This window comes from Bidens hawaiensis, unplaced genomic scaffold (assembly GCF_021521415.1).
Source record: "Bidens hawaiensis isolate Kalapana, Puna unplaced genomic scaffold, B.hawaiensis_p1.1 tig00057711_1, whole genome shotgun sequence".
Classification (NCBI taxonomy): Eukaryota; Viridiplantae; Streptophyta; class Magnoliopsida; order Asterales; family Asteraceae; genus Bidens; species Bidens hawaiensis.
This window is the reverse complement of record NW_027500396.1, coordinates 1-56,402: the sequence shown is the minus strand read 5'-3', so window position 1 is coordinate 56,402 and position 56,402 is coordinate 1. Positions and strand designations below refer to the sequence as shown.

At 37.1% G+C, this 56,402-nt stretch overlaps 2 protein-coding genes and 1 pseudogene across 2 annotated transcripts; all 3 read left to right on the top strand.

The window, feature by feature from the left end:
- The first annotated feature begins 26,217 nt into the window (after positions 1-26,217).
- On the top strand, positions 26,218-28,659 carry LOC143601977 (geraniol 8-hydroxylase-like; annotated as a pseudogene).
- Positions 28,660-45,934: 17,275 nt separating this feature from the next.
- Positions 45,935-48,044, top strand: LOC143601976 (7-ethoxycoumarin O-deethylase-like). Its single transcript, XM_077079239.1, has 2 exons — positions 45,935-46,879; positions 47,412-48,044. Exons 1-2 carry the CDS (start codon positions 45,998-46,000, stop codon positions 48,003-48,005), a joined length of 1,476 nt encoding a protein of 491 aa, XP_076935354.1. The 5' UTR covers positions 45,935-45,997; the 3' UTR covers positions 48,006-48,044.
- A 3,544-nt stretch (positions 48,045-51,588) lies between these two features.
- LOC143601975 (7-ethoxycoumarin O-deethylase-like) lies at positions 51,589-54,234 on the top strand. The gene is made up of 2 exons (XM_077079238.1): positions 51,589-52,499; positions 53,626-54,234. The coding sequence occupies exons 1-2, from the start codon at positions 51,621-51,623 to the stop codon at positions 54,232-54,234; spliced, it is 1,488 nt and encodes a 495-aa protein (XP_076935353.1). The 5' UTR covers positions 51,589-51,620.
- The last annotated feature ends 2,168 nt before the right edge of the window (positions 54,235-56,402 follow it).

Genomic DNA, 56,402 nt, shown 5'->3' with positions numbered 1-56,402 from the left:
ACCAAAGAATCGGATCAATAATTATGCCTTAACGCCACCCTGGGGACCGTTCGAAATTTTGCCAGTATTGCTAAAGACGTATGTTCACCGAGCTGAAGAAAAACCCCGAGTATGGGTCGAACCACTGAATCGGATCAGAAATTCGGTCTTGGAGACTTCCATATAATATTTTATACACATAATAAAAGAATCGGATCAACAATTATTCACTGATGACACCCCGCGGCCCGTTCGAAATTTTGCAAGTATTGCCAAAGGGGTATGTTCACGAGCCGAAGAAAAAAACTGAGTATGGGTCGAACCACTGAATCAGATCAAAAATTCGGTCTTGGAGACTTGTATACAATATTTTATACACATATGAAAGATTCGGATCAATAGTTATTCCCTGACGCCACCCGCGTCACGTTCGAAATTTTGCCAGTATTGCCAAAGCGGTATGTTCACGAGCCGGAGAAAAAACTGAGTATGGGACGAACCTCTGAATTGGATCAGAAATTCGGTCTTGGGGACTTCCATACAATATTTTATACACATACAAAAGAATCGGATTAATAATTTTTCCCTAACGCCACCCCGCCGCCCGTTCGAAATTTTGGCAGTATTGCCAAAGATGTATGTCCACCGACCAAGAGAAAAAACTAAGTATGGGTAAAACCACTGAATCGGATCAATAATTCGGTCTTGGAGACTTCCATACAATATTTTATACACATACGAAAGAATCGGATCAATAATTATGCCCTGACGCCACCCCGGGGTCCGTTCGAAATTTTGCCAGTATTGACAAAGGGGTATGTTCACCGAGCCAGAAAAAAACTGAGTATGGGTCGAACCACTGAATCGGATCAGAAGTTCGGTCTTGAGATTTCCGTACAATATTTTATAAATATACAAAAGAATCGGATTAATAATTATGTCTTGACGCCACCCTAGGGCCCGTTCGAAATTTTGCCAGTATTGCTAATGGGGTATGTTCACCGAGCCGGAGAAAGAACTGAGTATGGGTCGAACCACTGAATTGGATCGGAAATTCAGTCTTTGAGACTTCCATATAATATTTTATACACATACAAAAGAATCTGATCAATAATTACGCCCTAACGCCACCATCGCAGCACGTTCAAAATTTTACCAGTATTGCCAAACGGGTATGTTCACCGAGCCGGAGAAAACTAAGTATGGGTCGAACCACTAGATCGGATCAGAAATTCGGTCTTGGAGAATTTCATACAATATTTTATATACATACGAAAGAATTGGATCAATAGTTATGCCTTGACACCAACCTAGGGCCCGTTTGAAATTTTTGCCAGTATTGCTAAAGGAGTGATCAACGAGCCGGAGAAAAAACTGAGTTTGGGTTGAACCACTGAATCGGATCAATAATTCGGTTTTGAAGACTTCCATACAATATTTTATACACATACCAAAGAATCGGATCAATAATTATGCCTTAACGCCACCCTGGGGACCGTTCGAAATTTTGCCAGTATTGCTAAAGACGTATGTTCACCGAGCTGAAGAAAAACCCCGAGTATGGGTCGAACCACTGAATCGGATCAGAAATTCGGTCTTGAAGACTTCCATATAATATTTTATACACATAATAAAAGAATCGGATCAACAATTATTCACTGATGACACCTCGCGGCCCGTTCGAAATTTTGCAAGTATTGCCAAAGGGGTATGTTCACGAGCCGAAGAAAAAACTGAGTATGGGTCGAAGCACTGAATCAGATCAAAAATTCGGTCTTGGAGACTTGTATACAATATTTTATACACATATGAAAGATTCGGATCAATAGTTATTCCCTGACGCCACCCGCGTCACGTTCGAAATTTTGCCAGTATTGCCAAAGGGGTATGTTCACGAGCCGGAGAAAAAACTGAGTATGGGACGAACCTCTGAATCGGATCAGAAATTCGGTCTTGGGGACTTCCATACAATATTTTATACACATACAAAAGAATCGGATTAATAATTTTTCCCTAACGCCACCCCGCCGCCCGTTCGAAATTTTGGCAGTATTGCCAAAGATGTATGTCCACCGACCAAGAGAAAAAACTAAGTATGGGTAAAACCACTGAATCGGATCAATAATTCGGTCTTGGAGACTTCCATACAATATTTTATACACATACGAAAGAATCGGATCAATAATTATGCCCTGACGCCACCCCGGGGTCCGTTCGAAATTTTGCCAGTATTGACAAAGGGGTATGTTCACCGAGCCAGAAAAAAACTGAGTATGGGTCGAACCACTGAATCGGATCAGAAGTTCGGTCTTGAGATTTCCGTACAATATTTTATAAATATACAAAAGAATCGGATTAATAATTATGTCTTGACGCCACCCTAGGGCCCGTTCGAAATTTTGCTAGTATTGCTAATGGTGTATGTTCACCGAGCCGGAGAAAGAACTGAGTATGGGTCGAACCGCTGAATTGGATTGGAAATTCAGTCTTTGAGACTTCAATATAATATTTTATACACATACAAAAGAATCAGAACAATAATTATTCCCTGGCACCACCCCGCGGCCCGTACAACATTTTGACAGTATTGCCATAGGAGTATGTTCACGAGACGGAGAAAAAACAGAGTTTGGGTCGAACCACTGAATCGGATCAGAAATTCAGCCTTGGAGACTTGCATACAATATTTTATACACATAAAAAAGAATCTGATCAATAATTATGCTCTAACGCCACCTCGCAGCACGTTCAAAATTTTACCAGTATTGCCAAACGGGTATGTTCACCGAGCCGGAGAAAACTAAGTATGGGTCGAACCACTAGATCGGATCAGAAATTCGGTCTTGGAGAATTGCATACAATATTTTATATACATACGAAAGAATTGGATCAATAGTTACGCCTTGACACCAACCTGGGGCCCGTTTGAAATTTTTGCCAGTATTGCTAAAGGAGTGTTCAACGAGCCGGAGAAAAAACCGAGTTTGGGTTGAACCACTGAATCGGATCAATAATTCGGTTTTGGAGACTTCCATACAATATTTTATACACATACCAAAGAATCGGATCAATAATTATGCCTTGACGCCACCCTGGGGACCGTTCGAAATTTTGCCAGTATTGCTAAAGACGTATGTTCACCGAGCTGAAGAAAAACCCCGAGTATGGGTCGAACCACTGAATCGGATCAGAAATTCGGTCTTGGAGACTTCCGTATAATATTTTATACACATAATAAAAGAATCGGATCAACAATTATTCACTGATGACACCCCGCGGCCCGTTCGAAATTTTGCCAGTATTGCCAAAGGGGTATGTTCACGAGCCGAAGAAAAAACTGAGTATGGGTCGAACCACTGAATCGGATCAAAAATTCGGTCTTGGAGACTTGTATACAATATTTTATACACATACGAAAGATTCGGATCAATAGTTATTCCCTGACGCCACCCGCGTCACGTTCGAAATTTTGCCAGTATTGCCAAAGTGGTATGTTCACGAGCCGGAGAAAAAACTGAGTATGGGACGAACCTCTGAATCGGATCAGAAATTCGGTCTTGGGGACTTCTATACAATATTTTATACACATACAAAAGAATCGGATTAATAATTTTCCCTAACGCCACCCCGCCGCCCGTTCGAAATTTTGGCAGTATTGCCAAAGATGTATGTCCACCGACCAAGAGAAAAAACTAAGTATGGGTAAAACCACTGAATCGGATCAATAATTCGGTCTTGGAGACTTCCATACAATATTTTATACACATACGAAAGAATCGGATCAATAATTATGCCCTGACGCCACCCCGGGGTCCGTTCGAAATTTTGCCAGTATTGACAAAGGGGTATGTTCACCGAGCCAGAAAAAAACTGAGTTTGGGTCGAACCACTGAATCGGATCAGAAGTTCGGTCTTGAGATTTCCGTACAATATTTAATAAATATACAAAAGAATCGGATTAATAATTATGTCTTGACGCCAACCTATGGCCCGTTCGAAATTTTGTCAGTATTGCTAATGGTGTATGTTCACCGAGCCGGAGAAAGAACTGAGTATGGGTCGAACCACTGAATTGGATCGGAAATTCAGTCTTTGAGACTTCCATATAATATTTTATACAAATACAAAAGAATCAGAACAATAATTATTCCCTGGCGCCACCCCGCGGCCCGTACAACATTTTGACAGTATTGCCATAGGAGTATGTTCACGAGACGGAGAAAAAACAGAGTTTGGGTCGAACCATTGAATCGGATCAGAAATTCAGCCTTGGAGACTTGCATACAATATTTTATACACATAAAAAAGAATCTGATCAATAATTATGCCCTAACGCCACCTCGCAGCACGTTCAAAATTTTACCAGTATTGCCAAACGGGTATGTTCACCGAGCCGGAGAAAACTAAGTATGGGTCGAACCACTAGATCGGATCAGAAATTCGGTCTTGGAGAATTGCATACAATATTTTATATACATACGAAAGAATTGGATCAATAGTTACGCCTTGACACCAACCTGGGGCCCGTTTGAAATTTTTGCCAGTATTGCTAAAGGAGTGTTCAACGAGCCGGAGAAAAAAGTGAGTTTGGGTTGAACCACTGAATCGGATCAATAATTCGGTTTTGGAGACTTCCATACAATATTTTATACACATACCAAAGAATCGGATCAATAATTATGCCTTGACGCCACCCTGGGGACCGTTCGAAATTTTGCCAGTATTACTAAAGACGTATGTTCACCGAGCTGAAGAAAAAACCCGAGTATGGGTCGAACCACTGAATCGGATCAGAAATTCGGTCTTGGAGACTTCCATATAATATTTTATACACATAAAAAAGAATCGGATCAACAATTATTCGCTGATAACACCCCGCGGCCCGTTCGAAATTTTGCCAGTATTGCCAAAGGGGTATGTTCACGAGCCGGAGAAAAAACTGAGTATGAGTCGAACCACTGAATCGGATCAGAAATTCGGTCTTGGGGACTTGCATACAATATTTTATACACATACGAAAGAATCGGATCAATAATTATGCCCTGACGCCACCCCGAGGCCCATTCGAAATTTTGCCATTATTGCCAAAGGGGTATGTTCACCGAGCCGGAGAAAAATATGAGTATGGGTCGAATAACTGAATCGGATTAGAAATTCGGTCTTGAAGATTTGCATACAATATTTTATACAAATACAAAAGAATCGAATCAATAATTTTTCCCTAACGCCACTCCGCGGCCCGTTCGAAATTTTGCCAGTATTCCCAAAGGGGTATGTTCACCGTGCCGGAGAAAAAACTAAGTATGGGTCGAACCACTGAATCGAATCAGAAATTCGGTCTTGGAGACTTGCATACAATATTTTATATACATACGAAAGAACTGGATCTAGAGTTATGCCCTGACGCCACCCCGAGGCCCATTCGAAATTTAGCCCTTATTGCCAAAGGGGTATGTTCACCGAGCCGGAGTAAAATCTGTGTATGGGTCGAACCATTGAATCGGATTAGGAATTCGGTCTTGGAGACTTGAATACAATATTTTATACACATACAAAAGAATCGGATCTATAATTTTGCCCTAACGCCACCCCGCTGCCCGTTCGAAATTTTGCCAGATTGCCAAAGGGGTATGTTCTCCGACCCGGAGAAAAAACTGAGTATGGGTTGAACCACTGAATCGGATCAATAATTCGGTCTTGGAGACTTCCATACTATATTTTATACACGTACGAAAGAATCGGATCAATAATTATACCTTGACGCCAACCTGGGTCCCGTTCGAAATTTGCCAATATTGCCAAAAGGGTATGTTTACGAGCCAGAGAAAAAACTGAGTATGGGTCGAACCACTGAATCGGATCAGAAATTCGGTCTTGGGGACTTGCATACATTATTTTATACACATACGAAAGAATCGGATCAATAATTATGCCCTGACGTCACCCCGAGGCCCATTCGAAATTTTGCCATTATTGCCAAAGAGGTATGTTCACCGAGCCGGAGAAAAATATGAGTATGGGTCGAATAACTGAATCGGATTAGAAATTCGGTCTTGGAGACTTGCATACAATATTTTATACACAAACAAAAGAATCGAATCAATAATTTTTCCCTAACGCCACTCCGCGGCCCGTTCGAAATTTTGCCAGTATTCCCAAAGGGGTATGTTCACCGTGAGGGAGAAAAAACTAAGTATGGGTCGAACCACTGAATCGAATCGGAAATTTGGTCTTGGAGACTTGAATACAATATTTTATATACATACGAAATAATTGGATCAATAGTTAAGCCCTGACGCCACCCAGCGGCCCGTTAGAAATTTTGCCAGTATTACCAAATGGGTATGTAAACAGAGCCGGAGAAAAAACTGAGTATGGGTCGAACCACTGAATCGGATCAGAAATTCGGTCTTGGAGACTTGTATACAATATTTTATACACATACGAAAGAATCGGATCAATAGTTATGCCCTGACGCCACCGCGGGGCTATTTCGAAATTTTGCCATTATTGCCAAAGGGGTATGTTCACCGAGCCGGAGAAAAAACTGAGTATGGGCTGAACAACTGAATCAGATCATAAATTCGGTCTTGGAGACTTCCATACAATATTTTATACACATACAAAAGAATCGGATCAGAAATTCGGTCTTGGAGACTTGCATACAATATTTTATAAACGTAAAAAGAATCGGATCAATAATTATGCCCTAACGCCACCCCGCGGCCCGTTCGAAATTTTACCGGTATTGCCAAACGGGTATGTTCACCGAGCCGGAGAAAACTAAGTATGGGTCGAACCACTGGATCGGATCAGAAATTCGGTCTTGGAGACTTGCATACAATATTTTATATACATACGAAAGAATAGGATCAATAGTTAAGCCCTGACGCCACCCAGCGGCCCGTTAACAATTTTGCCTGTATTACCAAATGGGTATGTAAACAGAGTCGGAGAAAAAACTGAGTATGGGTCCAACCACTGAATTGGATCAGAAATTCGGTCTTGGAGACTTGTATACAATATTTTATACACATACGAAAGAATCGGATCAATAGTTATGCCCTAAGGCCACCCCGCGGCCCATTAGAAATCTTGCTAGTATTACCAACGTGGTATGTTCACCGAGCCAGAGAAAAAACTAAGTATGGTTCGAACCACTGAATCGGATCAAAAATTCGGTCTTGGAGACTTCCATTCAATATTTTATAAATATTAAAAAGAATCAGATCAATAACTATGCCCTGACGCCACCCGAGGCCATTTCGAAATTTTGTCATTATTGCCAAAGGGGTATGTTCACCGAGCCGGAGAAAAAACTGAGTATGGGCTGAACAACTGAATCGGATCATAAATTCGATCTTGGAGACTTCCATAAAATATTTTATACACATACAAAAGAATCGTATCAATAATTATTCCCTGACGCGACCCCCGCGGCCCGTTAGAAATTTTGCCAGTATTGCTAAAGGGGTATGTTCACGAGACGGAGAAACAACTGAGTATGGGTCGAACCACTGAATCGGATCAAAAATTAGGTCTTGGAGACTTGTGTACTATATTTTATACACATACGAAATATCCTGATCAATAGTTATTCCCTGACGCCACCCGCGTCACGTTCGAAATTTTACCTGTATTGCCAAAGGGGTATGTTCACGAGCCGGAGAAAAAACTGAGTATGGGTCGAACCTTTGAATCGGATCATAAATTCGGTCTTGGAGACTTGCATACAATATTTTATAAACATATGAAAGAATCGGATCAATAATTATGCCCTGACGCCACCCCGAGGCCCATTCGAAATTTTACTATTGTTGCCAAAAGGGTCGAACCACTGAATCGGATCAGAAATTAGGTCTTGGGTACTTGCATACAATATTTTATACACATAAAAAAGAATCGGATCAATAGTTATGCCATAACGCCACCCCGCGGCCCGTTCGAAATTTTACCAGTATTGCCAAACGGGTATGTTCACCGAGCCGGAGAAAAAACTAAGTATGGGTCGAACCACTGGATCGGATCAGAAATTCGGTCTTGGAGACTTGCATACAATATTTTATATACATACAAAAGATTTGGATCAATAGTTATGCCCTGATGCCACCCCGAGGCCCATTCGAAATTTTGCCAGTATTGCCAAAGGGGTATGTTCAACGACCCGGAGAAAAAACTGAGTTTGGGTTGAACCACTAAATCGGATCAATAATTCGGTCTTGGAGACTTCCATACAATATTTTATACACATACGAAAGAATCGGATCAATAATTATGCCTTGACGCCACCCTGAGGCCCGTTCGAAATTTTGCCAGTATTGCTAAAGGGGTGTTCACCGAGCCGGAGAAAAAACTGAGTCTGGGTCGAACCACTGAATCGGATCTGAAATTCGGTCTTGGAGACTTTCATAAAATATTTTATATACATACGAATGAATTGGATCATTTGTTATGCCCTGACGCCACCCAACGGCCCGTTAGAAATTTTGCCAGTATTGCTAAAGGGGTTTGTTCACGAGCCGGAGAAACAACTGAGTATGGGTCGAACCACTGAATCGGATCAAAAATTAGGTTTTGGAAACTTGTTTACAATATTTTATACACATACGAAATATTCTGACCAATAGTTATTCTCTAACGCCACCCGCGTCACGTTCGAAATTTTACCAGTATTGCCAAAGGGGTTTGTTCACGAGCCGGAGAAAAAACTGAGTATGGGTCGAACCTTTGAATCGGATCAGAAATTCGGTCTTGGAGACTTGCATACAATATTTTATACACATACGAAAGAATCAGATCAATAATTATGCCCTTACGCCACCCCGAGGCCCTTTCGAAATTTTGCCCTTGTTGCCAAAAGGGTCGAACCACTGAATCGGATCAGAAATTCGGTCTTGGGGACTTGCATACAATATTTTATACACATAAAAAAGAATCGGATCAATAATTATGCCCTAACGCCACCCCGCGGCCCGTTCGAAATTTTACCAGTATTGCCAAACGGGTATGTTCACCGAGACGGAGAAAAAACTAAGTATGGGTCGAACCACTGGATCGGATCAGAAATTCGGTCTTGGAGACTTGCATACAATATTTTATATACATACGAAAGAATTGGATCAATAGTTATGCCCTGACGCCACCCCGAGGCCCATTCCAAATTTTGCCAGTATTGCCAAAGGGGTATGTTCACCGACCCGGAGAAAAAATTGAGTTTGGGTTGAACCACAAAATCGGATCAATAATTCGGTCTTGGAGACTTCCATACAATATTTTATACACATACGAAAGAATCAGATAAATAATTATGCCTTGACGCCACCCTGGGGCCCGTTCGAAATTTTGCCAGTATTGCTAAAGGGGTGTTCACCGAGCCGGAGAAAAAACTGTGTCTGGGTCGAACCACTGAATCGGATCTGAAATTCGGTCTTGGAGACTTTCATACAATATTTTATATACATACAAATGAATTGGATCAATTGTTATGCCCAGACGCCACCCAACGGCCCGTTAGAAATTTTGCCAGTATTGCTGAAGGGGTATGTTCACGAGCCGTAGAAACAACTGAGTATGGGTCGAACCACTGAATCGGATCAAAAATTCGGCCTTGGAGACTTGTTTACAATATTTTATACACATACGAAATATTCTGATCAATAGTTATTTCCTGACGCCACCCGCGTCACGTTCGAAATTTACCAGTATTGCCAAAGGGGTATGTTCACGAGCCGGAGAAAAAACTTAGTATGGGTCGAACCTTTGAATCGGATCAGAAATTCGGTCTTGGAGACTTGCATACAATATTTTATACACATACGAAAGAATCGGATCAATAATTATGCCCTGACGCCACCCCGAGGCCCATTCGAAATTTTGCCATTGTTGACAAAAGGGTCGAACCATTGAATCGGATCAGAAATTCGATCTTGGGGACTTGCATACAATATTTTATACACATAAAAAGAATCGGATCAATAGTTATGCCCTAAAGCCACCCCACGGCCCGTTCGAAATTTAACCAGTATTGCCAAACGGGTATGTTCACCGAGCCGGAGAAAAAAAACTAAGTATGGGTCGAACCACTGAATCGGATCAGAAATTCGGTCTTGGAGACTTGCATAAAATATTGTATATACATACGAAAGAATTGGAACAATAGTTATGCCCTGACGCCACCCCGAGGCCCATTCGAAATTTTGCCAGTATTGACAAAGGGGTATGTTCACCGACCAGGAGAAAAAACTGAGTTTGGGTTGAACCACTAAATCGGATCAATAATTCGGTCTTGGAGACTTCCATACAATATTTTATACACATACGAATGAATCGGATCAATAATTATGCCTTGACGCCACCCTGGGGCCCGTTCGAAATTTTGCCAGTATTGCTAAAGGGGTGTTCATCGAGCCGGAGAAAAAACTGAGTCTGGGTCGAACCACTGAATCGGATCTGAAATTCGGTCTTGGAGACTTTCATACAATATTTTATATTCATACGAATGAATTGGATCAATTGTTATGCCCTGACGCAACCCAACGGCCAGTTAGAAATTTTGCCAGTATTGCTAAAGAGGTATGTTCACGAGCCGGAGAAACAACTGAGTATGGGTCGAACCACTGAATCGGATCAAAAATTCGGTCTTGGAGACTTGTTTACAATATTTTATACACATACGAAATATTCTGATCAATAGTTATTCCCTGACGCCACCCGCGTCACGTTCGAAATTTTACCAGTATTGCCAAAGGGGTATGTTCACGAGCCGGAGAAAAAACTGAGTATGGGTCGAACCTTTGAATCGGATCAGAAATTCGGTCTTGGAGACTTGCATACAATATTTTATACACATACGAAAGAATCGGATCAATAATTATGCCCTGACGCCACCCCGAGGCCCATTCGAAATTTTGCCATTGTTGCCAAAATGGTCGAACCACTGAATCGGATCAGAAATTCGGTATTGGGGACTTGCATACAATATTTTATACACATAAAAAAGAATCGGATCAATAGTTATGCCCTAACGCCACCCCGCGGCCCGTTCGAAATTTTACCAGTATTGCCAAACGGGTATGTTCACAGAGCCGGAGAAAAAACTAAGTATGGGTCGAACCACTGGATCGGATCAGAAATTCGGTCTTGGAGACTTGCATACAATATTTTATATACATACGAAAGAATTGGATCAATAGTTATGCCCTAACACCACCCCGAGGCCCATTCGAAATTTTGCCAGTATTGCCAAAGGGGTATGTTCACCGACCCGGAGAAAAAACTGAGTTTTGGTTGAACCACTATATCGGATCAATAATTCGGTCTTGGAGACTTCCATACAATATTTTATACACATACGAATGAATCGGATCAATAATTATGCCTTGACGCCACCCTGGGGCCCGTTCGAAATTTTGCCAGTATTGCTAAAGGGGTGTTCACCGAGCCGGAGAAAAAACTGAGTCTTGGTCGAACCACTGAATCGGATCTGAAATTCGGTCTTTGAGACTTTCATACAATATTTTATATACATACTAATGAATTGGATCAATTGTTATGCCTTGATCGCCACCCAACGGCCCGTTATGAATTTTGCCTGTATTGCAAAAGGGGTATGTTCGCCGAGCCGGAAAAACACTGAATATGGGACGTACCACTGACTCGGATCAGAAATTCGGTATTGAAGACTTCCATACAATATTATATATACATACGAAAGAATCGGATCAATAATTATGCCCTGACGCCACCCCGGGGTCCGTTTGAAATTTTTCAAATAATGCCAAAGAGGTATGTTCACCGAGCCGGAGAAAAAACTGAGTATGGGTTGAACCATTGAATCGGATCAGAAATTCGGTCTTGGAGACTTCCATACAATAATTTATACACATACGAAAGAATCAGATTAATATTATGCCTTGACTCCACCCTGGGGCCCGTTCGAAATTTTGTTAGTATTGCTAAAGGGGTATGTTCACAGAGCCTGAGAAAAAACTGATTATGGGTTGAACCACTGAATCGGATCAGAAACTCGTTCTTTGAGACTTCCATACAATATTTTATACACATAAAAAAGAACCAGATCAATAATTTTACCCTAACGCCACCCCGCGGCCCGTTCGAAATTTTGCCAGTATATTGCCAAAGGGGTATGTTCACCGACCCAGAAAAAAAACTGAGTACGGGTTGAACCACTGAATCGGGTCAATAATTCTGTTTTAGAGACTTCCATACAATATATTTACACATACAAATAATCGGATCAATAATTATGCCTTGACGCCACCCTAGGGTCCGTTCGAAATTTTTCCAGTATCGTTAAAGGGGTATGTTCACCAAACCGGAGAAAAAACTGTGTATAGTCGAACTACTGAATCGGATCAAAAATTCGGTCTTGGAGACTTCCATATAATATTTTATACACAAACAAAAGAATCGGATCAATAATTATGCCTTGACGCCACTCTGAGGCCCATTCGAAATTTTGCCAGTAATACCAAAGGGGTATGTTCACCGACCCGGAGAAAAAACTGAGTATGGGTCGAACCACTGAATCGGATCAGAAATTCGGTATTGGAGATTTCCATACAATATTTTATACACATACGAAAGAATCGGATAAATAATTATGCCCTGACGCCACCCCGGGGCCCGTTCGAAATTTTGCCTGTATTGCCAAAGGGGTATGTTCACCGAGCCGGAGAAAAAACTGAGTATGGGTCGAACCACTGAATCGGATCAGAAATTCGTTCTTGGAGACTTCCATACAATATTTTATATACATACAAAAGATTCCGATCAATAGTTATTCCCTGACGCCACTCGTGGCACGTTCGAAATTTTGCCAGTATTGCCAAAGGAGTATTTCACGAGCCGGAGAAAAAACTGAGTATGGGTCGAACCACTGAATCGGATCAGAAATTCAGTCTTGGAGTCTTGCATACAATATTTTATACACATACGATAGAATCGGATCATTAAATATGCCCTGACGTCACCCCGAGGCCCATTCGAAATTTTGCCATTATTGCTAAAGGGGTATGTTCACCGAGCCGGAGAAAAATTCGATCTTGGAGACTTGCATACAATATGTTATACACATACAAAAGAATCGGATCAATAACTTTGCCCTAAAGCCACCTCGCGGCTCGTTCGAAATTTTGCCAGTATTGCCAAAGAAGTATGTTCACCGTGCCAGAGAAAAAACTGAGTATGGGTCGAACCACTGAATCGGATCAGAAATTCGGTCTTGGAGACTTCCACACAATATTTTATTACCTTACGAGAGAATCGGATCAATAATTATGCCCTAACGCCACCCCGGGGCCGTTCGAAATTTTTCCAGTATTGCCAAAGGGGTAAGTACACTAGCAGGAGAAAGAACTGAGTATGGGTCGAACCACTAACTAGGATCAGAAATTCGGGCTTGTAGACTTCCATACAATATTTTATTACCCTACGAGAGACTTGGATCAATAATTATGCCCTGACGCCACCCCGTGGGAGAAATTTTGCTCGTATTGCCAATGGAGTATGTTCACTAGCCGAAGAAAAAACCCGAGTATAGGTTGAACAACTGAATCAGATCAGAATACGGTCTTGGAGACTTTCATACAATATTTTATTACCCTACGAAAGAATCAGATCAATAATTATGCCCTGACGCCACCACGAGACCAGTTTGAAATGTTGCCAGTATTGCCAAAGGGGTGTGTTCACTAGCCGGAGAAAAAACTGATTATGAGTCGAACCACTAAATCGAATCAGAAATTAGGTCTTTGGGACTTACATATAATATTTTATTACCCTAAGAAAGAATCAGATCAATAATTATGCCATGACGCCACCCCGGTGCCCGTTTGAAATTTTGTCAGTATTGCCAAATGGGTATGTTCACTAGCCGCATAAATAACTGAGTACGGGTCGAACCACTGAATCAGATAAGAAATTCGATTTTGGAGACTTCCATACAATATTTTATACACATACAAAAGAATCGGATCAATATTTTTTCCCTAACGCCACCCCGAGGCCCGTTCAAAATTTTGCCTGTATTGCCAAAGGGGTATGTTCACCGAGCGGGAGAAAAAACTGAGTATGGGTCGAACCACTGAATCGGTTGAAAAATTCGGTCTGGGATACTTGCATACAATATTTTATACACATACGAAAAAATCGGATCAATAGTTACGCCCTGACGCCACCCGCGGCCCAATCGAAATTTTACCATTATTGCCAAAGGTGTATGTTCACCGAGCCGGAGAAAAATCTGAGTATGGGTCGAACCACTGAATCGGATCAGAAATTCGGTCTTGGAGACTTGCATACAATATTTTATACACATAAAAAATAATCGGATCAATAATTTTGCCCTAACGCCACCCCGCGGCCCGTTCGAAATTTTGCAAGTATTCTCAAAGGGGTGTGTTCACCGAGCCGGAGAAAAAACTGAGTATGGGTCGAACCACTGAATCGGATCAGAAATTCGGTCTTGAAGACTTCCATACAATATTTTATTACCCTACGAGTGAATCGGATCAATAATTATGTCCTGACGCCACCCCGGGGCCCGCTCGAAATTTTGCTAGTATTGCCAAAGGGGTAAGTACACTAGCCGGAGAAAGAACTGAGTATGGGTCCAACCACTGAATCGGATCAGAAATTCGGTCTTGAAGACTTGCATACAATATTTTATACACATACAAAATAATCGGATCAATAATTTTGCCCTAACGCCACCCCGCGGCCCGTTCGAATTTTTGCCAGTATTGCTAAAGGGGCATATTCACCGAGCCGGAGAAAAAACTGAGTATGGGTCGAACCACTGAATCGATTCAGAAATTCGGTCTGGGAGACTTGCATACAATATTTTATACACATACGAAAAAATCGATTCAATAGTTATGCCCTGACGCCACCCCGCGGCCCGTTCGAAATTTTGCCATTATTGCCAAAGGTGTATGTTCACCGAGCCGGAGAAAAATCTGACTATGGGTCGGACCACTAAATCGGATCAGAAATTCAGTCTTGGAAACTTGCATACAATATTTTATACACATACAAAAGAATCGGATCAATAATTTTGCCCTAACTCCACCTCGCGGCCCGTTCGAAATTTTGCCAGTATTGCCTAAAAGGTATGTTCACCGAGTCGGAGAAAAAACTGAGTATGGGTCGAACCACTGAATCGGATCAGAAATTCGGTCTTAGAGACTTCCATACAATATTTTATTACCCTAAGAGAGAATCGGATCAATAATTATGCCCTGAAGCCACCCCGGGGCCCGTTCGAAATTTAGTAGTATTGCCAAAGGGGTATGTTCACGAGCCGGAGAAAAAACTAAGTATGGGTCGAACCACTTAATCGGATCAGAAATTCGGTCTTGGAGACTTCCATACACTATTTTATGACCCTACGAGAGAATCGGATCAGTAATTATGCCCTGACGCCACCCCGGGGCCCGCTCGAAATTTTGCCGGTATTGCCAAAGGGGTATGTACACTAGCCGGAGAAAGAACTGAGTATGGGTCGAACAACTGAGTCGGATCGGAAATTTGGTCTAGCAGACTTCCATACAATATTCTATTACCCTACGATAGACTTGGATCAATAATTATGCCCTGACGCCACCCCGGGGCCCGTTCAAAATTTTGCCAGTATTGCCAAAAGAGTATGTTCACTAGCCAGAGAAAAACTGAGTATGGGTCGAACCACTGAGTCGGATCAGAAATTCGGTCTAGCAGACTTCCAAACAATATTCTATTACCCTACGAGTGACTTGGATCAATAATTATTCCCTGACGCCACCCCGTGGGCCGTTCGAAATTTTGCCAGTATTGCCAGAGGGGTATGTTCACCGAGAAGTAGAAAAAACCGAGTATGGGTCGAACCACTAACTCGGATCAGAAATTCGGTCTTAGAGACTTCCATACAATATTTTTATTACCCTAAGAGAGAATCGGATCAATAATTATGCCCTAAAGCCACCCCGGGGCCCTTTCGAAATTTAGTAGTTTTGCCAAAGGGGTATGTTCACTAGCCGGAGAAAGAACTGAGTATGGGTCGAACAACTGAGTCGGATCGGAAATTTGGTCTAGCAGACTTCCATACAATATTCTATTACCCTACGATAGACTTGGATCAATAATTATGCCCTGACGCCACCCCGGGGCCCGTTCAAAATTTTGCCAGTATTGCCAAAAGAGTATGTTCACTAGCCAGAGAAAAACTGAGTATGGGTCGAACCACTGAGTCGGATCAGAAATTCGGTCTAGCAGACTTCCAAACAATATTCTATTACCCTACGAGTGACTTGGATCAATAATTATTCCCTGACGCCACCCCGTGGGCCGTTCGAAATTTTGCCAGTATTGCCAGAGGGGTATGTTCACCGAGAAGTAGAAAAAACCGAGTATGGGTCGAACCACTAACTCGGATCAGAAATTCGGTCTTAGAGACTTCCATACAATATTTTTATTACCCTAAGAGAGAATCGGATCAATAATTATGCCCTAAAGCCACCCCGGGGCCCTTTCGAAATTTAGTAGTTTTGCCAAAGGGGTATGTTCACTAGCCGGAGAAAAAACTGAGTGTGGGTCGAACCACTAAATCGAATCAGAAATTCGTTCTTTGGGACTTCCAAATAATATTTTATTACCCTACGAGAGAATCGGATCAATAATTATGCCATGACGCCACCCCGGTACCCGTTTGAAATTTTGCCAGTATTGCGAAAGGGGTATGTTCACTAGCCGGAGAAAAAACTGAGTATAGGTCGAACCACTGAATTGGATAAGAAATTCGATCTTGGAGACTTTCATACAATATTTTATTCCCCTACGAGAAAATCAGATCAAAAATTATCCCCTGACGCCACTCCGGGGCCAGTTCGAAATTATGCGAGTGTGGCCAATGGGGTATGTTCTCTAGCCGGAGAAAAAACTTAGAATGGTTTGAACCACTGAATCGGATTAGAAATTCGGTCTTGGTGACTTCCATTCAATATTTTATGACCCTACGAAAGAATTGGATCAATAATTATGCCCTGACGCCACCCTGTGGCCCGTTCGAAATTTTGCAAGTATTGTCAAAGGGGTAGGGATCTGTTCACGAGCCGGAGAAAAAACTGAGTATATGGGTCAAACCACTAAATCGGATCAAAAATTCGGTATTTGTGACTTCCATACAATATTTTATGACCCTACGAAACAATCGGATCAATAGTTATACCCTCACGCCACCCTGTGACTAATTCGAAATTTTGCCAGTATTGCCAAATGGGTATATTCACGAGCCGGAGAAAAAAATGAGTATGGGTCGAACCAATCGGATCAGAAATTCTGTCTTGGAGACTTCCAAACAATATTATATGACCCTACGGAAGAATCGGATCAATAGTTATGCCCTGACGCAAACCCATGGCGCGTTCGAATTTTTGCCAGTATGCCAAAGGGGTATGTTCATGAGCCGGAGAAAAAAACTGAGTATGGTTCGAACCACGGAATCTGTTCAGAAATTCGGTCTTGGTGACTTCCATACAATATTTTGTGACCCTACGAAAGAATCAGATCAATAATTATGCCTTGACGCCGCCCTATGGCCCGTTCGAAATTTTGCCAGTATTGCCAAACGGGTAGGGTTATGTTCACGAGCCAGAGAAAAAACTAAGTATGGGTCGAACCACTGAATCGGACCATAAATTAGGTCTTTGTGACTTTCATACAATATTTTATGACCCTACGAAACATTCGGATCAATAATTATGCCCCGACACCACCCCGCGGCCCGTTCGAAATTTTGCTAGTATTGCCAAAGGGGTAAGTTCACGAGCCGGAGAAAAAACTGAGTGTGGGTAGAACTACTGAATCGGATAAGAAATTCAGTCTTGGAGACTTACATACAATATTATATAACCCTACGGAAGAATCGGATCAATAGTTATGCCCTGACGCCACCCCATGGCCCGTTCGACATTTTGCCAGTATTGCCAAAAGGGTATGTTCACGAGCCGGAGAAAAAACTGAGTATGGGTCGAATCACTGAATCCGATCTAAAATTCAGTCTCGGAGACTTCCATACAATATTTTATGACCCTACGAAAGAATCGTATCAATAATTATGCCCTGGCGCTACCCCGTGGCCCGTTCGAAATTTTGCCAGTGTTGCCAAATGGTATGTTCACAAGCCGGAGAAAATCTGAGTATGGGTCGAACCACTGAATCGGATCAGAAATTCGGTCTTGGTGACTTCCATACAATATTTTATGGCCCTACGAAACATTCGGATCAATAATTATGCCCCGACACCACCCCGTGGCCCGTTCGAAATTTTGCTAGTATTGCCAAAGGGGTAAGTTCACGAGCCGGAGAAAAAACTGAGTGTAGGTAGAACCACTGAATCGGATAAGAAATTCAGTCTTGGAGACTTACATACAATATTATATAACCCTACGGAAGAATAGGATCAATAGTTATGCCCTGACACCACCCCATGGCCCGTTCGACATTTTTCCAGTATTGCCAAAAGGGTATGTTCACGAGCCGGAGAAAAAACTGAGTACGGGTCGAATCACTGAATCTGATCTAAAATTCAGTCTCGGAGACTTCCATACAATATTTTATGACCCTACGAAAGAATCGTATCAATAATTATGCCCTGGCGCCACCCCGTGGCCCGTTCGAAATTTTGCCAGTGTTGCCAAATGGTATGTTCACAAGCCGGAGAAAATCTGAGTATGGGTCGAACCACTGAATCGGATCAGAAATTCGGTCTTGGAGACTTCCAAACAATATTTTATGACCCTACGAAAGAATCGAATCCTTAACTATGCCCTGACGCCACCCCGTTGCCCGTTCGAAATTATGCCAGTATTGCCAAAGGGGTATGTTCACGAGCGGGAGAAAAAACTGAGTATGGGTCGAACCACCTAATCGGATCAGAAATTCGGTCTTGGTGACTTCCATACAATATTTTTAACCCTACGAAAGAATCATATCAATAATTATGCCCTGACGCCACCCCGTGGCCCGTTCGAAATTTTGCCAGTATTGCCAAAAGGGTATGTCCACGAGTAAGAGAAAAAACTGAGTATGGGTCGAACCACTGTATCGGATCAGAAATTCGGTCATGGAGACTTCCAAACAATATTTTATGACCATACGAAAGAATCGAATCCTTAACTATGCCCTAACGCCACCCCGTGGCCTGTTCGAAATTATGCCAGTAATGCCAAAGGGGTATGTTCACGAGCTGGAGAAAAAACTGAGTATGGGTCGAACCACCTAATCGGATCAGAAATTCGGTCTTGGTGACTTCCATACAATATTTTTGACCCTACGAAAGAATCAGATCAATAATTATGCCCTGACGCCACCCGGTGGCCCGTTCGAAATTTTGCCAGTATTGCCAAAGGGGTAAGTTCACGAGCCGGAGAAAAAACTGAGTATGGGTCGAACCACTGAATCGGATCAGAAATTCGGTCTTGGTGATTTCCATACAATATTTTATGACCCTACGGAAGAATCGGATCAATAATTATGCCCTGACGCCACTCCGCGACCCGTTCGAAATTTTGTCAGTATTGCCCAAGGAATATGTTCACGAGTTGGAGAGAAAAATAAGTATGGGTCGAACCACTGAATCGGATCAGAAATTCGGTCTTGGAGACTTCTATATAATATTTTATAACCCTACGAAAGAATCGGATCAATAATTATGCCCTGACACCACCTCGGGGCCCGTTCGAAATTTTTCCAGTATTGCCAAAGGGGTATGTTCACGAGTCGGAGAAACATATGAATATGAGTTTAACCACTTAATTAGATTAGAAATTCGGTCATGTTAATCCACTAAAATAGATTAATTACTTGTCAAGTGAGTGTGCAACATAACCTATTTAAAACAACTCTTGGATGGTTATTACATGAGATCTATCATTGTCCAAGAGTTGTGTGGGTTAATACTTGGTAACTCAAGGTTGATCACTTACAACTTAACTAATCTTAACTGGTATTTTAAGTATAATACAAATACTATTTTTACTAAAATATGAAGAAAAATTCACTTAGTAATTTAAGGGGTTGTCTCATCTAAATAAGTTATCTTACAAATAATTAATATAAACTACTTATTTACATAAAATGATGTTTTAGTGGAGATCATGAAGTTATGCATATATATTTGTTTAATTATCATGAAATAACATGACTTGTGAATAAGGTGTTATTCCCATATTTAATCACCATAGGAAGATCAAATCACATGTTTACTATTAATTGTTAAACCAAGTTAAAATGATTTTTTAACCAAGATGATACCCTTTTATCCTTAATCAACTGTACAAAAATATAAAAATCCAAAAATATTTTTTTAATTTATGCTTTTAAATTTCTTTTAAACTTGTTAAAACCAACCACTATGATGCTTACTTCTGTTTGAAATAAATAAAACGATTTAGTAGTAAAAATCAAACAAGTGTGTTCGTGGATCGAAACTTGGTTCTTACCCATACTATGCTACATATAAGATAAGTACACTTGCCTATTTGTGTATGGTTTAGTTAATATAAATATTAATTTTATATATTTAAAACGCGACATTATACGAAGCAACCCTTTTGAAAAAAACTAACAACTTTTTCACACACCACATCGTATCAATTATATATAAACTCAACAGATTTAACGGACAATAACAATAAGTGGAGAAAATTTGATTTGTAATTCCTGTTTTGTTGCTGTTGTAGTCCCCCCCCCCCTGTTAGCTGCTTGCTAGCAGTGTGAGTAGCCTTGTTTGGTTTAATGAAATTTGCTTTTCGAAAAAAAATAGATGAGACAATGATATCACATACATGAGCAAAACTAGAGTCCTTCCCGGCCCCGTTGACTGACGTTTGTTAATTTTCATGTTTCATTGTCCGTCTGTGGTCTTATTTTGAAAACCAACCGCATCAATTCGATCCATGTGCAGAATAGTGTGTATTTGTGGGTTATGGACTGAATCAAAAGGGATACCAGTGTTATAGTCTAACAAGGCTTCACATGTTCAGTACAATGTACTGTGACTTTCTTGAGACAAGGTTCTTTTATAGCACCCAGCATAGTGGTTAGGGGAGAAGGAGTATATTGACGCACTTATTTGGTTGAGTTGGATACCACTATTAGAAGAAATTACTCACAGTATCCAATACGTGTCACCAAATTCCTTGAAATCTACGAACCATCGATCAGTGTCACCGAAAAAGGTCCTCCTAACCTAATGCCCGAGGTAAGTCATTCCCAAACTCTTGAACAGAGTAATAATAAAATATCTTCTTCTAATATTGTAACATCACCACAAGAAGAACTATTAGCAACAAACCTGGCGAATGTCCTATACAAGAAGAACCATTAAGTACAAGAATTTTTTTTGGGAAAGTACATATTAGCTCCACATACAAACAAGGGTGTCCCACCAAAACAATACTCTCCAAAAAAGGAGGCTTGGAGATCCAAGTACCCGATGGAAAGTATTGCCAGAGGGAATTCCCAACTATAATGGAACATGCCTTAAAGTCAAACACTGGAGAGAGGCAATGGAATCGAAATGAAGGCTTTAAATGAAAATGGTACATGGGATACGCGTACTCTCCCATCAGGAAAAAAATAAAAAATGTCATAGGATGCCGGCTGGTGTTCTCCATCAAACACTAACCAAACGAAACTGTTGAAAGATACAAGTCTGGTTACTAGCTAAAGGCTACAGTCAAACATATGGGATTGACTATTTTCAAACCTTCTCTCCGGTTGTCAAAATTGACACAATTAGAGTATTGTTTTCTGTTGTTGCGAATAAAGGCTGGTTGCTTCATCAATTCTATGTAAAGAATGCATTTCTTCATGGAGAACTTAAAGAAGATATATACATGGAAACTCCTTCTGGATTCTAAGGAGATCCTAAAAAGCAAGAAGTTTGTTAGTTAAAAAAAGTCTTTGTACGGGTTAAACCAATTTCCTAAGGCGTGGTTTGGAAGATTATTATAGGAAATGATAGTGTGATCGATATCTAAAAGTCAATTAAAACATTTATGAAAATTACCTTTACTAGCTATAGGGCAAATAAGGTGTCAAATCCACAGAGAATTAATGAAAAATGCTAATATCGTTCATTGTTTATTAATTTATATTATTACGGTGGACAAACGATGTAAAGCGGTTTGAAAATTGATTTGGCTGTAAAACATCTGAGAGATAAATAACCAAACTTCAGGTTTCAGGCTATGAAGCAGACTTGACTGACTGGTTAAACATATTTGAAAAACTCGTTTGTTGATACCTCTAATCGAAAGACTAAATATTTGACCTTACTGATCGTCAGGACTTAATCCGAACAATTGGCTTGGTTGGATACAGGGCCGGCCTATAGGGGTGGCGGGGTGGTCGACGGCCACAGGCCCGACACCCCATTAGGCCCGGATTTTTTTTTTAAAAAAAAAATTATATTTATTTTTATTAAAAACAATATGTATATTTAATGTTTAAACTCAATTACATGACCACTAGCTTGGTCTAGTGGCAAAAGGGTATTACTCTCAACCAAAATGTTTTGGGTTCTGGTCTCATTTGAGACATATTTAATCCTATTTTTATACAAAAAATTTTTACACAGCCCAAATTATAACTAAGTAAACCTATATAAAAATTTAATTGTTTAAACCAACAAAATACACCTTTTAAATTAAGGTCCAAAATAAATTTCGCCTTCGGCTCAAAACTTTTTTTGCTTTCTCGGAGCCGGGCCTGGCTGGATAATAACCTAATTGATTGCCATTTTTAGAGTTTGATAAAAGCAATCAATTTAATGGCTAAAGATAAAAAATGACTCTAAGAACCTAATCCTAAAAGTTTATGACCACAAATCAAGTGACTGATAAAACCTCATAGCATGCAATTACGTAAAACTATTTAGTTGCACAAAAAAACATTAAGTTCTAACTAACCAAATGGTTAGTCAAATACAAATCCAATGTTGAAGTTTAAAACATTAAAAGTTTAGCCACAATTACAACCCTGCTCCCGAAGATGGTTACAAATGGTTTAGCCTTGCATCTTAATCTTGAAACTCTTGATTATGGAGTGGAATGATAAGAGCATAAATGATTATGGTGATTAAATGGTGTTAAGATGGTGAAAGATGGCTCCAAAATCGTTCTTGGTGGCTAGGGTATGAAAGATAATCGACCTAGGATTTAATCGGGCTTTTATATGGAAGAAAATCCAAAAAACGAACTTTTGCATTAGGCTCGCCGTAAGGTATGGTGAGTCCACCATAAGCTACGGTGGGTGTGAAAAAAATGGAGACCATAAGGCCAAGACTCATGCCCATAGCCTTCTGGTCTGCTGTAAGCTATGGTCTGCTATAAGCTATGGTGAGGCCAGTATAACCTACTAAGACAACTTTCTTATTTATATTGTTTTCTTCATAAATCTTTTTTCCAGCTCCATTTTCCTTCTCGTTTGCGGCTATGTCTTCGTATTTCAATTCTCTATCGTATCATATTCCATTACTTACATTTCCAATCCATTTGTATCCTCCGAATCATGTCCAATTTTCATTTTTTAACCATCTTGAATGTTCCAGATTAGCTCCTTTAAGCTTCAAACACCTATAATCATAATACTAATCAAAGTAATCGTGTTCGATAGATATAAACAATTAAAACACACAACATTATATCCTTAAAGCACGTTATTTCACCCACATATCACAAACAAGAAATGGATCAACTAAAACGGAACTTGTTCGTAAAATTTGAAATGAAAGACTTGGGGAGACAAAAGTACTTTCTGGGAATCAAAGTTCTAAGATCTATACAAGGGATCTTCATCTGCCAATGCAAGCATGTCCTTGATTTTATAGCGGAGATAAGAATGATGGACTACAAACCAATAGAAACCCCCATGATGGTGAACCACAAATTGTACATGGAACCTGAAGCAGAATTGACGGATAAAGAGAGATACCAAATATTAGTGGGGAAACTAATATATCTTGCCCACACCCGACCTGATATAGCTTACGTCGTTGGAGTGGTAAGTCAGTTCATGCACCAACCTCAGGCTGCTCCCATGGAAGTGACATTAAGAATCATCAGGTATCTTAAAAGAACAACTACGCATGGTGTTTAGTTCAAGTCAAACGAGCATTAAAACACCCATGTGTATAGTGATGCCGAATGGGCATGAGATAAAGGGAATCGAAGGTCTACAGGGGGGTACTTCATATTAGTTGGAGGAAATCTTGTAGCATGGAAGAGTAAAAAACAAATAGTTGTTGCTCTCTCGAGTGCAAAGGCTGAATTCAGAGGAATAGCACATGACATTAGAATAAGTTTTATGGATTTGAAACCTCTTAAACGATATTGGTTCCCCCTAAATGGAATCAGAAAAATTATGTGCGACAATAAAGCAACAATCCAAATTTCAGAAAACCCGTCCAATATGACCGAACAAGACATGTTGAAGCTGATAGGAACTTTATTTTCGAGAAGCTCGAGACATGAATTATTGAACTCCTGTTTTTTCGATCAAAAGACCATCAGACATACTAATGAAAGTAGATGATGGGAGAATCTTCAGCCATTGCCTAATCAAGTTGAGTATCGGAGATCCCACTACTTAACATGAGCACGGGATCGGTCAAATTATCATCCCCCGGAATCAAAGGGGAAATCACCGCTATCAAATCTCCAACCATTTTACTGAATATTAGCTATTTAATTTAGACTGTGTAATTTCCTTTAAATTGTATCGTTGATTCCTGGATGTTTTATCAATAAAAAACACAATTTCAATTCGAACTCTCTGATTACCAATTGAAAACGTTAATGACCTACAACTGTTGTTGTGGCGAAAGATATGATTTATTTAAGTTAGTTACAATGAACGTCAGTAATATTATATAAAGTGTTGTTGATATTAAAATGTGCAGATAAATAGATCATAAATTATCGTCGAGTTATCAAGCGATCAAACTTAAAAGTTTATAAAAGAGTCACCTCAAGTCTACTCAAAGTCAAAATGATTTATATAAGTTATCTATAAACTCAACTGAATTAATGGACAATTACAATAACTGAAATAACTAGCTATTTTCCAGTAAATAATTTTATTCTAATAAATAGATGAAACAATGATATCAGAGACAGGTGCATAACATTTAACTCATTGAACTTGAACCAAAACCACATAACTATTTTTGTGCAATAAATAGATGAAAAAATGATATCACAGACATGATCAAAACTAGACTCCCTCTCGGCCCCTTATGAAAAAATGATATCACAACTTCTATCTTTTACCGACTGAATGAAAATCATTTTAAATATGTTATTTGTTTGTATCATAAGCGATATGATTACAATTACTATTATGAGCGTTTACTAATACTCCCCCCGTCCCTTTGAAAGTATCCACATTTCTTTTTTAGTTTATCTCATTACAAATGTCCACTTTCAAACTTTATTAATTAATTTCCAAATTTACACTTAAACATGCAATCATTCAAACTTTGTCTTTTTATAGTAATTTGTTAAGAAAAAATTACAATCATTAAAACTTTCTTAAATTTTGTTTTTCTTAAACCATGACACTTAAAGAGGGACGGATGAAGTATATTTGTTTAGTTTAGTGTTGGTACCATAACCAACTTATAATTTGTACGTGAGCTGCTATTTCAGGCGTTTGCGGAACTCATTTTGATCTAGTGCTTATGTTATGACGAACTTAGCATATACCGATCAAATTAGCTAGTGATGTATCCACAACCTAACGGGTTTATATAACAAAAAAAGGAAATCAACTTTGTAGAAAAACACATTTTCAATAGTTTCAGTATGGCAATTATTGAATATATATTTATATATTGTTGTTGTAGATGTGAAAAGATTTTTTCAATACATAGAATATAGAATATGCAAGTATACGACAAGTATTATATTTATAGTACATTTATATGATTGTGTTGTAGATGTGAAAGAAATATTGCCAATATTGAGATGCTTCCAAGATCATCATAACTATTAAATATGTTTACATATTTTTGTCATAACATATACGTACATACCATATGATAACTATTAATTATATTTTATATTATTGGCCTAACATGCCACTGATTTTGTTGTCTAAAATACTTGAAAATCGTCTTGATACAAAAGTTATATATATACACCCTCCATTAGGTTACAAGAAACAAAAAAAGAAACAATGGAGCTTCTACTTCTGATTCTCCCCACCATCATTTTCTTCTTCTTCTTCTTGCATGCCATTAATCTTTACCGGAAAACTAGACTCCCTCCCGGCCCCGTCGGCTTTCCCATCATCGGAAACCTCCTTGAACTTGGACCCAAACCCCATGAATCCCTAGCCAAACTCGCACGTAAACATGGTCCATTTATGACCACCAGTGTAGTGGCATCTACACCTGACGCTGCCAGAGAAATCCTTCAACACAAAGACGAGGCTTGCTCTGGCCGTCTCATCCCAGACGCTGCCACCGCTTTGAAAACCCATGAAATCGCAATCCTTTGGATGTCACCTAACGAAACATGGCGAGCCATGAGAAAAGCCCTTAACATATATCTCACTAATAAACAAAAACTCGACTCCGTCAGGGTCCTAAGGTAAAATGTGGTGGATGAAACTCTAGACTTCCTTAGGGAGTCCGGGCGGAAAGAGGTACCCGTGGACATTGGAAAACTTGCGTTTACGGTCGCACTCAACCAGATGTCAAACACGATTCTATCTCGAAATGTGGCCAGCTACGAGTGTGATAATATTAAGGGGTTTAGGATGGCCATTGAGACGGTTATGGAACTGCTTGGGAAGTTTAACATTGCGGACATATTTCCTGTGCTGAAACTTTTGGACCCGCAGAACATACGACACCAAGCTAAGGCAGCTTACATTTGGCTAGAAGAAGTGAAAGAGGGTTTCGTAAACGATAGACTAAAACATCGAGAGTCCGATCTTCCAAGGTTTGGTGATATGCTGGATTCACTTCTGGATTATAGTGAAGAGAATGAAGCTAAGCTCAACCTTACACACATCAAGGCTTTAGTTCTGGTAAACACTCTACAACTTATAATTAAGTGGTATTTATTTTACTCCCTCAGTTGTCTTAGTTTGAAAAACTCAAAGTTTAAGATAGATTAAATTATTATTTTTTTTTGCTTATCAAATGACAATAATGCCCTTGGAAATTGGGTCAATAAATATTGTTTATTAATGTTAGTTGTGTGTGTTTAAGGGTAAACTTGGAAATTGGCTAATAAATTTTAAAAGTGGATATTTGTAATGTAACAAATAAAAAAGAAAACGCGGACATTTTTAATGGGAACGGAGAGAGTATTTGTGTAACAAGGTTTAATGTATTGACAAGAATTTGTGTCATTCTTATATAACAGGAATTATTTATAGCTGGAACCGACACAGTTTCAAACACAGTAACATGGATAATGTGTGAACTATTACTTAACCCTGATGTGTTCTTGAATGTCCGCGAAGAACAGGGGCGGACCCACATAGTGTGGATCGGGGTCCCGGGACACCAATGTTTTTTAAAAATTTATTAGAAGCGGTATATTAAATTTTTTGAGGACCCCATAAGATTTAATACTTGGAACCCATACTATTAATGTTGATGTGGTCTGGTGGAAAGTCCCTTGTTTTATCTTTGAAAGGTCATGGGTTCAATTACAAGGCTCAGTTTTTGGTTTTTTGTGTTAATTTTTAGTGTTAATCAATCATTTGATTGCTAATGTTGCAATGATAACTTTGGAAACATTCAAACACCTCTAAAATACATATCATTGTTTTCAACTTTATGCATGGTTTTCTTTAGAAACATTCAAACACTTTAAAATATCAGTTTTATTTTTCACTAGTTTAAGTTAATGGTTTTCAACACATGCTTATAAAAGGGTGGATCTAGGTTCTATCTCAAAAATGTTTAAGAAAGGGAAAACAAAGTGTTTATGTGTCAACCCGACCCATTTTGACCCGTTCAGGTAGTGATGATTGAAAAGAAAGTTTTATTATGATATTGTTTTTTATTATGTTCTTCGCCTCGACCCGACCTGAACAACGACCGACCCGAAAAATTTGAACACCGAAAATATGGGACCCCATTGGCAAAAAATCCTGGGTCCGCCACTGGCGAAGAAGTCAATCAAATAGTCGGAAAAGATGGGAAACTTGAAGAAGCGAAAATCATTGGTATGCCATACTTGCATGCTGTCATCAAGGAAACAATGCGACTTCACTCACCAGCTCCTCTATTGGCACCTCACAAAACCGGGACGGAGGTAAAAATCGGAAACTATATTAATTCTTGTGAATATTTGGGCCATTGCAAGGGACCCAAGTTACTGGGAAAACCCAACGTTGTTTATGCCAGCAAGGTTCTTGAGTAACAACGTTGATTACAAAGGACACGATTTTGAATTTTTACCGTTCGGATCAGGTAGAAGGAGGTGTCCTGGAATGCCTTTGGCTGACAGGATGGTAAGCTTCATAGTGGCCTCATTTGTGTATCACTTGGATTGGATGCTTCCGCATGCTAAAGATGAGATGGATATGAATGATGTTTGTGGTCTCACATTGCATAAGGCAACACCACTTGTTGCTAGGCCTATACCCTTAGAATGACCGAATGATTTCCAATGTTAAAATTGGATGTTCAATTGTTGTGATTTTAAGTAATGGGTTTCGTATGTTACCGTTAACAAGTAGCCTCTCTATCTCTATCTTTAAAATAAAAGAGAGTGTCATTTGCTATAAGCTAATATTTTGTTGGTAATATTTTTAGGAGCTATCTATTTTCATTTGTTGTAACGTTGTGTGTGCTTTGAAGAATTGAAATAAATATGATAAAAAGTGCATTACAGTTTGTCAACATGAGTTTTAGGGGATGTCTCACTACAACAAAATGAAGCTATTGCAACCCCGGTAAAAAGTTGCATTAGGTCTAAAAAAAAGTTGCATTAGGCTTAATGCAACCTTTTATCAAGGGCTGCACTAGGTGAAGTTGCATTAGATCTAATGCAACCTTTTTATTAGATAAGGCAACTTTTTCTTAAAGTGTTGCATTTGCTACTCAAATGCAACCTTTTTGACATGCTAATGTAACTTTTTTTACTTCAAATGCAACTTTTTTAACAAACAAATGCAACCTTTGCAATGTCAAAAGCAACCTTTGCTACACTTTAATGCAACTTTTTTTTACATCAAATGCAAAACTTTTTTATGATTTTTAGTTACAAAAAATGCAACCTTTTTTTAAAGGCAATGCAACTTTGTTTGAAATACTAAATTCTATTAATATTAATATGCAATGTTATCTCATTAAAACCAACATAATAACATAAATAATAGACAATAATATATCATAATTTACCATATGTTTAATCTCAAAATAACAACGTAATCAAAATATAAGTGGTCAACTAAAATTATTAGAAGTAACTAAAACCTCCTACTCATCTCTACGATCCTGAACTCCATCAGGTAGCTTTTCCATAATATTTTGCATCATAGCTTCCAAGTTCGCTCGTTGGCGATCAAGGTCTTTCCGCATAGCTTCTAGCTCATCTTTTTTCCTTTGATGGTCCTCTCAGGGGCGGATTTATATAGAAAGGGGGTGGTTCCCCGGAACCACCTGAGTTTCGAAATAATAGTGTGCTTTTATATAAAAAATATTATAGGAACCATCTTATAAATTAGGAAGGAACCACTCTAACCTCAAGTATGCTCGCTGGTCGGCTGGTAAAGATTTGTTTTTGTACAGGTGAGGTCGCGAGTTCGATCCGGACTTGCTGCGTTTTTTTGGAACTGTTGGTTTTTTTATTTTTTTTTTAACTAAGAGTTATTACCTTATATGTTATATCATATTAGGGTTTTAACTTTTTACCAGTTACCACATATCCACAGCCGCCCTCTCAAGAGTCACGCGCGCACACACAGCCGCTGACCTGTTCTCTGATAGTCCGACCACCGCCCACCGCTGCTGCCCGCCAGCGCTCTCTTTTTCCGGCCATCCACACTCCAGAGAGCTCTGCGGCTCTGCCTTCAGCCTTCTACAAAGCTCGAAATCTCGAATCTTCCCACTTTAAAGGTATGTTCACATTCATTTGTTAAATGCTAATTACTTGTTCTTGTTAATTGTTATTTATTGTATTATTATTGTGTAATGAACTTTGCCCGAACCATCGAACCAACCCGAACCTCAAACCGACCCGGAATTTTTTTATGTCAGACTCTTTGAAATTGAAGCGTCTATAAGTAAGTAGTGCACCACCCGAAAAAAATTCCTGGATCCGCCACTGGGTCCTCTTCCATTTCCTTTCGCATATCAAGCAATTGTGTTTTATCAACTTCAATGTTTGCTTTTAATGATTCCATAAGCCCTCCATGGTTCCTCACCAGCATCCAATTTTTTTACCATTTTTTTGTAACGCCTTTTCCATAGAGTCGAAGGTAGCCATCATGCTCCTTGTTCATTACAACCGTAAAAGGATCAACCAAAGCACTTCCATCTTTTGCGGTGCGTGGTTCTTCATTTTTTCCTTGAAAAGATAATAAGAAAATATTATATAAACAAACATAATATATAATGAAGTACAATAAAAACCAAATAATAGTAAACACACATGCAAATAGATGAAACAATTTGTGCAATGAAATGCAAAAGAAACTAGCAACGCGTTATATGGAATAATAAATTGACGTTACATGTCATTAAATGAAGGTAAGTATTTATTAAAATTCTGTGAATTATGATTAATAAATAAAATGGTTTTATAATGGACAAAAGTTTATATTTATTATAATTCTATATAATTTGGGGTTGAAAATCAAACTAGTAAGTCAAATTATTATGCATCACATGTAGATCAAATTAATCAACTCAAATGGCATTTTGGTTAGACTTTTGTCAACTGATGGCATTAACTCATGTTATTAAGAATAGAGAAATTTGGTTCCAATAACAGGGCATTTATTGTTGTTTGAGGTTAAAAGAATTGACTTCTACAAGTCAACATTAGATTCAAGGCAAAATTCTGTAATTTTGAGATGAAACTAATGTTGACTTGCAGAAGTCAATTCCTTTAACCTCAAACAACAATAAATGCCCTGTTATTGGAACCAAATTTATCTAATCTTTATAGCATGAGTTAATACCATCGGTTAACAAAATTCTGACCAAAATGCCCTTTGAGTACAAAAGATGTTTGTACTTATTTGTTTTCTACAAGTACTACATTGAGAGAACTTACAATTTTTCTTGCAGTATCATCATATGAATCACAATATACATGCCCTTCGGTCCTTTTACGTGTACGTTCAAATAATTTGGCTAAACCGGGTAGTTCCTTGTTCGGGTCTTCATACTCTACATTCATGAAAACATACATCAGTAAAAATGAATTAGCATCTTGAACTTAAAAAACACAAATCACAAGAAAGACAAAGACATGTTTACCATCTCATCACGACTTTTTGGGCCAGCTGTGTGCATGTTCTTTTGAGTCATGCGTATTTCCTTAGCCCGTAAACAACGTTTCTGGATATACATTTATATAAACACGTCAGCTAATAGAAAACTCTAAATAATAGATACTGGTAATAAATAAATTGTTTAGAAAATTACCGCCTCATCTTTATTATTCCATAACCTCATCAACTGTGAGAAATCATCTTCTGGAATATTTTTAGGTCTGTTCTTCCATCTTGTTTTATTGTCCTTATATTGATAGAAGTGTTTATTCTTAAACCTGGATTTGTGTACCTTATACGAGTGTCCAATAGTCATTAAAACCCAAGTTTTAGCAGCATCTGGCACGTCGTATTTTTCCTTTAAAAAAGTTATATTTTAGTTAAAAAAATATAAAGTATAGCAAATAAATAAAATAGACCTACTTAAAAACTTACCAAAACATACTCCCATATTTTATCTTTATGTGGCACCTTCCTCCATGAAGCAAGAGTCAATGGTACATAAGTATGATTACGAGCAATTGTGCCCAAAAATAGAGAGAATTTTGAAACTACATGTGCTGGTCCCACGGGTTGTCCAAATTCATTACATATGATGGCCTCTCGCTCGTCAACTTTCCGTGTGTGCACAGAATGCAACATCGTTGGTCCTCTTTTTTTGGTTTTAGTTTCTGAACACAAGTATATTATATATATATATATATATATATATATATATATATATATATATTAAATAACAAGCAAAAAACAAGGTATAAGTAGGCAACCGAACCTATTGCTTTTTCATATTCGGGGAGGTGTAATTGATCTTGAACTAGTGCAATGTCCTCATCTTCCAAATCGTCATGGCTATCATCCCCTTGTATCTCTTCATCATTATATGTGGATGCAATAAGGTCCATGTGATATTCGTTACCTTGGTCAACACAATCTTGTCATTGTTAAATACAACATTATCAATAAATATAAATTACAAAAAATACATTAGAAAAGACGAACTAATTTTTTTTTTTATCCTACTGAAATGTCTAGCTCTTGGTGATGTCAACATGAATCATTTGATTCTTTAAACTGTTAAAATCATTATCATTACTTAACCATGTTAGACTATCATGCTTCTTATTTATTTTGAGCTTCAACAATTTACCCAAACCGGTTCTCACAAACAAGCATTTCACATTGTCCAAAATACCCTTAATGATACAGACTTTCCTTTGACCAAGAAAGTCAGAGCTGGTAAAAAGGTCAACCCTAGCTAAAAACAGTCTTTCTCAATAGATCCTAATTTACAATATGATTTTTCCAATAATATCAAAACTGCCCCTTGTGTTTGGCTTTCATAATTTTGTTTCTATGATCAGTAAAAAAATAGTTAACAGGTCAAAGCATGTCAATTTTAGTTACCAGCCAATTTCTAACATGTAAGAATATATTAGTTAACGAGTTAATCTAACAAAACTGGAATTACCAGATATACCCCTGCTAACATTTAAAACTACATATAATTAACGGTTTAAACATAAACTTTGCAACTAGGAGACATGCTTACTATTCTCATGTGTCCTTGTACAGCATAATAGTATTTATGTTTAACATACAGAAATGGAATGTGAAAGTTATTTAGTATAAGTACCTTGAGGTCTCACAATATGCCCTTCATCACCAAAACCCTCCAAATATGTTGGTTCAATATCTACGTCATTAACATCTAAAAGCATATAAGAGTAAATTAATATGAAAACTTGTTGTATGACTGACTTTGTTATCACTCAATTAAGACCAGAAAAACGATACCTTGAAATGCTTCATCATCATCAACAAGAACAAAACGTTCATTTGATCCCGTTTTAATACAAGTAGGCTTTGCCAGATTTTGTTTAGCCACCTCCCTTTGCCTTGTCCCTTTATTACTTGAAATTAACTCACCCATGGTAAGTGTGGCTTTAGAATGATTATTTTTTAATGTATTTGAATCCAAGACCTTTGGAGCGATAACTCGACCTTTCTTTGCTAAATTAGCAACTTTATTCATGGACATTGGTGAAATATATCGTGGAAGATGTTTCTATAACATATGTCATTTTCGTTAGAAACATAAATATATGAAGATAAAAGTAATAGATAATAGTATTACCTTTTTCGATGCTTTAACACTTGTAGCAACCTCTGTATAATCTTCATTATCATCACCCATTTCAGAAATCCAGTCTTCATCTCTCGCACTAGAAAATGTGGGGTTCACCTTCTTTTTCTTTTTCTTTGTTTTTTTACTTTCTACTAAACTTGTCAAAGAGTTTGACATGTTTTTAAGTCCCATAGCTCGTAGCATTTCTTTGTTTTCTTGAACCCTCAATAATTTAAGTTTTTCATAATCATTCAACTGTCTTTTGCTTGCCATTAGACCTGTTTAATTTAAAAATGTTGCATTTTATTTAGGGCGGGGTGAGCGAACCATTTTGGGGGTCAAAGCAAAGTAATCATTCAACTACATTTTGGGGTTGAAATTAATAAAATTATGATTTGGCCAGGCAGCAACAGATATTGCAAAACTCAATATGTCTTTAACGTTTTGCTCGGTCGGTTACGTAAATTCTAAAACATAGCAAACGGTTTGGTTTATGGTTAATATCGAATCTAGTCGTATAAAACCGGACCGGATGATAAGAACTGACAATATATATATATAATTATATATAGGAAAATACTTAACTATATGTAGAGAAGTGCACAAAAACCCCAAACCTGGAAAAAAAGAACAGGAACTGGGCTTTTTAAAGCCGGTTTTTAAGAACCCGAACTCGGGGGTATGACTTTCAGTGCTAAAATCAGAACCTGAACTCGTACCCCATCTAGACCCGATAATACCCGAAAACTAGTTCGGGTTTTCAAATACCCGAAAACGGGTTCCAGTTATACCCGAAATCCGGGTTTTTGAAATACCCGAACACCGGGTTTTTTTAAATACTGGAAGCAGTTTTTGTAAATAGGGGTGTGCAGATTTCGGTCCGACCCGCAATTACCCATAGAACCGGACCAGAAAACGTCGAAACCGACCCGACCCTAATATTCAGCAGTTTAAATCGGTCCTGGATTTTATGGTATTTTGGTCATCGGGTCGGTCTCGATCATTTACAATTGAAAGCCTACAAAAAACCGAACCCGAGAAACATTAACAACAATCACCGTCAAGCAAGGATAGGTCCAACCCCTTAGCTGCAACCTTTGCTCAGTTCACCCCAAAATTGCAAGTTCAAACAAGTATGTTTGAATCACTAAAAAAGGGTTTATAAACCTATCATTCATGGTATATAATAAAAAAAGCTTGTAAAGAAATACAGGGGTGAAGTCGTGAAGAAGATAGATTGTGGTCATGTGGTGAAGCCGGTGATTCAAAAATCCAAATCCACCAGAATCACTCTATCGACGTCTTTAATCTCAGAAGAGATTGTAAAATATAAATCAATCTCGGTCTTTCTAGGTACCCGAATTGCAAAGCCCGATGAAAAGTGATCCCCGAAATACACACCAGGGTCTGGTTCTCAGTCCTTTATATTTGACTTTCTCGGTTTCGGTCCAGGTCGGGTTTTTCAACATGCACACCCCTATTTGTAAATTCTGCAGGCCGTAAACAAAAAAACTGCAGAAAACTTATTTTTCAATACCGCAGGCCCGTTAACAAAAAAAACTGCAGAAAACTTATTTTTCAATACCGTAGGCCCATACCCAGAACCCAGTTTTAATAATACCCGATTTATGCACCTCTAACTATGAGCAACAACGGTGATTCAAGGTCATTTAGTTTAATATGGTGAGTTTTTAAATATTAGAGTTAATTATGGTTAATCAAGGTTAATGACAGTCTGTTACTATAAAATTTTGTTCAAGGTTGACTAGTTGGATTCGTAAATGTTGGTTAATTTTTTACAAAATTTGACTTTTTAGTCAATTTTGACTTTCAGTTGAAGAATGTTGACTTTCTGTGTATGCATTGACTATTTTGATATGAGTTGACTAAAAGTCATAAGAGGAAGGTGTGATTGTATCAATAAATCAATGCAATTGGTTTTATATATATTTGTTGCACTTTTAAAGACTACCGGTTGATTAAGCATAGCAAAGCTGAATTATGGTTCGAAAGTATTAGTATACGATGTTGGATAATATATATAAGAAAGTGTTGTCTTGATGAGTTTGGTGACTTATTAATCAATTTGGAAATTCAATTTTGAATATATTCTTAAGCCCATGAGTTTGACTTTTTTTTAACCGTTCTCGTAACAGGTGAAGTTACTTCAGTTTTTTTTAAATCGAAAATAACCCGATCATCGGTAATGGGTCACCGGCCTTCTGCCAAAATAAATGTCCAGGATAAAAAAGGGCAAAGAACCTATATACAACTAGAACATACCTATGCAACGAGTGCCACATGAAATGCATCACTTTGTTAATATGTTTGATATTGTCTTCTTAGTTCTTATAGCATATTAGTCAAAGCTTGGTTCATGAGATCAAATTAACCATTTTTTTTGTAATTTTAATAATAAGACTTGCATTTAAATTTCTCAGTGCAACCTTTCTAACAAAAGTTGCAAATTTTAATAAAATTTGCAACTTTTCAAAAAAAAAAGTTGCAATTTTTAGTAAAACATGCAACCTTTAATAAAAAGGTTGCAAATTCAGTATAATTTTGCAACTGTTTATGAAAAAGGTTGCATTAGAAGATCTAGTGCAACCTTAATGTTTAACAAGGTTGCATTAGATTCAAATGCAACTCATTCGAGAAAAGTTGCTACTAAAGAGTTGCATTAGGTCTATTTTCTAGTAGTGTCTTGTGAGACTCATAACCCACAAAAATTGCCGTTATATTATGAAATGGTTTCATAGATACATGAGATGTTATAATTTAATAAAGAACTGTCTGTATTTGGTGAGACTCATATCCGTGAATTCGGATTAAATGCATGAGATGCCTCAAATCACAAATCAAGCAATCAAGTGGCTTGAGGATGGGTGGGGAACAACCAGAGTTTTTTGATAGGCATTTAGATAGATATGCAGACAGACAGGTAGATAGATATTATTTTCTAACATCTTCTTTCAATCACGTATTCATAATGCCTTTGAAATGGGTTGTGTTTTGTTATACCTTTTGCTAAGATGTTTGTACATCTAAAACTCAGTTTATGTTGTAACTCAACCCTAAATCACTAGGTTCCATTTTGGAACACTAGGCGATTACAATAGTGGAGATCGGGGATTGTCGAACACTGGGCGTTTCTATCTTTGCAGCTACTCTGAAATTGGTTGTGTTTGTTTGTACAGTTTGCTAATATGTATGCACATCAAAAACTCAGTTTATGTTAACCTTATGCCACTAACGTTCACCGCTCATCAACTAGATAAAACTTTGGTTTAACGAGATATCTGTTAGATCTCCTCACAACTCCGGTTGATTTCTGACCCAGTTATGTACAAGAAAGAACGCTCAAGATGTTGGCCATTGATTCGCTCCATTAGCATTGCATGGTACGATATTTCTACATTATTATACCAAAATACCTTACCTAATTCAATTTCATTAGATTTGTATAAAGGGGATAATAAGAGGAAGTTTGTACATGATGCACAATCTTATTATGAAGATGTTGAGTATCATAAAGGGTATTATTTATGTGTGAAAAATATATAAATTCAAGTCCCGTATCGATAATCAACACACAACGAATAACTCTCGTTTATATTAATCAGAAAATATCACTCTAAAAACTGTACAAACCCTCAAACCCTAACTCGGTTTGACTCTTGATGAAACCTAACTCGGTTACACCAAACTCTCACCCTCTCTAATGTCTAACCATTACTCGGTTTATATAGACTAACCCTAACTTGTTAGCCAAGACATACCAGATATAATAAAACCTAATTATTGGTTTGGGCCTTACACTTGGGCCAGACAACAATTGACCCAACAATCACCCCCGCAATTGTTGTACCCGAGTCACCCGACTCACCCCCTAATTTCCTACTCGAAATTGGTGGGTCTTCAACTTCACGCTTGTCATCATTCTCTTGATTCTACCAAGGCTTTTCATGATCTCTTGCAATGTTCTTTCGGCTCCACTTGGCTAGAAGACACACTTGCTTCGTTTGATCATCACACGCCTTCCCCTGGGTTTGAATCACTTCCTTGACCACACGTTTAGTTTCTTGAACTCTTTTCTTTGGACTTTGAATTTTGGAACTTGGATCTTTGATTGGAATCCGACTCGTAACCGGCTTGTCTTCTTTCAGTCCAATACTTTGAAGATCCCTACCTGCAAAATTCTTCATTCCAATGATAGCTCGTTTACTGGGACTTGTTATCATAAGGCTAATCTTGTACAATCGATTCTTGGTCCTTGTCACTTTCATCAAAAGCTTACCTGTATCATCTTTCTTGGTTAGAAAATCATGCTTCATGTGAATCTCGCATCCACCTTCCGTTGCTTGACCAAGACTTACGATATTGCACTGTAAGCTCGGGATGTAGTAGACATTGGTCAACAAACGTTGCTCCCCCGTTTTTCCTTCAATTAAGACTGAACCTTTTCCCCGAATATCAATACAAGATTCATCTCCGAACTTCACCGTTCCCGTGACTTGTTCATTCAATTCATAAAAATACGATTTATTACCCGTCATGTGATTCGATGCTCCGTTGTCGAGATACCAAACATCTTTCTCCATCGGTTCGGTTTCGAAACGCTTCAGAATCACCCCATCTTCATTCAGAAAAAAACGTTTTCTGATCTCCTTTAATCATAAATAAACTTGGATCAAAATCATTAATTTTGTTCAAATTAGATTCTTCATTTTTCTTCATACGTTCCGAACACGAAGACGCAAAGTGACCGAACTCATCACAACAGAAACATTGAACCTGTGACATATCCTTTCTTCTCCATTGACGATCCTTTCTTTGACCCGTATACCTTGACCCATGATGTTGACCATCTCGGTTTTCACAACCATCTTGATCCTCATCCTCTCGATCTTGACCTCCGGTTTCACGGCCTTTTTCACGTCCCCGTGAACTCGACCAACCCTTACCTCGGCTACCGGACTGATCATACGACTTCCCTTTATAATTACTTTCTGTCCGATTAAAAAGTAACTGACCTTGTGAATTTGAAGCGCGTTCTCTCCCTCGTAGACGTTCCTCAAACGCCTTAAGTCTTCCAACAGCATCTTCAAACCTCATACTATCAAGATCAACCATTTGCTCGATTGATGCTACCAAGTTGAAGTATTTGTCTGGAACCACATCCAGTAACTTCTTCACCAAGACATCTTGCTCGAACACGTGACCAAGACCCGTTGCCTTTGAAACCATACCTGTTATTTTTCCTGCAAACTGATCAACAGTCTCGTCTTCCGCCATGTTGAGTTTCTCAAATTCACTTTTCAACGTCAGTAGTCGAGCCTTTTGAACTCGTTCGGCCCCAACAAACTGTGCCTTCAAAGCCGTCCATATATCCCGGGCATTCTTGTATTGAGAAACCTGAAGAAGAATATTACCTTCCATAACTTGGAACAAAAACGACCTTGCCGTTTTATTTTTCTTCACATCAATAACCGCACCCTCATTCGGTTGAACAACTTCCCATAACTCTTGATCATCTAAGATCGCTTCCACCACAATTGCCCATGTGATGTAATTAGTTCCATTCAGCTTTGGAACCTGCAACGATATCCCCCCACTCGCTTTGGGTTGGATTATCGGATCTTCTTTGTCACCTGTCATTGACGGTGTCGAATTCCTTTGCTCCACTTCGTTGGAACAAATACGAACAACTCAGTCTGAACAACTTTTCAGAACCGAACCCACTTGCTCGTAAAATAAAATAACTTAAACCTTGGTTAAAACCTAACTCGTTTAACCCAATAAAATACGAACTCTGAATTGAACCGTCTTGTTTAACCCAAATAAAAAACCCAACTACGGTTAAACCTTCTTGTTTAACCAAAAACTTGGTTGAACCAAGAAACCCAAAAAAAATCAACACACGAATTAAACGAATAACTCTCGTTTATATTAATCAGAAAATATCACTCTAAAAACTGATTACAAACCCTCAAACCCTAACTCGGTTTGACTCTTGATGAAACTAACTCGGTTACACCAAACTCTCACCCTCTCTAATGTCTAACCATTACTCGGTTTATATAGACTAACCCTAACTTGTTAGCCAAGACATACCAGATATAATAAAACTTAATTATTGGGTTGGGCCTTACACTTGGGCCAGACAACAATTGACCCAACATAAATTACTATTAAAAGAATCACAGTTCATAACTAAACTTTAAATCAGAAAACCTGACTAATTTTCACACTACGGCAAATGTATCGATCGTGTATAGCACAAACACAGGTTGTCCGGAAATTAAACTTAAGGACACGCTTAACAACTCTAAGATTAGACTTCTAATAAGATTTGGCCGAAAATGTTCTTAAATGATTTTTGGAATTTGTTTTACCAATTAATGAATAAATTAAAACAAACAATTATCGAAAACTATTGGAAAACTTAATGAATTCTCAGGTATGATAAATAGACCACCTAGGTTAGATATCATAATGGTGATCAACGAGCTGTGGGTATTAACGAACACGTGAAACCGGAAAAGATAAACTAACTAGGTATAACTAATGGCACTAGATTTTCGAGTATCAATTCTAAAAAGCATGTAATAATTACCGGTGAAAATCTAGTTTACCCTAATGAAATATCTCTTAGTATGTCTCAATAACACAGTTACCTCTAAGACTCGTACTCTTCAGAAATCTAGGAAAAGGGGGTAATTAATATTAAAGCACTAAATAAATCAGCTTAAATATCAACCTAACCTAATAAAGATAAACTGATTGATTTCTTGCAACAGTAAACCTAAAAAACCAGACAAGTCGACTGTAATTATCCTAGTATACTAAAAAGAGGTGGACTACCGAGTTAGACCATCTAGTCAACAAATCCAATGATACGAAAGTATGAATTTAAACTGATGAATCACTTATTAGGCTCAAATTTAGGTGAAAGAATTTATTACTAGGCTGATGATGAGGTTCATTATTGTAGGACCAATATTCTATATTAGTTTTAGGATTAATGTCTTTATATTTGCTTAGAGTCGGTGTAATACGTACCTCGGTACGTTTATTTTGTATTATGTTATGTGAAATTGGAGAAATGGGGGACCATATATAAAAGGTTACTTAACTCATTTCTCCACCAACCCTTCATAACTTCTACTTTCCAAGGAAGTAAAGAAGAAATTCTCTTTCTACCAAATACCTCCAACTTCATATTTTTTTTTCTTAAAAACTAAGATCCGAGATCCAAGTGTTGTTTGTGATTTCCGCTAGCTAACAGCACGGATTGATCCGAGTAAAGTTGTTAGATCCATCCAAAGAGGACCTACGAGTGGTATAAGAGCTTTCGGCTCAACTTTGTGGTTTTCGGATCAAACTTTTCGGGTTTTGATCTTAGTTTTTGATAGATTTGAGGTTGTTTTTGTTGTTACTCACTACATTTGGAGTACTTTAAATCCTAGAGACACCCGAAAATCTTCAAATCTAAGTTTTTGGTGTTCTTGGTTTTCGTGTCCGAGCTCAGATCTAGTTTAAAAACTCATATCTAGGCCAATATATTGGTTTTTAGGCTAATGTCCTTTAGACTTTATTGATCTTTGGCTTAATATCTTCCAAAAAAATCATTCGAATGGGCATTCGAATCGGTATTCGAGTTTGAACGTTGACTTTGACCGAAAAAAATTCATTCGAGCGGGCATTCGAACCGGTATTCGAGTTTGACCGTTGACTTTGACCGAAAAAAATATTTCGAACGGGCATTCGAACCGGTATTCAAGTTTGGCCGTTGACTTTGACCATTTTTTTTATTCGAACCGGCATTCGAACTTTGACTTTGACCGAAAAAATATTTGTTCGAATTGAATGGGTATTCGAGTCTGACCCGTTGACTTTGACCTGTTGACTTAAAAAAAAATGTTTTGCAATTCTAAGATTGAAGGAATTCTTAATATGAGGGAAGACCAAAAGGACATGTTAAAAGAAGAATTCAACATGTTTAAACATACTCAAGGAGAATCGGTTGCCTATCTCATCAACAGATTTGAGTCACTCGTCATTAAACTGAGAAGTGCCGATATCACAAATAAGTTGTCTGAGATCAACATGAACTTGTTGAATTCATTGCCTTACACATGGAACAGCAGTGTGATTACCATCAAGAGAACGACAAACCCGGATACCTTAACACTCTCAGAGTTGACTTCTACCATCAAGTCTTCCCTACACTAGTGATCGCCGCCGGCCATCACCATCATCCGCTCCGCCGCATTGGACATCTTAATCGTCGGAGTTCGATCACAGTTAGATAGTATTAGGCTATATTCTCCATGTGATTTACATTTTACTTGATATGAAGATCAAAAACGTTGATCAGACAGTTATTATATGAAATTGAATTGGTTATTTTGATTCATTGCAATACGAGATTTGTCATCTCCGAAGATGTATGTGCAGCGACTGTTGAAGACGGAGACGAATAACCACATATGTACAAACTGTACAAGGCTACAAGCAATTGAATTAGTTTATGTTAAATCTATTAGCCTTTCGTCTTTCAATCTAATGGAGCTTTAACCAAGGACAAAATAATTATAATTATAGTTTCTTGTTGAAGCAAACAAATTGAAATAGTTTGAAAATTGAAATTTGATATTACAAGTTTCGAGGTTGTGTTCCAGGGAAAACTGAGAGAGAGAGAGGAAGATAGAACGCCGACGATTAAGATGGTCGGCGAGGCAGTGCGGATGATGGTGGCTGGTGGCAGTGGCGGCCCAACTATTTTGATGGCCTAAAGCAAATTAAAATTTCAAGGCCTTATTAAAAAATGGCCCCATTTTTTAATTTGCCTTATTAAAAAAAGGGTCTCACTTTTTAACTTTTTATTTGTTCCGCTACGTTTGATTAGACGAATAGGTTAATTAATTAAAAACTATAGCTCTATTTCTTTAGGCGCACTATTTTTATAATATAAACTAGTACATTGCAATATTAGTTTTGTCTCTTAAAGAAACCAAACAATATATAAATATGTTGAAACATAACTTAAAATTAGCTTGATTGAAAGATATATTAAAAACATTTTGTGGACGAAAATATTAACATTGATATTCTCAACATACACATTTGCAATTATAATGCTCATATACTATCCCAACTTTTAATAGAATGAGTCATAAGTAATATAATGTTAGAAATTTAATTTTCTAAACTCGAAATAAATTTGATTGCAATAGATAAATTAATAGCTATAGTATAAGCTTAGGTTATCGAATTATTTTTTATGTTAAGAAAAATAAAAAGTATTTGAAGTATTAGATAAAAAAATACTGAGTAAATTATTTTCTTTTAGATAAATAATGAGTTATCCTTTTCATTTAATTTGGAATTATATGGCCCCTTGAATTGATTTCTCACTAGTAGTCACCAAAAAATTAAACTTCATGCAAGGAGATTCAATCCCTGATTGAGTGATTGAAAATATTGAAAGCGTGAGATCCTTGGTTGATTTCCACTGCACCAGATCATTCATCTCTTCTCTGCTCAACTTAAACCTTTTATAATATGATATATCATTTTTATACATTTTTTTTAAACTGGGGCCTTAATATTTAATGGGCTTAAAGCCCTAGCTTTAGTCTCTAAAGCATACGGGCCGGCCCGAATAGGTTTGGTGTTGACTGTGGGAACATCAAAATAAATATGAAACCTATTTTAGTAAATAAAATTTCCCTACCCCCAATTTTGATAAAAACAAAAAAAAACTCATGAATTGAGTTATGTCATGCAAATAATTAACGAAATAAGTTAACCATATTAATTGTAATGATCTTTTACGTTATATTATAGCATTAGAACAAACAGTAGTATTTAATACCTAGGGACCCAAATCAAGATACATACATGATACATCTTAGTTTATAACATAGATCTTCCACGTTTTCTTTTTAAGTTATAAAATATTTGTTATAGACGGTTTTTGGAAAAATGCCCATGTGCAATACTTACAATAAGTAAACACAAGTATTGAATGTATTTATATATTTAGGGTCCAGTAAGTATAATAGGACAAGTACCTATAAGACAAGTATATGACAAGCACCGAATATATATAACGTGCCACTAACCATCTTTGTTTATCATGTTATGTTATTAATAGTGCCTTTTTTCTTGATTCCTAAAACAAGAACAAAATATTAGAACATGGTAATTTTTTTAATTAACATGTGATCATAATTAATAGGAATATTGGATTTTAATAATCCCTATTGAATGGTATTGACCGATAATAATCTATATTCATTTTATCGCCACTGACGGTCCCAAATTCAAAAAAGTTGGCCCTCAATGGTCCCCCGTTAAATATGACTTAACGGCGTTATAGTTTTTTTCTGAATTTCAAACCAATGTTTTAGGGCTTTTGATCGTTAGGAGGATACGAGTCGATTGGTGTAAAACTTAGTTCAAAACAGTGCTTCAAAATGACGAAGCAATGCTTCAATTCGGGTGTTTGAACTTACAATTAACCAAAATCAAGTCGTTTAAATCATTGTTTGGAGCTAAGTTTTATATCATTCGACTCGTATCTTCCTTCCGATTAATAGCCCTAAAAAGTTAGTTTGAAATTCGGAAAAAAGTATAACGCCGTTAACTCCTTTTTAACGGGGGACCATTGGGGGCCAACTTTTTTTAATTTGGAAACGCCAGTGACGATAAAATAAATATGAATTATTATCGGCCAATATCATTCAATAGAAATTATTAAAATCCAATATTCCTTACTATTATTTTACATTGTTTTGTTCTTTTCTTAATATATTCTATATCTAATCCATGTTTATGTGAGTATTTTAAAAAATATAAACAAATTTTGTAAATAAATACGTTATTAAGTGGGTAGGGGAGAGAGTTCCCTTTTGAATAGTCTCCAATAAAAAATAATAATCTCCCAATGACATAATCAACAACTATTTTTGATCAAAAAAGAACAAACCAAAGCATATAAAAATCAAATTACAGGTCACTAGCTACACTAGTACAACACAATTAATTACTTATTTTTAAATAATAATAATAAATAAATAAAACCATAAGGAAAACGAAAGAAACTTAAAATAGAAAAAGATTTTGAATCTGTTTAGAAATAGCTTATTTTCCTTTTTACTTTGAAGGGCCTCTTTAAATCTTTATCTTTACTATATATTATACGTCAAAAAGGGTAAATTAAGACGCAAGTGTTTAAGTAATTTACAAGTTTTAATGTATATGGTACATGCATACAAAGAGTAAAGTAGTCTTTTCAACATAACTAACCCACGATCATTTAATTTTAACAAATATAATTACAATTATGGTACCACAAGTTTACTCAAATTTTGTAATTCAAGAACTACTTACTACTTTGACCATTCATGTTTACCCATTTTAACTCAACTTTATACTTTTTTATTTAATCTAATATGTTTTACAAAAATATGATTTAAAAAAATTCGAGCATACCTATTTAAACGGGCTTATTTTTGTCTACGTTCCAATATAATTTTTTTTCAAAACAGTTGAACGGTTTGAAATGTACAAGTTATTACTGCATAAATATATGTATGAATGTACAAGTTTTTTAAACATAAATGGTTACAATTTCATCTCATTAGTTACATATCTAACCCTTGATCTATTTGATAACAAATATAAATAAACTTGTTACAATTAAAAAAATTCACTTATTAAATATTATACTATTTAATGTACAACTTTGACCCCTCGTGTATATCCAAATTACTCAACTTTATTCTTTTTTTTATATTCATTTTATATGTTTTACAAATATATAATTAATAATACTCAAGTTATATAAATATCAAAATAATCAAGACAATCTCGACTTTAAGATTTCAGCTTTAATTTAGAGCTGAGCTAAGTCGGTTTGATGTAAAGTTCGAGTCAAGCTAGCCTTGGCTTGCTAACAACCTTAACTTAAAATGTTATTCCCGCTACATCGTACAAACACTCGACTAGTAGTTAATCTATATCTAAATCAAGTACGAAAACTAATACTCTTTGGTCAACAACTAATCAACTATCTTTGGTCCTTTTAAAACAAAAAACAGCAGAAAGATATATAAAAAAATAAATCTCTAGTAATGTCTACACTAGTGCACCATACCTAATTCTCTTTCTATTTTTATTCAAATAATAATAAATAAATCTGTAGAGAAATTGAGAAAACAAAAGAACTTATAAAAAAAGAAACAAATTTTAATATCTTTTCAGAAATTGTTTCTTTTTCCTTTTTTATTCCTTTTAAGGCATCTATAAATAGTTAAGTAGAGTCTTGACACAAACTACAATTTTAACAAGAAACAAATGGCTTTCTTTTCTCTCATTCTTTCTTCCATACTATGCTTGCTCTTTCTCCTCCATGCCTTAGACCTTTACCGTAAAAGAAGACTCCCACCCGGCCCTATCGGCTTCCCGATCATCGGAAACCTACTCGATATTGGACCCCAACCCCATGAATCCCTTGCCAAGCTCGCCAAGAAACACGGTCCACTTATGACCCTCCAATTAGGCAGAATCAACATTGTGGTAGCATCCACAGCCGATGCCGCTAGAGAAATCCTCCAACGCAACGACGAGGCTTGTTCGGGTCGTCCTGTACCCGATGAAATCACCACTTTGAAACACCCCGAGTTGGCACTTTTATGGATACCAACAAATGAAACATGGCAGACTATTAGAAAGGTTGTTAGAATGAATCTTACCAACCAAAGTAAACTCGACACACTCGTGAATCTCCGCGAAAGCGTGGTGGAGGAAGTGGTGGATTTCCTTCGGGTAACTGGCCATAAAAACGCGGGTGTAGACGTTGGAGAGCTAGCGTTTGCTATCGCACTTAATCAATTTTGGAGAAAGTTTTTTTCTAAGAATGTTATCTCCACCTACGAGCATGATATAATCCATGCATTGAGGAAGGGTGTGGAGACGGCGATGGCAGTGATGGGGAAGTCGAATATAGCTGACGTATTTCCCATACTGAAGCCCCTTGACCCGCAGAATCTAAGGTGGGAGGCGAGAGAGGCGTTTGCCTGGTTGGAAGATATGATAGATGGTTATGTGAAAGAGAGAGTAAAGCACCGAGATTCAAAACTGCCGAGGTTTGGGGATGTGTTGGATTCAATGCTGGACTATTGTGATGATCATAACGAAGATGACTTTAGTGTCAACCACATAACGGCTTTAATTGTGGTAAATATATATAGGGGTGGGATCTGATAAAAATAAACTTAACATACTAAACATATAAATAACTAACGAAACTATAATTCTGAACTAGAGTAATTATTTTACTCTAGTTAAAAGTTATGAAGTAATAATAATTACATTAGGGTATCCATAGTGGGCGAGGAAATATGGGCGATTTTCACATGGAACACCCCCCCCAGGCCGACAAATGGGGCGACGATAGGGGGGGTTACTATTTGTCGTCGGCCGACCTTTGAAGATTATTATTATTATATTGTGTTGTGTGGGGTATATATATATATACATGTGTATATATATTGGACTACAACATCATTACACTCCAAAAACAAAAAACCAACTCTTTGCTAACTGGGAGTCACATATCGCAAATGGCCCCAATTTGTAGCCCTTCACTACCCATAGGCTTAGTGTTTACATAATTACTCTATTTATTTGCATACTTCTCGTAATAAAAGTCATTTCCAAAAAGTTACTAAAGAAATGTATGAAATAATAATTTGTATATGAATTACAGGAACTGTTAATTGCAGGAACCGACACGATTGCATGCACTACAACATGGTTAATGTCTGAATTGTTACTCAACCCTCATATGTTTTCAAGAGTTCGTGAAGAAGTGAGCCAAATAGTGGAAGAAGATGGAAAGATTGAAGAAGCCAAAACCCTTAACCTGCCCTACTTGCAAGCTGTAATCAAGGAAACATTGCGTCTTCATGCAGGGTCTCCCATACTAGCGCCTCATGTAACTCAAACCGAAGTCAAAATTGGCAGTTATGTTATTCCAAAAAACACACAAATTATAGTGAACGGATGGGTGATGGCGCAGGACTCCAGGTATTGGGAGAATCCGACGGTGTTTAAGCCAGAAAGATTCTTGGGAGATAAGCGTGACTATAAGGGACAAAGTCTGGAGTTCATACCATTTGGATCGGGTAGAAGAAGGTGCCCGGGTATGCCTTTGGCTGAGAGGATGTTAAGTTTGATTGCGGCTGCATTTGTGTATCATTTTGATTGGGAGCTTCCTCATGCTACAGAAGAAATGGACATGAGGGATACTTATGGCCTTCAATTGCAAAAGGTAACACCGTTGCTACTCCTATACCCCTGATCAAGTGACTTGAATATGGTGAAAGGGATTTGGATCTGTGACAAACAAAGTTCGGCCCTTGCTTTTACAAGATTGTTTTAAACTCATAATAAGTAGTATAAGTTGATGGATCATGGCTAGGATGTGTAACTGTGTATGCTTGTTGCAATTGCTTATGTTATAAGTCTTGGCTACACTTTAAATAAATTTAAAAAAATGGATATTCTTCATGCCCCTATTTTATACATATGTTCCTCTATGAAGTCTTGGCTACATTTTGACATAGAGTGAACTCTGTGGTTTATGTTCTTGTTGGTTGTTCAAATCTGTAATTTTAGTCCAGTAATTTTAAATTGCGATTTTTGTTCCTGTGATTTCATTTCACTTGAAATTAAACCCGAATTCACTAATCCCGTTAAGTCTGGTCGTTAAACTCATCAGTGTGCCCTTCACGTGAGGGGCAATTTTGTCTTTTCCCCCCAAAATCCACCTCAGCCCCTCACGTGAGAAGGCTTGCGAATTATGACTAGTGTTTATTTAGGGAGAAAAATGACAAAATTGCACCTCACATGAGTAGCACGTTGATAGGTTTAACGACCAGACTTAACGGGATTAATGAATTCGGGTTTAGCTGCAGGTGAAATGAAACCATAGGGACGAAAATAGCAAATTTGAAACTATATGTCTAATACAGTTTTGGACAAACCACATTGATGAAACCGCAGTTTACTCTTTGAATTATAAAAAACATGCATACATGGTTAATATATATAGGATTGATTTCTTTTGAGAACCCCTTTGAGTTTTAAGAACTCGAAAGAACTCAACGTAACATTTTTTTTTTTACTTTTTTTACGCATATATAACATGTAAGTGTAAGTAACATAAAAAAATAACGGTATTTTTTACACAACGAATCGACTTTTTACGCATATGTAACTAACATTTAAACTTGTGTAATAATAAAAAATCTTTATTCTCTCTCTTGATTCATTTTAATCAAATTAAATCCAAACCACATATTATATACTCATTTAATTAAATGTGTGATCCATATTGAGTTCTCTGTGTTCTCAAGTTTCATTTAAGAAGAGAAAAGAAAGGGAAAGAATTGAAAGAGAAAAGAAAGAGAGTGGGAGGAAAATGTGTCACTTCATTTCATGTTCCCGAGTTTAATGAATAATAGAAGAAAAGGAAAGAAAATGTAGGAGTTAATAGGTAGTTAATGTTATACACACACATTTTCTCTCCTAATCTCTTCAATTTGGAAGGATGGGTATGGACTTAAGTTTTCTAGCTTTTTCTCTCCCCTCCCCTCCCCTCCTCTTGTTAAAAAATCTCTGGAACATGATTCCTTCACATTTTCTTCTCATTTCTCTCCCCTCCCCTCTTTAAATGAGACTCGGGAACACAGCGTTAAAGTTCTTACAACTCATCAAGTTCTCAAAATATTCGTCCTATATATATATATATATATATTGATTTCTTTTAAGAACCACTTTGAGTTTTAAGAACTCGAAATAACTCAACGTAACAAATTTATTTTTTTGAATTTTTTTACACATATGTAATACGTAAGTGTAAGTAACGTAGATGCCAACATGCATATTAAATTATGTGAATAGCCACTTATGGCCCTCCAAACACATAAACAACAGACAATTATGCATAACAGATTTGAACGGGTTCGGTTCAGGTTTCAAGCCAACACGAGTTTTCACACTGGACAAGTTGAGTTTTGGTTTCTTTTGTTTCTTTTTGGTCGATTCCGGACTCGTTTTTGTCCATTTTTTCAGTTTCGTTTTTTTTCGGTTTGACTTCTTTTAGTTTCGTTTTGATTGATTTTTTCGATTTTGATTGATTCAGTTTTGGTTTTTTTGTTTCATTTTTGTTTATTTTTTCGGTTTCGATTCGATTCTCAGTGTTTTTTTTATGAAACGAGGACAACGTAAGAAACATTTTAGTGTTTTTACATTTTTTGTTTATGATTTATATTTTGAGTTATAATTTTTTATTATTTTTTTGAATATTTTTTTTAGAGTTTTTGATCTTAATAGAAAACTTCTCAAAATATTTTTAGAGTTATAATTCTTTTATTTATGAAACCTTATTATGGTCAACATGTTCTCATCTTCATCACTCATATCATCACCACCACACCAACCTTGATTCTATGCATATAATGATTGTTATTGGTGGCAGATTACTAATATACTATGTTATCTTAAATTTATAAAATTAAAGCACATCTCATTTAGTTTTCAATCTTAATGCTCTCTGATAGATACTCGGGTTAAATGTCCGTCCATTGAAAATTTAAATGATTAGTTCATGAACATAAACTAACGTAACTGAACATAATTGAACAAACGTAAACAGACAAAAATAAACATATTTGAACAATTAAACGTAAACAAACACAAAAAAAAAAACATAAGTAAATATACATAAACACGCTTAAATGAACACAAACGAACAAATATAAAGCATTGAGTAGATGGTTCATTTAATATTTCACTAAACTAAACATAAATGAACATAACAATACATAAATGTAAGGGTGTTCAGGAAATCCGAAAAAAAAACGAAATCCTAACCGAAAGTAAAACCCGAATAATTCGATCCGAATAACGAATTCGGATTCAGATTGGATTCGGATAGGGATTTCAAAAAAAATTGATAGTTCGGAATATTCGGATATCCGAATAATCCGAACAAACAACATGTGATTTAATTATTTTGAAGTTTGGCTTTATTCTTATATGCTTTAGTTTTTAGAATTATGATGGCTCATGGATTTAATTCACTTTTGTTTGAAGTTTGACTTGTCTTTGTGTATATTTTATTTAATTTTAAGGTTTTGTAATTTTATTTAATTAGACGATTGTTTGAATGTTTGTAATACGGTTTATATCGGGTTACTCGGATTATTTCGATTATCCGAATCCATCCGAAATTAATTAGGATCGGATAGGAACACCCCCTAAATCGGATCGGAGTTCGGATAAGGACATAAAAATTTCAAATCCGAACCGAATAATTCCGATCCGATGAACACCCCTACATAAATGGATATAAATAGGTCCAAGTATTATAAACTTCCTTACAACAAACTAAGTTGAAATTCAAAAAATATATATTCACAATATTAGAAATGACAAATGTAAAAAATTTAAAAAAGAATTGTAAAGCGGGGGCTCAAAGCTAATATATATAGACATGATGAGTAACTCGAAAACCCACTTGAGTTAAGAAAACTCTTAAAAACTCATTGTAACAATTGAAATTTTATAACATAACGTAATATATATTATTATTATCATCATTAAAACAAAAATTAACGACAAAAATATTTTAGTTTACAAGTGGGTTATGCTATGTGCGTGCAACATTTGATTATTACATGTGTTTTACGAGTGCTAGACGTGTAACAATCAAAATGTTGCACATAGCTCATGTGCAACCTATTTTTTTTTTATCTTTGTTTCACGTGATGATAATAGAATATATTACATCGTGTTAAAAAAATTAAAAATAAATAAAAATTGTTTGTTGCACCTAATTTCCAATTGCACAAGTTCACTTATCAATTATCATCACATCATTCATGGGATAACAATAGAGATAAAAGAAACAATGGAGCTTCTTCCTTTGATTCTTCCCACCATCATTTTTTTCTTCTTCCTACATGGAATCGATCTTTACCGGAAAAGGAGACTCCCTCCCGGCCCCGTTGGCCTTCCCATCATCGGAAGCCTCCTCGAAATTGGACCAAAACCTCATGAATCCCTAGCAAAACTCGCACATAAATACGGTCCATTTATGACCATCCGCTTAGGCAGCATCACAAGCGTAGTGGCATCTACACCCGACGCTGCTAGAGAAGTCCTTCAACACAAAGACGAGGCTTGCTCAGGCCGTCTCATCCCAGACGCTGCCACCGCTTTAAATTACCATGAAACCGCAATCCTTTGGATGTCACCTAATAACGAGACATGGCAAGCCATGAGAAAAGCCCTTAATATGTATCTAACCAACAAACAAAAACTCGACAGCCTTAGCGACCTAAGGCAAAATGTGGTGAATGAAACATCAGACTTCCTTAGAGAGTCCGGGCAAAAAGAAGTACCCGTGGACATTGGAAAACTAGCGTTTACGGTCGCACTCAGCCAGATGTCGAACACGTTTCTTTCACAAGATTTGATCACCGGCTACGAGTCTAATAACATCAATGGGTTCAGGACGGCTGTTGAGACAGTGATGGAAGTGTTAGGGAAGTTTAACATAGCCGACATATTTCCTATGCTGAAACCCTTGGACCCACAGAACATACGAAGACATGCTAAGGAGGCTTTTAACTGGATGGATGAAATGGTAGATGGTTTTGTAAGTGAGAGACTAAAACACCGAGAGTCGAAGCTTCCAAGGTTTGGTGACATGCTAGATTCATTGTTGGATTATAGTCAAGAGAATGAATCCAAGTTCAACCTTAAACACGTCAAGGCTTTAATTGTGGTAAACTCTTATTCAAAGTTTTTGAAAAAACAATTCAAAATTTCAAATTGAATAGTTATATTTTTTAGCCACAAACTAGCCTATCCCTAAATATTTGTATTCATAAAAATCATCAAAGGATTTAATATAAATGAACATTTACTACTAAAGCTAAAATGTTATAGCTAGACTGCTAGAGACATGTGATCTAACAAATTTAAGTGATATTAATTTTCTTATTTGTAAGAAGTTTGAATGTATTTATAAGAATTTGTAAAAAAAATTAAGAATTTGTAAAAATGATTTATAACGTTTTTTAATGAGCGTAATTAAATATGTTTTTTATATCTTTTATTTTTTAATTAGCTTACATATATTTTATGTGTTCCACATGAAAAAACTAAAAATTTTGTTATAATAAATAGTCTACTTACGAAAAATAAACTAAAACAAGATGATGACATACAAAAATATTTGAGTGAAGGATGTAGATGTTTGTGTCAGGTTATGGGCGTCATTTTTGAGCGAAATCAGGCGATGGCCGGCAATCACACCCCTGACGATTTTAGGGGCGATAAGGGGGGCAACTTTTTATCGCCTTTGTCCCTTTTCTTTTTTTTATTATTATATTCTTGTTTGTGTGGTGTGTGTATATATATATGTGTGTATGTGTGTTGGGCTACAACACCACTACACTCCAAAAACAAAATCCCACCATTTGCTGACTGGACGTCACACGGTGCAAAACGCCCCAATTTATAACCCCTCAACTACACATAGCCTTATAGGCGAAAAACATTTTTACAGTCTACACATAGATGATTTAATACATTAAATCTATTAAATTATAATGAAATGTATATTATGCAATTTTAAAACCGAAAGCTATCAATTGCTCAAGATACTCACGCTAATTCCCTTAATTAAACCAAAGGTTCTGGCAACAAAGTTTTTTTTCAATAAACTTAATCAAAAACTAACAATGTATCCTTATTTAAACTAACTACGTGAAAACAATAAACCAGGAAACATATAAGATAAACTAGAAAATTGAAATTCAAACAAATAACAAAAGATATTTGCATCAGTACGTATACGATGATCCTAAGAAAAAACTTTAATTAAAACTAGTTGCTTAAAATTACAGGATCTGTTTATAGCAGGAACGGACACAGTTTCGGTCACAATAACATGGGCAATGACTGAATTATTGCTTAATCCCAACGTGTTACTAAGACTCCGTGAAGAAGTTAACCAAATAGTTGGAGAAGATGAAAAAGTACAAGAAGCAAACATACTTAGTTTGCCATACTTGCATGCTGTCATCAACGAAACAATGCGACTTCACACACCGGCACCTCTATTGGCACCACACAAAACTATGACCGAGGTTAAACTCGGAAACTATATTGTACCTGCCAACACTCAGATATTTGTGAACTCATGGGCCATTTCAAGGGACCCGAGCTATTGGGAAAACCCTTTGTTGTTTATGCCGGAAAGGTTCTTGACGAATAAGCTTGATTATAAGGGGCAAGATTTCGAATTTTTACCGTTCGGGTCAGGTAGAAGGAGATGTCCCGGAATGGCTTTGGGTCATAGGATGACAAGTTTGATACTTGCATCATTTGTGTACTATTTTGATTGGAAGCTTCCACATGCAAAAGATGAGATGGATATGAATGAAGTTTTTGGTCTCTCACTACAGAAGGCAACACCACTTATTGCTATGCCTATACCCATACCAATCAAATAACATTATAATTTCCAATGTCAATGGCCTTTGATTGTTGTTAGGGCTAAAGATGTGTTTTTATTTAAGAAGTTACTATGAACGTTTGTAATATTGTATAAAGTGTTAATTGTTGAATTTTGGGGAAAAAAAATTATAGAGTAGGGGTGTGCACAAAACCGAAAAAACCGAACCGAAACCAATAAAACCAAAAAAAACGAACCGAAAAAACCAAACCGAAATAGAAACCGGTGGTCCGGTTTTGAACTTTAGCAAAAACCGAAATACTGGTTTTGGTTTGGTTTTGTATTTTCTTAAGAACCGAAAAAACCGAACCGAACCGAAATAACCATAACATCTTAACCATAATCATTAAAACAAAATCTACCGATGGATATTTGTTTAATTTCAAAACATATTGTTAATACAAATATATTTGGTTTGCAAGTATGATTAAAAACCAATAATATGTACTTTCGGTTTTGATTTTGAATTTTAATTTCAAATATGTCTTTTATTATCTTATCATATTTTAGGTGCAAATATTCAGTTTTCTATTAATCATTAGTTTAAGAAAAAAAATGGCATGCTCGATTTCAATATCTTGGGTCAAGTGTTTTTTGCCCAAGAAGTTTTGGCTCGACTAGCAAAACCGAAAAAACCGCATTCAAAACCGAACTGAACCCAAAAACCAAAAACCGGAAAAACCAAAACCGAATGGTTTTAAAAAACCATAAAACAGAAAGTTTGGTTTTTGGTTCGGTTTTAGTCAAAAACCGCACCAAGCACACCCCTAATAGACAGTGCTACCTAATCGACGCCATAGATGCGAGTTACGGATAATGTCCTCATACAATTACACGTCAAGTTCCAGTTGCGCGTCTAGCACTAGTAACCAATTATGATTCAACGCCAGTTACTTGTCTAACGTTGGTATTTGGTATTGTTAGAAAAGAAAGAAATATTTTTTTTCCTTTCTAACAAAATAGTAAGGAAAAAATATTTTGAGGAAATTGTGGATCACTCAAAATATATTTTTCCTTTCTAACAGGTATTACGTTTGATGCCGATTATGAGTCTGACACCGACACTAGTAATCAGGAAGGCGTCTGACGTTGGTTGTGTTGGCTACATTGTCCGACGTTGATTTTGCGTTCGGAGCTGTTACGCTTCCGACAATGGTAATCAGCAGTGGCGAAGCTTGGACAAGTTCGTTGGGGAAAGTGGGTAAATTTACACTACGTATACAAATTCCGGGTAAAGTTACACTACTGCGTAAAAAAAACACGGGCTGGCCTCTGACCCTCACTAAGTTTCGTACTTGGTAATAAGTTATGCGTCCGACGTCCGTTACATTGGATATCCGATTACCATACTTTGAAATTCCTATATACACCTCTCTTACTCGATCTACTAACACAATCAAGAATTCCCAAATGCATGCATAATAATTGTATTACTATAAGCGCAAAAAACCCATAGATGAAATAATGATATCACATAAGCAATCAAACTTAAAAGTTCCTAGAATGATTATCTCAAGTCTTTTTTTATTTAGTTATATAAGTTATCTATAAACTCAACTGAATTAATGGGCAACAACAATTAAGTAAAATAACTAGCTGCTATTTTCCAGTTACATCAATCATTTTCGAATAACTATTTTTATGCAAATAAATAGATGAAACAATGATATCACAGACAGGTGCATAACATGTAATAACATTTTATAACCTATAAGGCTATGCGTAGTGGACGTGGGTTAGAGGCGATTTGGGGCTACATTGGGCGCGAACACCGCCCCCTGGGGCGATATGTAAACGAAATGGGGCGGGGGCGGGTGTTATTATCGCCAAGTTGGGTTTAAAAATATTATTATTTGACCGTTTTCAACAGTCACAAATAAAAAATAATAATTAATTAATTAATTAAAACAATATATATATATATATATAAACATACACCTTCTTCTTCATTTCATACACAATTCATACCCAAATTCTTCAAAAAATCTAGCAAAATGAATCCTACAAACAACCCGAACCAACCGAAACCCGTGGAACTCACTGCTATCATGACATAAATGATCAAAAAACACGAAAAGTTTGTCGAGGAACTCAACGATACCATGAGAGAAACCAACAAACAACACGAAAAAATTGCCGCTATGATGGAGTTGCAGGAAATGAGTA

What these genes read in the sequence shown, in the direction of transcription:
- LOC143601976 (XM_077079239.1), top strand. Translation starts at nt 45,998, where the DNA reads ATGGCTTTCTTTTCTCTCATTCTTTCTTCCATACTATGCTTGCTCTTT. An exon ending in ACATAACGGCTTTAATTGTG is followed by an intron (nt 46,880 to 47,411) that starts GTAAATATATAT and finishes TATGAATTACAG; the next exon opens with GAACTGTTAATTGCAGGAAC.
- LOC143601975 (XM_077079238.1), top strand. Translation starts at nt 51,621, where the DNA reads ATGGAGCTTCTTCCTTTGATTCTTCCCACCATCATTTTTTTCTTCTTC. An exon ending in ACGTCAAGGCTTTAATTGTG is followed by an intron (nt 52,500 to 53,625) that starts GTAAACTCTTAT and finishes TTAAAATTACAG; the next exon opens with GATCTGTTTATAGCAGGAAC.